Source organism: Halichoerus grypus, chromosome 11, assembly GCF_964656455.1.
Source record: "Halichoerus grypus chromosome 11, mHalGry1.hap1.1, whole genome shotgun sequence".
Taxonomy (NCBI): domain Eukaryota; kingdom Metazoa; phylum Chordata; class Mammalia; order Carnivora; family Phocidae; genus Halichoerus; species Halichoerus grypus.
The window spans coordinates 11,922,708-11,994,796 of NC_135722.1; the positions used below are offsets into that span (position 1 = coordinate 11,922,708).

The window sequence follows — 72,089 nt, forward strand, 5'->3', positions numbered from 1 at the left end:
TCATAGGACTAGTGGCATTTCAGTTGTAAAAACTATGGATTAGTGTGGATGGGAATTTTTTTCAAACCCATTTGGACTTTTGGAACAGACTTTTGGAACAGCACTGACATCCAATGGCTGCTCAAAGTAATGCAGAGTGGGAATCTCCTTTTTATTAAAGAAAAAAAAAGCTTAGCATCACAATGGAATGGGAGAATGAATGATTCCTTTACATCACCCTAAAAAAAGACCACGTATTGCAGAGGAAAGATCACAGGGATTGAAACTAAACCTGGATTATAGTAAATAGTAAAGCTACCTATAATTCTGTTATCTTTAGCAAGTTACTATTCCTTGAATCTATTTCACCACTGGTAAAAATGGAGATAATATTACATTTCACAGAGCCATAATTACAGTTCTTTACATACTGCTTTCTCATAGTAGGCCTTTTGTAAATGTTTTATTTAATTCAAGGTGAATAAAATCACAGTGGTAGAAAAGGTGAAAGTTAATCTCAGAGTCCCTTTTCAGAGAAATTGCTATTAGGCAACATAACTAGGCAGAAATTGTGTTTCCCTGAGGCATCTGCAGCTTAAAACCTTGTGTCTTGTCTTCCAGTTTCATTCTTCATAATCACTATAGTTGTTTGTGTTTTGGACCACAGAAATAACCAATAGCCCTGAAAATCCAAATGTGACTGCTACTCAGCCCTGCTTTTAATGGATTTACAGTCTATTCAGGAAAGGAGGTAAGCATAATTTCTGGATCATTAAGTAAATAGTGACAGCAAAATGAATTGGGTGCTGGTTAACTCTGATGGAAATTTTATGAAGGCAACCACTTCCATGGTCATCAGCTTTACACACACACACACACACACACACACACACATTCACACACATACAGCAGGTTTTCTGATGCACAGTCACAGTGGGATACCCACACTGGGGAAAAACGCAAGTGCAAATCTGCCATCCCATGAATTCAAGATGAATCCTGGCACATAGTAGGTGCCCAATTTTTTAAAGTTAATTTTGAATCTTTCTCACCCTCACCAATGCACTAACAGAACTCAAATCCTACTACCCACCTTTCTATGTCCCATTTTCAAAACTAACTTATCGAAATGAAAGAAAGAAAGAAAGAGAGAAAGAAAGAAAAAAAAAGAAACTCACCAAATCAAAAGAGAGGAAGTGCTAAGCAAATACAGGAACCAAAAAGGGTTATAGAGGCTGCTTCACGCTGTCTCATTCAGTTCCTTTGCGGTCCTCTTCTTCAGCACATGCCAAAGCAGTTCCTCACAACCTGTGGGACCAGAGCATCTTGGGTGTGTGACAATGGAAGAGTTGGGTGAGTGAGGACCTTCTTGGAGGAGAAACTCTGAGGGAATGAAGACTTGGCTGCCATCTCTGTGGTGGGGTGTACTTCTAGCCAGAGGGAGGGTGGTGCTGGAAGATTTTGTTTCCACTTCTCTCATGACCTCAGCCCAACCAAGAGTGAAGCATGAGGAACTGTGATTGTTTTGGGGAACTATAGGTTCACTCTTTTCAGTGGCACAAATAGGCTGAGAGTTTGGTGCTCACCAGAGTGAACTATGCACAAATACTTTTGGACTGAATTGTGATTGAGATTGTCATTTTATTATGAGTATTTGCCTCTTGGGGGCTGTTGCAGGTCATAGGGTGGTCACAGTTGGCACCTGCAGATTTGTGATTTAGGAAGGAAAAAAAAGAAGGGAGAGGAGAAGAAATGGAATAGAAGAACAAGAATGAGGCATCTGTAAACGTTGGACAAAGGCCAGGGTAGTTTCATTTGTTCCATGGTTTAGTATTAAATCAAGGAGAATTAGTGCTAAAACTCCAGTGATTCTGTTGCTAAGCTCTTTATTCAGAGGAATTCTGAAGGAACAGATTACTGTGGCCTGCAAATATGATACTCTTTCCATTTCAAACAATTAAAACCAGCAGTGAAACAATTGGCCACATTGCTCAGACAGATCCCTGATTTCCAATCTTTGGAGTAATGGAAGTTTTGTCATTCTTGGGATTCATTCCTTATCCTTTGCTGACTTTTGTTGCTGGCATCCTTACTAACACTGAGTCACTAACCTTTTACTCAATTTCCAAGCTGTATTAATTCCACAATGTTCTGGGTTTTTGTATGTTTGGGGTATGTCAAAAGTGTGAACAACAACGAAAAACATTTTGCATATTGTCTTTGTGTTGTTGTTAATTGTTTGGAGTGTAATTTGAGGGCTAGAGGAGCAGAGAAAGGAAGATAGGCAAATTACAGGAGGGAAGAGATGTTAATGAAGAGGGAAAGGTGTTATTTAATAAATATTGAACTGTTTTGGAGGCAAAGTCTATTTTAATGCTTGGGGTAGAATGTGTTTTAGACTTGGAGTAGAATCCAGATTCTTACTCTGTGTCAGAGTTGGGGAAGTTCACATTTCTGCCTGAGTTCAAAGTCCAGCGCTCTAGAATCTAGCCCTTCTTTCTTATTTTAGCAATACATAATGGCTTTCAAGCAGGTCATTCAAAAGGGAAGTAATACGTATTTAGTGACTTAAACTAAAACTTGACATTTTTACATATATTAATCATGTTAGTGTCTGAAGCAACTCTCTAAAATAAGTATTGTCCACTTTTTTTTTTTCCAATGAGATAACTAAGAAAAAAAATAAATGTGTTCAATATCACTCTCAGGAGCCCCTGACACCAAAACTGATTAAGCTACAAGGCAATCTCCTATTTTAGCAGTGCGTTGGCTCAGGTATCCCAAACAATAGAACAACCCAGATAATTAAAAAATTAAAAATTAGATTTGCACAGTTTTGCACTACTTGAGCAGGATGAATGGTAGAGAAATCTGGTCCAGAAATGTAGAAAGTACCAAGCCGCCTGGAAGGTAACATTCATATAATCTATCTGGGTGGCTAAACCTCACCTGTTTCTTCAGATTGTCAGCAGCTCAGTAACTACCCAAAAGACTTAGGGTGGGTCTTTCTTCCCTGCTGCAGAGAAATAGGGTGCAAGACAGGTCAGCAAAGGCAGGCGGATATTTCCTTTTTGCAGTACTTCCTCCAACGTTGATGGTTTGTTTCCACCCAGCAGATTTTACCTAAACCTTCATTACTCGGGGGTGCTAGATAAAGGAGAACCAGGAGCAGACTCTGGCTCTGAATGAAATCATTCCAATCCAGTGAGATCCCCCAAGAGACCTCACTTTATTCCTTTCATGTTACTATTGACATTATCGGATTTCTGCAGATGAAGGGCTATAGGGAAGGACTACAGAGTTTTCCGTATAATATTTCCCCCCACCCCTTATAATTCCACATTTGTCATACTGAAATTAGTCATCTGCAAATTACGGAATTTGGCAGAAGGCAAGATAATCTTGGGTGTTGGTGTTATGTGCACTCCTAGGAAACAGGAAGAGAAAGGCCTGTTAACTCATGACCCAGAGGGGAGAGTTTCACTAACTTTGGTTCACTGGTGCTTCTAAGGGTAACCTTCTCCTCTTAGAGATATGGTTTGCTTCTCTTACAGGGGGTCTCCCCTCTCCCGTCATCTTTACTGTAAATGTCTTTTTATTTTGAATACAAGAAGATCCATGATTTGCGATTGGAGCAAAGCTTAGAAAATAGAAAAGGGTTATATCTTAATAGAGGGGTACAGAACAAAAATTGGGAACCCAGAAGTTTGGCATTCAATCTAGCTAGTAAAGTTATGAGAAAACAAGTTTTTCTTTCTACATTAGTTTTCTCTTTTTAAAAACCTTTTATTATGAGGAATTTTAAAATATACAAAAGTAAAGAAAATAATGAAGTCTAGTATACCCATCAACCAGCTTAAATAGTCATCAACTCTTGGCCAATCTTATTTCATTAATACACCCACCCATTCCTTTCACTCCTGGATTATTTTAAAGCAATATCAGATAATGTCATGTTCATTGGTGAATATTTCCCTATAGCCCTTCATCTGCAGAAATCAAATAATGTCAAATAATAGAATCCACTGTTTTGCAAACTTAAAAATCATGACCTGTGGTAAAAAATCCACTTAGAGATCCACTAATGGGTCTCAGCCCACAATTTGAAAAAATTTGTAATAGAATTGCTTCATTATGTAGATGAGGAAATGGCTTCAGAGAAGAGCATATCATGCCAAGATGATCCTGAGAATCCACATGAAGATGGGGACTGGAATTTTTGACATGAAGTTAGTGCAGGGGCTGGGATCAGATAGCCCAGGATCAGACAGGATCTGCATCACTAGCAGTGACACTACTTTTTTCTTTCTTTTGTTCTTTTCTTTTTTTCAGAGGGAGGGGGGAGGTAGGGGCAGAGGAAGAGGGAAAGAGAGAATCTTAAGCAGGTTCCACGGGGCTCAATCTCACAACCCTGAAATCCTGATCTGAGCCGAAATCAAGAGTTGGATGCTTAGCCAGTTGAGCCACCCAGGCGCCCCAGTCTCTTTCTTGATCTACAAGATAAGGACAATAATATCACCTGCCTTAAAGCATTAGGGTGACTAAATTAAATATATAAATTCCTAAGCACAGTGCCTGTAATGTGTAAATGTTTATTAATTATTATTAATTTCATCATAACAGAAAAGTAGTAGTGTGATACTTGTAAAGTGCATTGGTTTTTTCCAAGAAAACTACAGGAGAAACAAATCTCAAGATTTGGATTGCAACATCCTCTTGCTTAGTTTTGCAATATCTATTTTCTCCTTGATCCCCGCCCCCCTTTTTTTTTACCCTATATGCCCTAAAAGACAGAATACTTCTACTTTGTTTTGAAAATTTTGTTATGTGCTTGGGATATAAGAAAAAAATAATCAGGTTAAGAATAAGCATTACTCCCCACCACTCCAGTGGTGGTGGGGGGTGGGAGGGATGGGGTGGCCGGGTGATAGACATCGGGGAGGGTATGTGCTATGGTGAGTGCTATGAATTGTGTAAGACTGTTGACTCACAGACCCATACCTCTGAAACAAATAATACATTATATGTTAAAAAAAAAAAAGAAGAAGAAGAAGATAGCAGGAAGGGAAAAATGAAGGGGGGGAATCGGAGGGGGAGACGAACCATGAGAGACTATGGACTCAGAAACAAACTGAGGGTTCTAGAGGGGAGGTGTGTGGGGGGATGGGTTAGTCCAGTGATGGGTATTAAAGAGGGCATGTACTGCATGGAGCCCTGGGTGTTATATGCAAACAATGAATCATGGAACACTACATCAGAAACTAATGATGTAATGTATGGTGATTAACATAACATAATAAAATAAAAAAATTTTAAAAAAGAAGCATTACTGTCTTGGTACATTTAGAAAAAATGTAATTACTTACACTTTTCTGATAGGAAAAATATATAGGATTTACTTCTTTTCTAATTGGGGATCTTTGTGGGCAACCCACCCTTAATGAATGATAAAAATTAATACCCTGCAATATAAGAAGTCAAATGCTTGAGTGATGCTGTGAAATTGGATGCAACCATAGGAAATAGGTCACAGTATGTGGAGGCATTAAACATCCTCTGGGAGAATAGACCACATTCTTGAAGTAAAATAAAGAGTAAGGGAAGATATTTGAAGATAGCCTTAACCCAAGAGAAGAAGGAGGTGAATGGAGGCACAGGAGTGATATTTAAGGGGGAAATCATCCCAGAAGAGGAATCATCCCATGTTCTGTATTATGATTCTCTTGTATCTTATGATATAGATGCCTTATTGGAGGAACTGGAGCGCTCCACCCTCCAAGACAGTGATGAATCCTCCAGCCCAGCTCCTCTTTCCCTGGATCAGCACTCCAGAAAGGAGAGTAACCTTACTGAGACTTCAGAGACCCTTTCTGTTCAGAATGATGCAAGTCCCTTGCCGGTAACTTTTCATTTATTGCAGTACCTTGAATATACATGTTTGAGTGCCTTTCTGAAAATTAATTGTGTCTTACATAAAATGATGTGAAGGAGGAATCATGTATCCAGGAAAGAGAAAGAAAAATCCCTCTATGATAACTTGAAGGTGGCTGTTTTTGGAAAGGATGAGAATTGAGAAAATCATCATAGAAGAATAAGCCTTTGAGAACTGCATTTTTTCTAATGAGGGCATGGTAACACAGTATTCCCTATTTTACTCAGACTATTCTGGTAGGACTCTCTGGGCATCAGAGCTGCATGTTGCAGTTTGACTGGAGTGGCACTCACCAAGACTGGGGGTCACCTGGGCAAGGCCGAGTGGCAGCTCAGACAAGTCTTTTCAGGGTGACTTTTTAAAGTCACAACTTTCCAGGTCTTATTTTCTGTTGAATGTATTAGGAAACTCAATTAGTAGTGTACCTACAGATGATGACACTCTAGGGAACCAACACAAACAAGCTATACTCATAAGAGATGGTGTATAAGAAAAACCCAGAAATCCAATTTATTAATTTCTGGTTAGAGTCAAAACCATCAAGTAGAATGGAGAACAGTATTTGCTGATTCGTATATCCCCTTCCTGTTGGTAAGTCTACATGAATCTACTTTATAATTAGGAAGTTGCTTGATGAAAATGGAATTAGTTTAAGAGGAATTAAGTACATACTCTTCATATGCAGTGTTTTGAACAGTATTCTGATTCATCCTTGCACACTTGGTATGAAATCACAGGTTGCATGGACCTGAAATTTGAGCCTGTGTTTCTTTCCCCCTTTAACTGTTCTTTCCTTCTGCTACATATATACAGTTTTTTGTTGTTTTTTTTTATATATACAGTTTTAAGGATGCACATTTATTTCCCTCCTAGGAAGCTATTGTCTTTTCTCCTCAATGCAAGATCACAGCCACAGGCTCTTAGCTCGTTTGCTACACTTGCCCCCTGCATTTTATTTTCAGCATAGCAGCCAGAGTGATCCCGTAAAACTTAAATCAGATCTCATCATTCCTCTACTCAGAACCCCACTGTGAATTTCCATCTCCATTTGAAGTAAAAGCCATGGTCTTTACGCTGACCTTAGTGGGGTGACTGTATGTCCTTGTTCACTCGGAAGAGCCCTGGGTTTTTGCTTGTTTTCTCAACATTCTATTATTGGCTTTGCCATTTACCGTAGATTTACCATATTTTATGAAGTTTTCTTGTTAGCATTTTCACTAATGTAAACCAGGTTGGGTTGATAGACCTCCATTTGGTTCTTCTGGCTTCTTCCAACGTCTCATCTAGTAGCATGTAAAATATATTCAGTGAACAGAATTCTAACTTTATTATGGCTAAATCCAAAAGATGGCTAATGATAACTCATCTCTTCTTTCCCTGATCCTGTTCAGACAAATCCTAACCGGTAAGCACCCTTTCAGGGATAATATGCAGAGTGCTGGTTGTTAAAGCTAAGAGCATAAGCACAATCAGTCAGGAACAGCCAACTCCTCTGGTGTTAGGTGGTGGCAGGAAAACTTTTGAGGCTTTTCCCCCAGCTGGCCACTTGGTATACCACCACTCGTGCTCATGAGGTGCATAGAGCCTCCTCAGGATCAGAAAAAAACATGGGAAACTGGCTTAATGTCATACAAATTATGTTTAGGAAATAGAGGCTAAGCATTCTTGCCGTTGAGTGTAGCGTAATCTAGAAGTTCTCGGTAAAGCAGTTTTGGCCTTGATGGTATATGTAAAGCTGTAGCTATTTATTTTATTATTTGGCAATGTTTTTATTTTTGCAGTAGATGCTTTGAGCAGCATTTGGCTCAAACGAAAACCAAATCCAAAATTACATGTTTAGTTTTCTCAAGAAATTGATGGGGAATGTGTAATTTGCCCAAAATATTTGCCAACATTTCCTGGCCACCCTGGAGGCAAATAGATTACTGCCCCCTTGGAAGACAGGAAAACACAGGTATGGGGAAGAAGCATCAGCCTCTACTTCAGAAGTTAATAGTTTAAGAAGAGTGTGCCCGATGATTTAACATGTACAACTGCCGGAGGTGTGTCTACACGTCATGGCGAAGCACACATTTCCATTTGGGTCAAGTAACACCTCTAAATTGGTTTTGCTCATTGTCAGTTTCAAGTTATCTTGTGCTTGTAACTAAAGTGTAAACGTGATGATTGAGTTGATGCCCTTTGTAAACCACCAAATAATGTCAGCTTTATATCAGTGCCACCTCAGTCAGAACATTTGTTAATTCCAAAAGCTTTCGTTTTTTCATCCAATCCAAAGGATCGAAGTAAAGTACTTGGAAATTCATTCTTCTGTCAAAAAGAATTGAAACATCCGATATTGTTAATGCCATTGTAAATTTAGTTGAGAAGTTCAATATTGAAGAAAAAGTGGGTGTTGTTGTTTTTTTTTTGGTGGTAATATGAATATAAATTTTGGTGGAGCACAGATTTATGATAAAAAAAATGTTCTTTACAGACTTAAAAACCTATGAAGCAGAAACGTGCCTGGAATTGGTTGTGATGTACACAAAATTCATGACTGCATCCAAAGAAGCTGCAGGATTCCACCAATCAGACTAGAAACTGCAAATGTTAAAATTTACAAATATATATTTACATAATCACAGTACATGTGTAACTCATCTACAAAGCTCTCGTGACAGAAGCTGATGTTGAATACAGAAACATTTCAGTATGGTTGCATATGCTTTTTCTGTGTTGCCTGTCATCATCAGATTTTAGAAATGCCTGAGCCTTTGAAAAAATGCTTTGTAAAGCAACTTAAATATAGGTTACATTATGTGCAAGATCAGTCAGAAATATTTAATCAAATTATTCAGTGAATGTAGCATGAAAATTCAGCTTTGAAGCTTTTAGCAAGTTGCAATTATGTAAAACAAAGCTTGCAAAAAGGAAAGGGCTCAAATGTCTCTTGACAAAAGCTGGGGAGGAACTGAACAAGTTAAAAGATGAGAGCTCAAATGGTTTAATTACCTAATTTGAAAATCGTGCTTTGGAAAAATCTTGCCTTTGGTGGAGTTTCTAATTTTAATTGGATAAATTTATATTCTCCACCAGAATGGGATGGAATTGTGAAGGCCTATGATTTTGCAGTATCTACATTTGGCAAAATGTTAAAAACAATCATGAATAGAGACAACTTAAGAGCTCATCTTGTAAAAACATTACTGAAGAAAGGTGCTCCGGATGGAGGCAGAAATACAGCGCCTGTGAAAATATTGGGGCAGAAATATTTATACATTTTAATATGAGAAACAATTGAGGATATTCTCCATTTAGCAGAATATGCCCTGAATTTAGAGGATTAGCAGCAGCTGAGTGGGAGTATTTTCTTAATTAAAAAAATTATGGTTTATAGAGAAGCATCAGTTAAAAGTGTCAACAACTTCAAAATATATTAATTATAAAATGCAGCTCTGCAGAAGTTTGCAGTTTTATTAAAAATTGGAAAATAATAAGATCAGATTTAAAAAAGGCATCTTTCAGAAAAATTTCCACATCACAATGTTAGAGACAGCAATGGCTAGGTAACCAATTAAGGGATTTGAATCTATATCAAGAGTAATTATTTACTGTGCTGTTTAAAAATATTCAAATAATATAAAAGGTTTTTTTTTTTAGTTAATGTTTAGGGGCGACTGGGTGGCTCAGTTGGTTAAGCATCTGACTCTTGATTTTGGCTCAGGTCATGATCTCAGGATCGTGAGATCAAGCCTCAAGTCAGACTCTGCACTCAGTGGGGAGTCTGCTTGAGATTCTCTCTCTTTCTCCCTCTGCCCCTCCCCTGCATGCGTGCACTCTCTTTCTCAAATAAATAAATAAATCTTAAAAGAAATTAATGTTTTTAGCCATGTGTCGTTTAAAAATATTCTAGAAAATTTTATTTTGAAAATAAGTTTTCAACAGAATTATTTTGTAGGTCCATCAATACAATAAAACCAAACTTTTGGTCAATAAATATATATTTTAAAAATTATAGAGTATTAATTATTTTTGGTACCTTCCCCTCGTTCACTTTCAAGAACTTCCCAGTTTGAACAATAAATTATATGGTCACCCTACCTGCTTGATCTGGCTCCTTTTACTCCCATCCCTGTCTCACCAGTTCACTGTGCAGGCCACCCCGGCCTCCTTTCTGTTCCACAGATGCTCCAGGGTGCTGGCCCCCTGAACCGTGTTCCCCCTGATACCTGCTTACTTCCCTCACCTTCTGTGAATCCTCACTCAAGTGTCCCCTTCTCAGTGAGTCCTTCCCTGATCAATATATTTTTAATTGCCGTCTCTCCCCCATTTCTCATCTCCCACCTCCTGATGAGTTTTACATATTAATGGATTTATTATTTTTCTTATTAATGTTTTTATTACCTGTTTCTCACCACCATAATGTAAGGTCAGGATAGACAATTTTTGTTCGTTTAGTTTTGTTTTTTGACTGCTGCATCCTTGGCCCTAGCACATGACAGGCATTCGATAAATATTTGTTCAATAAATGAGTGAGTTGCTGGTCAACTACCCTTTAGAGACACACATTATTATTATTTTTTTTGTATGTTAAATTTAGTTGTGTTATAGTCTTCCCCTAGACACCATCCTGTCTAGTTAAAGGGCTTTGTTCTGATTCATTTTGTTTGTTTTGTGGTTCCTATGTGAGTACGATCAACTTCTCGATTTCAGTGCTTTTGGGGCAGGGAGAGGGACATTATTATTTGGTCCCATTGCCAACTACTCTGCTTAGAACGTGGCCTTTTGCTGTGGGATGGCTGTTATTCCTCTGCCTTGTGAAAGATCTCAGAGATACGCTAGTTACCAGTCCCGTTTAGAAGCTAAAAACATCCCCTAATTCTGGGTGTAGATGAGTGCCAACATTCTCCTAACAGACACTCATTCTCTGCTCTTCTCTGTCACTTACATGTCTTAGGTGCAGCTCGTGTATACTACCCATATCCAGGAGCACAATATCTACAGGTATGTTTTTTATTAAATACTTAAAAAAATTAAAGTTATTAGATAATTTTATCGATCTGTGTTTGGATGCTTCTGCGTGTGTACATTATTTGAACTCCTGCTAAGTCCCTCCTTCTCTTCCCCAGTGTTTGAGCAGAGGTGGAATTCTGCCAAGCTCACTTGGCAGTTTCTCAGGGTACGTGGCTTCTAGATGGGTTGTCCGGGCTGGTGGGCTCTGCTATTTCCTTCACCACCTGAGAAAAGTGTAAATAGTTTGAGTCACCACACATGTTTTGGCCGGGCTACTCTAAATAGCATGCTCCAGATCATGGAACAGGAAGTACCTAATGAAATTTCAGCAAGATGCCAACAAAACCAGAGCTAGGATCAGGGTCAAACCGAGACAAGAGGGTCTCTGCAGCATACTACCGAATATGTACTTCTAATGAATCTGTACTTCTTCTTTCTATATTTGCTCAAGATTTATTTAGCCAGGGAAGGGGGTTTCCTTTTAAAAACATTACATACTGAAACAGACCCACTTACTAAATCATTTCTTCTGGCCAAGGCTGCTTTTCTTGTTCTCTCTTCAGGTAGTGCTTGTCATTTAAAAAAAAAAATCAGCTTTCTGGGAAACAAATGGAAGGGCTTAAGAAATTAAAAGGGAAACAAGATAGCAAAGGCTCATGCATGGTAAAGAGTACCACACCACACCTTATTTGGTTCTAGAATTGCAGCCAGTAACGCACACATGACGCCAAATAAGGGAAGGACCTGTGTTATCATGAAGTCTTTTTATAACTTCCCACCTGAGGACTCTTTCTACTTCGATGGGAGTAAGGCCAGTTTATGAATATAATTGCCAGTTTATTCCAGTTCCAGGAGATGGCCTGGAGGGATGTCCCCTAGACCACCCTGTCCATCCTTCTTGTAAAAAAAATAAAATCAAAACAAGCAAAACAACAAGAAAACAGTGCCTGGTGCACATAGACTTGCAGTAAATATTGATTTTTAAAAACTAGGAAACCAAGACTTCAGTAGAAATATTAGTGAACACAGGCACCCAGAACAGAAAAGCCAGCACGACTGACAGCGATTTTTCTGTGTATCGGCATTGTGATCAATTGATGGCATGCCAATGTATAAGTCTTTGATCTTTTTCCCATTTCTTTCTCTTTTCTTGCTCTGCTCTGTATTCCAGGGGAGCTGACCCCTGTCGTTTGGGTTTTCCAGGCTCCAGGATTAGTTGGCTTTCGCTGGCTTTGACCAATGGGAGGCACTGTGCGGAGAGAGCTGGAGGGCAAAAGGCAGGGCAAGTCAGGACATTTCTTCCCCTAGTCTCTCTCCACAGCGTCACCCAGGTCAGCAGGCTACACCTCCTTTATGGCTTCAGCTGGAGCGAGACAGAGCCACTGTGGTTCCAGCACGTGCCTATCTGCCTTGGCCCCTGGCTTTTAGTAACTTTGCCTTTTTTTTTTTTTTTTTTGTCCCTTTGGCCTAATGGCTACCTGCTGTGGCTTATCTCTGAGTTACCTCAATATCTTTTGTTTACTTCTTTAGTTCTGCCATCACCTGTGTAATCAAATTTCTGGATTAAATTCCTCCTGCTTACTCCCAGTATGTTTGCATTTTCCTGGGTGGGCCATGACTGATAACACCTCCCCAAGTACGGAGTGATACTTGCCCTGAAGATCTGTGTGGGAGATTGATAGGAAATCCAGGTGGCCTAGTCAATATGTAATAGACTGATGCAAATCCGTATGGCTGGCGTAACTCAGAGCCGAAAACACTCGCAGGTATAGATAGAGCTTGAGACTCAGAAACTAGATTCCCGCATCCCACTTTCACAATTTCCTCTGTCTTGTTTAAGTGAACTGAATGTTGCTGTCAAGCTTGAAACTATTCAGTACTAGTTGCGAGTATAGTGACGTGATAATATTTCTAATGTAGTTATATATCAATAGCAGTATGAACAATAATTTAGAAATGTACACATGAACAAAAGTAATTTTGGTAAGAATGAGGAGAAAAAATTCATAAAAACATTTGCAGAGGAATGAACAGGAGAAAACTCCAGCACAGTGAAGCCCCTCACGTGAGGAGTCTGTATTCTTTTATTTTTTATTTTATTTTATTTTTTTTTAAAGATTTTATTTATTTATTTGACAGAGAGAGACACAGTGAGAGAGGGAACACAAGCAGGGGGAGTGGGAGAGGGAGAAGCAGGCTTCCCGCTGAGCAGGGAGCCCGATGCGGGGCTCGATCCCAGGACCCTGGGATCATGACCTGAGCCGAAGGCAGACGCCCAACGACTGAGCCACCCAGGCGCCCCGGAGTCTGTATTCTTTTAAACACATCTCTTGTATTTGGATATTATTAAAATCTCTGACTCATGAATTACACTGTTGCTCATGACATAGCAGAGCACTTTTACCATCTTCAAGACATGAGGGGACAATTCATAGGAGCTCTGATTTTGAGGTTCCTCTCTTTTCAGGAACACTCCGTGTAGTGATATAATCACCAACTCTTTAAGGCCTTTCCATTCTTAGTTAGAATATTATATTGTTGACTCAGTTACTATTAGGGTATCACAAATATGATCTACTTCTCTTTCCGTACTGCTCTAGGAATCTTGCTAAAAACCAGTAAGAATTTTTTTGAGTAAGCACAAGGATGCCCCAACTGTGAGACAGACAGGTTTTTAGGGTCATACAGACCCATATAAGAAGGTACATTTATTCTACACGGGGAAGCAGAGCAGAGAATGTGCCGACAGCCCCGCTGCCTTTTGTACTTTCAAGACACAGGCCTGTGGCAGCAATGACTAAGGGATTATGACCTGAAAGTGTTGTGAGGAGCTCCCCTGCACTTTCTTGGAAGCCAACAAGGACCAAATCAAGCACTTGCATACCTGACCGTTTTTGTTTCTAGATTAAACAAAAAAAATTATGCCTGGCAGAAGGCCATGTTGTACCTAAAAGACAAAATCTTTTATCTTCGCAGGGGAAGATATCCACTTCCTCCTTTTTTCTTATAGCTAAATACTCAAACATAAGTCAGTAGTGGGACATGTGGTACCCAAAAGACAGTCTTTTTTTTTTTTAAGATTTTATTTATTTATTTGACAGAGAGAGAGACAGCGAGAGAGGGAACACAAGTAGGGGGAGGGGGAGAGGGAGAAGCAGGCTCCCCCCTGAGCAGGGAGCCCGATGTGGGGCTCGATCCCAGGACCCTGGGATCATGACCTGAGCCGAAGGCAGACGCTTAACGACTGAGCCACCCAGGCGCCCCAAGACAGTCTTTTTTCCCTAAGAGAGGAAGGTATTTTCCTTCTGCCTTTTTGCTGGTTGATAAATACATAAAAATAAGTAAAGTAATATATCTATGTTTTCATTTTTGAAAATATATTTAGTGGAAGACTTACAATATTTGGGTTTATTTATGGCTTTGTGCTCATGTGTGCATGTGTGTGTGTGTGTGTGAGAGAGAGAGAGAGAGAGAGAGAGAGAGAGAGAGTGTCAGAGTCAGTTTGGTGGATTATTAGCTAAGCTTAGTTAATGTTGGTTACAACATTACTCCAGAGTCAGTTACCTATATGATTCAAATTCCACTTCTCAAAATTGACACTGGAAATAATCAAATATGGGTGCAAATACTTATTTACTGTATTATAACAGTGAAAATCAGAAACAATCTAGGTGTCTAGTGATAAATGATTGGTTTAATAAAGTATGGTACATTCTACATTTGAAAGCTGGATAGCCTTTAAAGATCATTTTGGAGGATGGTTGAGCATGGTGCTAGAGGACATAAGCTTTGCAGTCTGTGGGCCCAAACTCTGTTACTTACCAGCTGTATTATATAGAGCAAAGCTTTTTACTTCTCTAAGCCCCAGTGTTTTCTTCTGGGGGTGAGAATACCTAGCTCTTAAGGTTGTTATAAGGATTTAAGGAGAACATGTGTAAAACCCTTTATGGAGGGCCTGACATAGAGTGGACAGAAAGTGCTAGCTGTGGATGCAAAGTTGGATAGGAAAATACATAAAGATACTTTAAAATATGAAAAAAGGTCATTCTTATTTTCCAAAATTAGGCACAGTCATAGAAGGGCATAATGGTTTAAGCCAACATGTCCAGAGTGATTAATTGCCTCTCAAAAGGAGAATTAAGTGTGATTTTAATTTTTTCTTTATATCTCTCTGCAGCTTTAAAATTTTCTATACTTACATTAACTTTATATTTAACCTTTTAATGGTAAAAATAACTAAGAATTCAGAAATATACAGAGTAAAAAGTTAGATCATCTCCCTTTGAATGTATCCTCCTACCACCATTGATTGTTATCCCCATAAATAACTGCTGTCAGATATGTTTCCTTATAGACCTTTGTGTATGCAAAGTCACACTTATGTTTATGTGCTTATAAATTCACATGAATGGAAGGATAGTTTTCATATTGTGGTGGGCTTTGCTTTTTTAAGTTAACAATGTATCTTAGAAGTCTTCCTTAGTTTGGGGTGCTTGGGTGGCTCAGTTGGTTAAGCGTCTGCCTTCGGCTGAGGTCATGATCCCAGGGTCCTGGGATCAAGTCCCACATTGGGCTCCCTGCTCAGTGGGGAGCCTGCTTCTCCCTCTGCTCCTCCCCCCCAGCTTGTGCGCACTCTCTCTGTCTCTCTTTGTTCTCTGTCAAATAAATAAATAAAATCTTAAAAAAAAAAAAGAAGTCTTCCTTAATTCATATAAATCTATGCCTGCATTCCTTTTAGCAGCTGCACGGTATTCTGTAGCATGTATCTATAATTTATTTAGCTATATGTCCATTTATTTTATTTTTAATTTGTTCATAAAGACTGTACTTTTTTATGTCTTAAGGAACATACTTCTACATATACCTTTTTATGTATATCTTCATTTTCTTGTAGGATAGAATCTTGGAAGTGAAATTGCTGAATCCAAGGATATATGCATATGAAATACTGATAGATACTGCCTTGCAAAGGATATAATAAATTTACATTGCTACCTATGATGTGTGTAAATGTATATGTGTAAGATAATCCCGACTTTTGCCACCACTGCATGTTATCAGTCTTTCAGATTTTTGACTAATGGGTAAAAATTGGTATCTCACTATTTAATTTGGATATTAAAGATTGAGATTGAACATATTTTTATATGGTAATAAAAATTCAAATTTCTTTTTCTGAAACTTGCTTTTTTTCTTTTAATCCCCTAGCCCATGTTTCTATTACCTTGCCTTATTGATTTGTAGACTTTTTAATATTTGGATATTATTTATGTTTTAAATACTTACGTATTTTTGAATTTTTTTGAGATTAGCCCTATTGATATTTTTTCTTTTTTTTGCCTTCACTTCAGAGTTTATGCCTTTCTTAGGAAAGTCTTCATCACCCCAAATTATAAAAAATGTCCTCCATTTTCTTTTTTGTTAATGTTTAAACGAATTTATGTCTTTAATTCATTTAAAACTTATGCATGTGTAGAGTTTGTTAAAGATCTAAATTTATTGTGTTTCAGATAGGTTGTCATGCATTTTGTGTCTAATAGTCTATTTCTGATTATTTGAAATGGCACATTTAGCATATGCAAGATTCTCATGGTTCAGGAGTCTCTTTCTGGGCTTTCTCTCTGTTCCATTCCTTTGATCTGTTTGTCCGTTTCTTTACCAACATCACACAAATTTTATTGTCAATTTATAGGAACGCACAGCTATTGGACAGATCTTCCCTCTTCATCTCTTTTTTATTCCCCAAAAATTATTTTGAGTGTTCTAGCCCATGAATTTTAGCATCAACTTATTAATGAACTTGAATAATTCTATTAGGATTTCTGTATGAATTACACTGAATTTATAGTTTAACTGGAGAAACTGACATCCAGCTCATGTCCCCACACACATGTTCTTTCTTTAAAAAACAAAAAAAGAGTCACATGCTCTACCCACTGAGCCAGCCAGGCGCCCCCTCATTTTATTCTCATACCTAGTAACCATACTGGTATTTTCTATACATTCTAATAATTATCCAGTCACTTATCTTACATTTTCCAGGTAAGTGATCATACCATCTATTTAAAAGAGAAAATAGGAATGAGAATGCTTTGCCTTTTTCTTTCCAATATATAAATCTCTTATTTGTATTCTTAAATGCATCCAGTAATGCAGTCTGCAATAATATTGCAGACCAGCAATGATAGTAGGATCCTTGTCCTTCTCTTCCCTCTCTTTTTTAAAGATTTTATTTATTTTATTTTAGAGAGGTAGGGGAGGGGCAGAGGGAGAGGGAGAGAATCTTAAGCAGACTCACCGCTGAGCACGGAGCTCTTCTCTTAATTAGAAATGTGTTTAGTATTTGCACATTAAATATGAGGTTCATTATAGATTTTATATTTTATCAGGTTATGAAACTTCTTTTCCTCGATCCTCAACAACAGGAATGGTGGTGGAATTTGTTTCCTACTGCTTTTCAACACCTATCAATACGTTTATAAAGCTTTTCTCTGTTCTCGGGTATAATGAATTATAGTAATCCTTTTTCTAATGTTGAACCACACTTGAAAGACTGGCATAACACTATCTAGCCAGGATGTTTTTAAAACTCATTTCTGCTGTTTTTATTGAACTTCCCTCCCTCCCCGCCATGCACGCATGCATACACACATACATACATACACTGTGCTCTTTTTGTCTGGTTTTAGTATTGAGTTTCTGTGATATTTCTAGAACTTATTTGGTGATTTTCCATATTTTTCTATGTACTGGAAATTTACACAATTCTCTCCAAAACCTCAGTTTCTGTTTGTTTTCTGTTTCAATAATTTACGCTTTTAGTTCTTCTGTTTAATTATTTTAGGGTTTTTTTTTTTTTTTAGGTTCTTGAGTTGAATGTTTTGTTTATTTGCTTCTAGTCTCTTATTTTTCAATATTGCACTGAAATCCATTTGTATTTTTTCCTGTTAATAGCATATTGGTGGGACGTCTGGGTGGCTCAATTGGTTAAGAGTCTGCCTTTGACTCAGGTCATGATCCCAGGGTCCTGGGATCAAGTCCCACATTGGGCTCCTTGCTTAGCGGGGAGTCTGCTTCTCTGTCTCCCTCTGACCCTCCCCCTGCTCATGCGCCCTCACACATGCACGCACACTCTCTCTGACAAATAAATAAATAAAATCTAAAAAAAAATATATTGGTTCAACTTCGAAGGGTGTGTGTGTGTATGTGCTTTCATTGTTATTTCTAAATAGGTTGAAAATTCAGTTTATTTTTTTGCTTCACAAGAATTATTTGGAAGTGCTTTATTTTTTCTTAAGCCGGTAGATTTCTTATGATTAATTTGTATTAAAGTAATAGAAGAATATGGTCTGTATTTACTTCTTAGAATTTATTGAGCTTTTATTCTGTGCTCTCGTACACAGTTAATTTGCTAACAATTGTCTGGGATGCCTGGGTGGCTCAGTTGGTTAAGTATCTGCCTTTGGCTCAAGTCATGATCCCGGGGTTCTGGGATCGAGCCTCTCGTCGGGGCTCCCTGCTCAGTGGTGAGTCTGTTTCTCCCTCTGCCTGCCGCTCCCCCTGCTTGTGCTTTCTCTCTGTCTCTGACAAATAAAATCTTTAAAAAAAATTTACTAACAATTGGGCAAGTATTTGAATAGACTCTGTATTCTGTTTCTTGGGTCCAAATTTTAATCATCAATTTATTCACAATTATATCGTTGTAAAATGAACATCATGTACATGGTCTAAACTCTCTCAGTGGTCTTTTTCTGTAAAGGGCCGACAGTAAATATTTTGACCTTGGACCACAAGGTCTCTGTTGGAACTATCCAACTCTGTAAGAAAGCAGCAGTATGTAAATGAATGGGCATGGCCAAATTTGGCCCAGGGACCTTAGTTCGCTGATGCTTGCTCTTTATTCTTAGTTTTTATCTTTCATCTGACAATGAGAGAAAGTGTAATACTTTATAATTTCAAAAATAATGCTTTGCAAATAAAAAAATGTATATTGGGCCATTGTCTTTTTGTTGTTGTTGTTAAAGATTTTATTTATTTATTTGACAGAGAGAGAGACCACTAGAGAGGGAACATAAGCAGGGGGGAGTGGGAGAGGGAGAAGCAGGCTCCCTGTAGGGAGCCCCATGCGGGGCTCGATCCCAGGACCCTGAGATAATGACCTGAGCCGAAGGCAGATGCTTAACTGACTGAGTCACCCAGGCATCCCTGGGCCATTGTCTTCTTTTTTTTTTTTTTTTTTTAAAGATTTTATTTATTTATTTGAGAGAGAGAGAACGAGAGAGAGGGGGGAGGGTTAGAGGGAGAAACAGACTCCCTGCCGAGCAGGGAGCCCGATGCGGGACTCGATCCAGGGACTCCAGGATCATGACCTGAGCCGAAGGCAGTCGCTTAACCAACTGAGCGACCCAGGCGCCCTGGGCCATTGTCTTCTTAAAGGTCTTTTCAGAAGCTGCTTTGCACCTGGCCATTGGGGGACAATGGCCTGCTCAGCGCTTTTCTGCACTTGAGAACAATGGTCAGCTTTTGAGATGACCAGAACGGAGATATAGAGACAAAAGGCAAGGAGACCTTGTTCAGATTTTTAGTCACTACCTACTTTTAAATACTCTCTTTCTCTAGTTTTACCCACATCTAAGGGGTTAATAGTTAAAACTGCATTTTCTGGTATTTTATGTGTGGCTTAACATTTATCTGAGTTTTGATGTGTTAGGATTTTTTTTTTTCTCCCTGTAGTAAGGTCCAAGAGCCAAAGAAAGCACCACATCCTCCTAAAACCTCAGCAGCTGCTCAGCTGGATGAGCTCATGGCCCACCTGTGTGAGATGCAGACCCAGGTGAGTGCAGTTCCTGAGTGTGTCTCTGTGTAGCTCAGCTCTGCTGTCCCCTTTCAGAACTCTTGGTTGTCATTCATTTTTCCCAGACTAAATTTAATTCAGCAGATGAACTCAACTTTCTATTATGTATTAACACAAAAGATAATACGATGCAGGCTCTGATCTCAAGGAATGTGGAATGTGCTTGGTAAAATGAAGCAGAAGCCCATGTAACATTTGTAGATTAAAACACAGATGGTGTTTATCAAAATATGTGCAGCCAACATTAGGAATGTGGAGACTTTTATCAGAGGTGGGGATGGGATGTGGGATGGACTCCAAAGAATGGAAAGGGTTTGAACACAAAGAGATGAGAGAAGAGGCCCTTCCAGTTGGCATGAGCCCCAAGGGCATGGGCATCTACAGCTGGATGCAATGTGGTGGGACCGTGAGAGACCTGCCTGAATGAGACAGAGGAGGGCAAACAGAGGCAGAGCCAGGGAGATCAGAGTATGGCTTTGAAAGTAGGGAGGATGAGGAGTCCTGAGCTAGCCTCTAAAGCATGAGTGGTGAGCTCACGTGGCCTGGCAGGGGATGGAAATCAGAGAAGTGGGCTTAATAATTTATTAAGGGAAATCATCTAGAATTCTTAAGGTGGAGAATTCAACCACTCTAAATTGGAGGATTTGATATGCACACATGAGTGGCTATAAAATAATTGCAAGGCGGTATATAAAAAGGTGTGTCACTGGGGATGTCAGGAACCTGATCTTTGTGGCTCACCTTTGGACTCCCAATGCCTGCGCAGTTCTGACATATTAGAGGAACAAATGAATGGACGTCAGAAACAAATTTTCTTCAGTGCCTACAGTAGAGCTGGGTACATTCCTCATTGTATTGTATATCTGAAAATACTGGGGAAAAAATTTACATTAGGAGTTTTAATTGTGCTTCCTAATTGATTTAGTGTGTGTCATGGTTTATTTACATTTTTAAAATACCTGTTTATTTTTTGAATGAGCCATAATTCATGTTGTGCAAAAATCAAAAGTACAAAAGTTTGCAGTGAGCTATTTCCCTATCAGCCCTGTCCCCAGCCATCCAGTTCTGTCCCTGTTTCTTTTTTTTTTTTTTTTAAGATTTTATTTATTTGACAGAGAGAGACACAGCGAGAGAGGGAACACAAGCAGGGGGAGTGGGAGAGGGAGAAGCAGACTTCCCACGGAGCAGGGAGCCCGATGTAGGGCTCGATCTCAGGACCCTGGGATCATGACCTGAGCTGAAGGCAGACACTTAATGACTGAGCCACCCAGGCACTTCTCTGTCCCTGTTCCTTATATATTCACTCAGAAGTATTCTGGAATATGTAAGCAAACAGATGTAGATATGGATAGATATATGTGTGTATATATGTATATGTGTATATACATATAAAATTGTGTTTTTACCTACTTCATATTGATGACCCTTTTGGGCTTTCCAGACGGTAACCTTTGGAACACTAATCTCTTCAACATTAAGTAACATTATATAATAGAGGAGGAAGGAAATCTGTCAGTTGATAAGTTTCTTGAAGGGAAATGAGCATTTTGGATTAGTGAGATAATGCAAGGTTATTCCTGGCAGTGAAAATAGGATACTTAGAGGCCTGAGGGCAGAGAGTAACAAATCACATTCAAGAGACTGCAGGGAGCCTGGCTGGCCTCAAACAATGGAGGCTTTTAGTGAGTAATGAAAGATGAGATTGGAAAGGTAAAGTGAGGGCGGCGGATGTGAGACTTTGAATGTCTGTCTAGTGCATGCAAATCTGATGCCGTGGAGGCCGTAGAGAGCACCTGTTTCCTGATCAGGAAGTATTAGGTCGATGGTAGTAGTAGCCCAGTTGGAAAGGAGTTGAGAGAGAGAGAATCAGGACATGACGTGATGAAGGACAAGCTGGGCATCGCATCTTTTTTGTAATTCGAGGCTTTTCCTTTGAATGAATTATAATGACTATTTTGGGGGGTTTGCTTAAATAAATCCAGTCCATCAGTTAGTCTTATCTGACAGTTTCTCATCACCTTCTCCCCTAACACTGGACCAAGTCATTATTTCTGGTTTGAACTGTTAACAATAATCTCCTTCCAAACTAGTGTCTCTTATTCCACTCTTGCTTGCCTACACTTAACTCCTCACTCAGCTACCACAGGGATCTTGTGGATCAGATTCTTTCGCTCTCATGCTTAAACTCCTCCAGAGGCTCCATCACCCTTGGAATAAAACCTGAGTTTACCATGAGGGCCCCACATGATCTTTGCCTCTCTCTCCATTGTCTTCTCCTGCCACGCTTACTCTCACTCCCTCTGCTCCAACCCCCCCACCCCGACCTTTCTGACTTTCTCCTGACGTACCAAACTGTTCCCTTCCTCTGGGCCTCCCTTCCCTCTGGAATGCTTTTCCCACCGATTCAATATTTCTGAGCCCCTACGTACATCATGGAATAATCTGTCCCACCCTCTGGCACTTCTATCTTGATACATAACTTATGTCTTATCTCTACCTGACATCACATCATACATTTATTTAATCCATTTATTGTCTATCACCCAGAGAAAGTAAACTCCATGAGGGCAGACTCCTCAGTCACCATGTACATTGCTCTAAACCAAGAGCCTGGAGCTGTGACTGGCACAAACTAGGTACTCAATAAACATTGCAGAATAAATGGGTAAAAAGAAGATATGATTAATTGTTGACCTGTGGTCATTGTAGGAGTGAGGAAAGGTATCATCTTCATACACTCAATTTCCCATGGTCAGAAAAGATTTACAAATGGAGGAAGATTACTCATGTTTCACCTGGCCCGAGGAATTTAGGATAAAAGGGAGATGGAAGCATTTTTATTGGTGTTACAATGTTGGAGTCTTCCAGTGCCTTGGCCGGAGGTTAGGTACAGAAGAAAGCATCAGTCAGTAGAGGTGAGCTTGTGGAGTCATGTAGAAGATGCCAATGAGGGCAGATATTCATGAGCTGATTCTTTTTCATGGTTCTTTCCCTGGTGCCAGGTTGCAGTGAAAGCAGATGCCAGCAAGAAACACACAGCAAATAAGCAAGATCCCAAGGCCTCCCTGGACTCAATGCTGGGGGGTTTGGAGCAGGATCTGCAGGACCTTGGAGTTGCCACAGTGCCCAAGGGCCACTGTGCTTCCTGTCAGAAACCGATTGCAGGAAAGGTGCGGTGGGCCGAGATGTTGGTCCTGCCACCATGGATGGCTGCCTGTATGTCTGTCTCTGTCCCACCAAGGATTGCTCTGTCACCTTCTATCCTAAGACATTTTCATAATAGTTAATAATCACTCATCCCTTACAGTGCTCCAGGCACTGAGCTGAGCGCTTTGCAAGTATTCTCTCTTTTAATGGTCCCATCAACCCTTCAAGGGAGACTCTACTATTGTTCTTTTGTAAAGACGAGGGAACCAAGGGCTCTGGGATGTTAACTGACATGTCCAAGTCTAGAAAGAGGTAGAGGGAAGATTTGAACCGGGAAAGCCTGACTCCAGGTGTGACTCTTAACTGCCTTTCTGGTGCTGGGAGGGACTTTCCCACTGCCCACTCCGTCCCAATATTCCCAGTCAAGTTGATTGATGGTAACTTCCAGCTGACTCAGCTCTGAATCATGGCCACAGACTCCTGTTCTGCATCATCCTTCACCAAAACCACAATAAAGGGCTCTGAGATCTGACTCAGCGTGGGGCAGGAGATGAGGTGTTCAGACCAGAGGAATAAAAACTCTCATTTGGCCTTTTCCTCTTCCAGGAATTCCTCCAGGCCAGACTGTAGTTATCCCCGTCTGTCGCTACTGTGCTCGATTCTGATTCCCCCATCCTCCAGGGCAGTGTCATGGTAACGAACATTTATAGACTTTCATCAGCACGATTAGTCAGGAAACTGGGCACCCTTTTACTGTCCGTAAAGCGTGGACACCAGACCGCATAGGTGGGACCTGGGTCTAGGCCTCCATGTTGTGTAACCCCGTGGGGGCGCTGTTTGCGTGGAATACTGTGTGAAAAGTTCTGTCCAGAATTGTGTGACCTGTAGGCCCTCCAGCACCCAGCTGCCATCACCTGCCATGCTTTATTTCCTCCCCAGGTGATCCATGCTCTAGGGCAAGCGTGGCATCCGGAGCACTTTGTCTGCACTCACTGCAAGGAGGAGATTGGCTCCCATCCCTTCTTTGAGCGGAGTGGCTTGGCCTACTGCCCCAAGGACTACCACCATCTCTTTTCCCCACGCTGTGCTTACTGTGCTGCTCCCATCCTGGATGTAAGTCGTCCCCCTTCCCCTGCTTCCGCACCGCGGCCCTGGTTTATAGCTCTGGGGCTTTCTAATATGGCTCCGTGTGTTCTTTTTCCAGAAAGTGCTGACGGCAATGAACCAAACCTGGCACCCAGAGCACTTCTTCTGCTCTCACTGCGGAGAGGTGTTTGGTGCAGAAGGTATGCCTGGGTAGTTACAAGGAGACCAGCAGAGCTTTTCCTCGGTCTGCCGCGTAGTCCCGGTGGTCCCGGTAGTCCCGGTAGTCCCGGTAGTCCAAGTGCCCATTGCAGTACTAGATGCCATCCCTCCTTACCTTTCCCCAGTATTTACAAATTTTGTTTAAATTGGTTTCTTAAATCAAAGAAATGCGAATGCATAGTTTAAAAGCTGAAATATGTTAACGGTAATAGTGAAAAGCATCAGTCCCTTGCTTTTCCTTTCTCTACCCCCAAATCCAGTTATCCTCTCCAAATTTTTTCAGCTTTTTCTTCTTTTACTTATTTGTGTATTTTAAGGAATATGCTTAAATTATTATAGGTTTACTTTTTTTTCCTTCTAATTTTAATCATTTGTATTAACTTTCTACCAGGGAAGATGAGGATTTACTCCCCCACCTTATCCCAACATACTTCCTCTCCTCCCATTCTCTCAGTATATAATCAGGTCATAATTGCAGGTCAGACCAGTATTCAATGTGCACAGATTGACAACTATGAAAATATTGTTCATTGTTGAGCCTTGTAGCAGACCTATGGTTACAACAGAGCACAGATTTTAAGAGTTTAGACTACATGGTTCAAATCTGGGCTGCGGTATTTATTAGCTATATGATATCATCCAAGTCATTTAACCCCTTCGTACCTTGCTTTCCTCAGTGATGAAATGGGCCTAGTCATAATTCCTACCCTGTAATCTTACCTTACAGGGTAATTATGAGGATTTTAAGATACAATGGCCATATAGTGTTTAGAATGGTGCCTGGCACATGGAGACTCAGTAAAAATTAGTATTACTATCATGGTATCCTTCTCATATAAATTTTTTCCTGAAGTTAATATTTAGATTTCTTTTTTCACTGACTTAATTTTCATTGTACCTAGCTGTAATTTATGTGACAGAACTGGGAGATCATTCTCAAAATGGCCAGCCGCATCTAGTAGTAGGTCAGTTCCACTTGTTTTGTCTTGGAGAAGTCTGTCCAGGAGACCTCCATCCTCCCGGCCCAGCCTGAAATGGTTTCTCCTCAGGCCTGCTGTGAAGCATTTATTCTGGGCCATTCTCTTGGGAATTCCTTTTACTGCTTGACTGCTTTTTTCTTTGGATCCTCTGTTTCTTGGATCCCCTTTTAATACATGTTGCTACCTGTATTTTGGTGGAGCAGCTCCTAGGAAAGAATGCATAGGAGGTAAAATTTTTGAGACCTTGAAATATCTGAAAATTTTGTAATTCTGTTGTCTACCTTAAGTTGCCTGGGCGTAGAATTCTAGGCAAAATTATTTTCCCCTATAATTCTGAAGACGTTGCTGCTGTCTTCCAACTTCTGTGGTTGAGAGGTTTTTAAGATTTTGTTCTTATTCCTGATCTTTTTTGTGTGATCTGTTTTTCTCTCTTTGCAAGTTTTTTTTTTCCTTCTTTTTTCTGAATTACCTTGATTTTTTTTTTCTGACTTCTTTTTATGTTTGTTTGGAACAAGTATGACTCATGCGTGGAATCAGAAAGCTTCTTTATTTTGTTTGTTTCCTGTCCTTTTTGAATTAACTCAGTGGGGAAACTGTTCACCTCTTTCCTAAGTAAAAACTTGGGCAGTCCCATCCTCGTCTTTTCTGATGACTCTTAATAAACAGTTATAAATAGAAAATCAATTTCAAACACAAAACACAAAACTAAGTCCTTGGGTAATTCCATCTGTGTAATAGCTAAAGCATCCAACTTATTTAAAGTGACCGCCACTTTAAAAATAAATAAACAAGTAAAAAATAAAGTGACCGTTACTCTCCCCTGGTCGGGCCTTTAAGCTGCTGGAGACCAGCGAAGGGCATTATGGCCCTTCATCCGTCCTTTCCTGCCTTTAGCATCCACCACCCTCACCCCTGTTGCTAATCTTGATGTCTGACCCCTTCAGGGCTGAAATAGGAGGGGAGGGTGATGAGCCTGGAGGGCAGGAAAGTCCTAACTTGCCTAGTGCCATCATAAATTTGCTTCATGCTCTCTGGACCTGGCAGATGTTTAACTAACTTTTTTTTTTTTCCTCAGATGCTTTTGTGGATTCAGTACAGGTCCAACTTCAAACTCTTGATTACCCTTCACTTGTCTTAGCTAGCTGTTTTCGGCTTGGCCCATTTTAGGACCCATTCCACACAGATTAGTTTTGCTGGGTTTTCATTGTTCCCTGCTGGTGATCTCTTAGAAATGATTACAGTGGTCCCAGATATCTCTTTCACACTTTCCTATATGGACCATGGGAAACTGGCACCTTTTTCTTATACTCAGTGAGATTGTAGTCAGTTAACAGCTGTGTCTCTCTACTCAGCCAGACTCATTCATGGACTTTTTCCAGGAGTGAGTCAAATACCATTAACTATATCCCACTGATGGCTTGGGACATATATCCAGCTCTCTGAGTGGCTCTATCGAAGTCCCTCTCTTGACTTGAGGTTAGCTGGAACCATGCCATACCTCATCCCTCTTGGTTGTGCAATGGTGGTAGAGCACCCATAGCTTTCTCCAAAGAAATCCCTCTCTCAGTTTCCCTTCCTATCTCCCTGTTTTATATCCTCACAGTGCATGAGGGGTTCAAGAATCATGTGAACAGTCCATGGCTATCTACTTTGAGGGATGTCTTGAAGTTCAATTTGCAATTTGACATCCATTACATCTCATGCCTTACACCTTGTTATACTGGTCTTGGCCAAATGCTGCTGATCTTTGGTTGCCCATTTCCTATTTTAGAATGAGACACAAAAATGTTAATTGGAAACTCTGTGGGTATAAGCAGAACGTGTCGACTGATGGACTCAACTGTGTGGTACTCAATGCTCTGGCCATTTTGCTGGGAGACCCCTGACTATTAGTATGTTAGGTCTGTTAGTGCCTGAGACTCTCTGGTTTGATATTTTCAGAATTAATCACTGCTCTTCAGACTTTCAGCCAACCCATTTCCAGCCTTGAAGACTATTTTGTACGTTCACTTTCTGAGCCCCTCTGATGCTCTGGAGAACCCCAGCTTGAGTTGTCTTAGCCCCTCTCCTCTGGAGAAATGCAGGCTTCAGTTCTCCTGTTTGCCAAGCTAGTTGCCACTGTTACACCTACTTAAAATTTTGGAAAATTTTATTGATATCTCATCTATGGCATCTCCTCCTTTTCTCTTATTCCTGTGGGTGTTTCTATATTAAATAATTCTTTAACTATCGTGTTGGTGGTATTTCAAGAGGGAGTGAAAATAATCCCATGTATCCTGCCCTTCACCAGCACAGAGACTCACCTAAATATCAGGCGTGTTATTATGTATATTTCTAAAATATTATTCATTTAATCCCCACCACAGTCTTATGAGGGTATTTTTATCCCACATTTTACCTAGTTATAGATGGAAACACTGAGCCTCAGGGAGGTAACATAATTTTCTTAAAGTTATACAGCCAGAAAGTCAAAGAGTAGGAACTGAAGCTCAGGTCCCATTTCTGTAAGTTCTGTGTTGTTTCTATATCACCACAACTGCTCCCTGACAGAGACTCACTTCTTCTGCTGTTGGATCCCTTTACTTTCTTGGCACCACCATGGTCCACTTTATTTGACAATAGACCCAGATACAGTAGCATTGACATAATCCACTAACAAAGTGCTTTGTAGTAATTTGCTTGTTCACTGAAGCTTATTCAATGCTTTTCACAAATCATTAGATATTTCATTTCTAGATTGTCCTTTAGTTAAGCAGGATTTGTTTTATTGAGATTTAATCTAAATCATATTAAAGTGTGTCATGGTAAATTTATATTGTACTGGTAGCCATAGAAGTGTGAGAGTTAGTTGAGTAGAACAGTCAGCAAGTGAATACTGCCCACAGACGATTATGATGTGCAAGTTGCCTGAGAGCAGAGCAATAGAATACAGGCATATTTCAAGAAGAGACATAAGTTAGATACAAAAGAAAAGTATCCCATCCATAGGATGACCAGAAAGCACCACAAAGGTAGCTAATACTCATTGTTCTTGACCTCAGCCCCCTCTAAACAGACAAGTCTTTCATGACTTTACGTCCTCATCAGGCCACACTTAAAACATTTATTGAGACACCTGACAAAAGAAGGCCATTTGTTCATCAGAAGCTCCTCCTAGATTATGTTTTTGTTTTTGTTCTTTGCTTTCTGTAAGTGGGTCTCCTGCCATATGGTTGGTCCGTTAGTTGGGTGGCATCCGGCCTCACCCCAAGTTCCATAGTCTCACATGGAGTTTCTATAATGAGAGCTTAACCACTGAGCCTTCTGGGAAATTAAATTCATCTTCATTTTTGTTTCAGTTCAGAAAATTCCTCTTTAAGGCTCAAGTTTCTAAGCATTTCAGGCCTTAGCATCCTCCCGTAGGGACCAGGTCCTCAGTGCCTGTGTCTTTCTTTTGAAATTGTTCATTATCCAGGCCATGCAGGTGCTCCCTAATTTCCCCTGTGGCTAGGAGCCTCACCAGAGTATAAACACCTCTCTCTCTCTCTGTGGCACTTTTAATTGTTAGTGTTTCTTATCTGTTCTCCAGAGGTAATTGGCCCCAGAGAGAGCCTCCAGGAAAGTAACTGCTGAAACTTTCTCAGTTTATTGGATCACTAAATGCAGGGGCATCACAGCAAGTTTGGCTGATTGCTTTTGATTCCTCTCCTGAGACTCACCCTACTTGAAACAGAGGCTGTTCCTTCCCTGCTGTGTCATTCTGGAGATCAGCTACCCTGCAAATGCCTAGATGAGGGTCATTCCTAGGTCACTTGGCATGTCTTAACAATTTTCTCAAGTAACACCTACTTATAGGCAAGTTCAGTTTTATGTCACTTGCTTATATGTGCAAATTCTTGGGCCCCACCCCAGACCTACTGAATCAGAAACTCTGGGGGTGGGACCAAGCAATCTGCATATTGACAAGCTCTCCAGGTGCTGGATGCACGCTGAAGTGTGAGAAATACCTTGCCACATAAAAGCAAGGAGGATGGTTGTGGATGCTGGTTTGTTTTTCTTAAATGGAAGGCCTTCCTCATTCAGTTGTCACTTGATCAGACTCTAGACATTCTTTGATAAAGTGGAAAAAGTATAGTGAGTTCTTCTGTGTCTAGGGGCTTTAGAAGAACACAGGACAGCTTATAAAATTATTAGTTTAGTTTCTTAGATCTGTAGGCCTCAGAAGTCTATTCAGTTGTCTGCTCTTCAAAGACAGCCTAGTTAAACAAAGCAAGGGATATCAAAAAGTGACCAGAGAGAACAGAAAAACTGTAGTTGCATGATTTGGGTCCCAACCCCTGGCTGCTCCCATTGCCTTTTTGGATCTGGCTGCTACTATCAAAATGGGTCCTAGAAGTAATGTTTCTTGGGTGGGCTGCTTTTCAATCCACTGGGCACACTTTGCTTACATGCTCTTTTAGTGGGGGTACAGGTAGAGCTCTCATATTTACAAAGCTTTTGGGCTGTGATATTTGGGCTCAGCTGATGCTGTCAGTCCCCACAGAGAGGTCACCACCAGGATGCATTTAAATTAGGAGCATGACATTGAAGTTAGGCTTTGAAGTTAGGCCTAGATTTGAACATCAGGTGCCCTACTGACTAGTTTGTTATTTGTAATTTCTCTGAGCCTCCCTTTTTTCATTTGTAAGATGGGAGCATTGCTGTGAAGAATTTAATTTCAATTTAGTACCGCAGCTACAGCCCTCAGTTGGAACAGGTACAAAGCAAGTGCTGCATAAGTGGGATTGCTGATAGTCATCTTCATGTTACACAGGCTCTCCTGATAGATGCTAAGGAGAGTTCCTTACAGAGGAGTTCACCTGTTTACACATATTCTAGTTAGTCCTGGAGAGACTCTAAGCTACAACATACTTCTGGAGCCGATGGTCTCAGTTGTGCAGTTGTAATATTGTTGACATGTCTGCTCGTTCAGTAAATATTTATTGAGAAACTACTATCGATGTATCAGGCACTGTTCTAGGTACTAGGGACACAGTGACAAAAGACAAAGTTCCCGCCCTCATGGTGCATATATTCTAGTGAGAAAGACAGGTAATCATCAAACCTAGCCAACTAATTAACTAGCTTACTCTATGCTTATAATTCACTTATAACTTATTCTACATGTTAGGAGAGGGAGTGATGGATAGGGTGCTGTTTGAGATAGGGTGGTTGGGTCTGTTGTTCTCTTAAGCAGATCCCTCAGTGATGTGAAGGGCCAAACCATCTGGGAATCTTGGAGAAGTGATTTTCAAAGCAGAGGGCACATATTACTTAAAGAGGTGCTTGAAGATGAATTGATTTATTATATTTTTCTTTGTTTTGTTTTGTTTTTTTAGTAGACTTTATTTTTTAGAATAGTTTTAGACTGATAAAAAATTTAAGAAGATAGTACAGAAAATTCTCCCATACCCTCTTACCCAGTTTCCCCTAACAGATTAACATTAGTATGGTACATTTGTCACAATTAATGAACCAATATTAATATATTATTATTAACTAAAGTCCATGCTTCATTTAGATTTCCACAGTTTTTACCTGATTTTTTTTTTTTTTTTCTGTTCTGGGGTCCTATCCAGAATGATGCATTATATTCAGTTGTCATGTCTCCTCAGGCTCCTCTTGGCTGTACCAGCTTCTCAGAACTTCTCTTGTTTTTGATGACTTTGACAGTTTTTTTTTTTAATTCTTTTGTATGGATTTTATTTTTTTTATATTTAATTTTTTATTGTTATGTTAATCACCATACATTACATCATTAGTTTTCGATGTAGTGTTCCATGATTCATTGTTTGTGCATAACACCCAGTGCTCCATGCAGAACGTGCCCTCCTCAATACCCATCACCAGGCTAACCCATCCTCCCACCCCCCTCCCCTCTAGAACCCTCAGTTTGTTTTTCAGAGTCCATTGTCTCTCATGGTTCGTCTCCCCCTCTGATTTCCCCCCTTCATTCTTCCCCTCCTGCTATCTTCTTCTTTTTTTTTTTTTTCTTAACATATATTGCATTATTTGTTTCAGAGGTATTTTTCTTTTTAAAATGTAAAGACGATAAAAAAAAAAAACCTTGCAGAAATCTTCACTTACAACCTATTACCCTTGTTAACCTAATGCAACATAAAAAAATTTCCCTAATAATATTTTTCTACATTTGTTAATATTTATGCGTACCTTAGTTAGGTGTACCTAAAAGTCCTTTTTATCCTTAAGCATTTCCTCATGTGGCTTCATAATTTTATAATAATAATTTTAATAATATCAATTATTCCTTTAGGGCTTTATGTAAACAACTTATAAAAAATATGTGCTTAAAGATGTTCATTGAAGCTTTATTTATAGTTCCAAATATTGTAAACAAATGTGTTCATAATAGTATATTTAGATTACCTCTTGTGTGTTAGTGAATATCTTTAAACGTAACATTTTCTTTCAGTTATTTGTATAGATTAATTCCCAGGAGAAAGATATCTATATACTTATTTAAATTCTTGATACACATTACCAAATGATTTTCCAAAAGAATACTAACATTTAACTTTATCAACGGGAATATATAAATCGTGAATCACTCCATGTATTTTCCAGTATTAGGTAGACTTATTTAACACTGTTTTTACTACTTAGCTGAAATTAGAAATTAAACTTACTAATTAGCAAAAATTAGAACTTTACTTTTTTCTTTTCAGTTTCGTTTACTCACGTTGAACATATTACTACTAAAAGTATTTCGTCTTATGTTATTCATCTCTTTATGAGGATGACTTATTTTATTTATTTTTAAAGATTTTATTTATTTATTTGTGAGAGAGAGTGAGCTAGAGAGAGAGCACAAGCCAGGGGGAGAGGCAGAGGGAGAAGCAGACTCCCTGCTGACAGGGAGCCTGATGTGGGGGCTCGATCCCAGGACCCTGGAATCATGACCTGATCTGAAGGCAGACGCCTAACCAACTGAGCCATCTGGGCACCTTAGGACAACTTATTTTAAAGGGTTTAAAAAAGTAATCACCTTGGGTTTCTTATCCTTCTTTATCCGGGCATAGGAGTAAGACTCAAGCCAGGGGTTTTCTAACATGAGCCCAGCTGTGAAAATACCCAGTATTAAAGTATTTAAGAGAAAGCCCTTACACATTAACAAACTGATTAATTTTTTTTTATTGTGGAAATTGCTTCCTGCCTGGCTTCACCAAGTATCTGTGTTTTACCAAACTAATTTCCTCTAACCTCCACCCACCTTTCTACCCCTTTTTCTTGCTGGAATATTTAAAAACAAATAATAGAAATCTTATGTCACCATTAAAAACTTCAATCTGCATCATCTTTAACTGATTATCAGGACTTTTTTTTTTAACATAACTACCTTCACAACTAATGAATTTATTAATTCCTCATTATCATATAAAACCCACATCTAAACTTCTGAAATTTCTAAAACACATCATTTACTTGGTTTGTTTGAATCTGTTAGGTCCAGGCAAAGCATATGCCTTGCATTTGACTGTTCTGTCTCTCAAAATTTAAAAATCCTGTAAGGATCCTCTCTTCCGCATTTTTTAAATACCATTAATTTGTTAAGAAACTGGAACCTGTGTCCTGTAAAATGTTCCATATTCTTGATTTGACTGGCTGCTTCCTCATGATATTGTTTAACTTATTTGCTTTATCAGCCCACACCCTATTTTTCTGAGATATAATTGGCAAATATTTTCTTCAGTTTGTCCCTTGTCTGGGCTTTGCTTATGGTGCTTTTGGTCATGCACAAGTCATTCATATATATTTTTTTCCATTTTATTTATTTATTTATTTATTTATTTATTAAATTTTATTTTATTATGTTATATTAATCACCATACATTCCATCATTAGTTTTTGATGTAGTGTTCCATGATTCATTGTTTGCGTATAACACCCAGTGCTCCATGCAGTAAGTGCCCTCCTTAATACCCATCACCAGGCTAACCCATCCCCCACCCCCCTCCCCTCTAGAACCCTCAGTTGGTTTCTGAGTCCATAGTCTCTCATGGTTCGTCTCCCCCTCTGATTCCCCCCCCCTTCATTTTTACCTTCCTACTGTCTTTTTTTTTTTAAACATATAATGTATTGTTTCAGAAGTACAGGTCTGTGATTCAACAGTCCTACACAATTCACAGCGCCCACCGCAGCACACACCCTCCCCATGTCCATCACCCAGGCACCCCATCCCTCCCACCCCCCACCACTCCAGCAACCCTCAGTTTGTTCCCTGAGATTAAGAATTCCTCATATCAGTGAAATCATATGATACATGTCTTTCTCTGATTGACTTATTTCGCTAAGCATAATACCCTCTAGGTCCATCCACATCGTTGCAAATGGCAAGATTTCGTTCTTTTTTGATGGCTGCATAATATTCCATTGTATATATATACCACTTCTTCTTTATCCATTCATCTGTCGATGGACATCTTGGCTCTTTCCACAGTTTGGCTGTTGTGGACATTGCTGCTATAAACATTGGGGTGCATGTACCCCTTTGGATCACTACATTTGTATCTTTGGGGTAAATACCCAGTAGTGCAATTGCTGGGTCATATGGTAGCTCTGTTTTCAACTTTTTGAGGAACCTCCATACTGTTTTCCAGAGTGGCTACACCAGCTTGCCTTCCCACCAACAGTGTAGGAGGGTTCCCCTTTCTCCGCATCCTCGCCAACATCTGTCATTTCCTGACTTGTTAATTTTAGCCATTCTGATTGGTGTGAGGTGGTATCTCATTGAGGTTTTGATTTGGATTTCCCTGATGCTGAGCGATGTTGAGCACTTTATCATGTGTCTGTTGGCCATTTGGATGTCTTCTTTGGAAAAATGTCTGTTCATGTCTTCTGCCCATTTCTTGATTGGATCATTTGTTCTTGGGGTGTTGAGTTTGATAAGTTCTTTATAGATTTTGGATACTAGCCCTTCATCTGATATGTCATTTGCAAATATCTTCTCCCATTCTGTTGGTTGTCTTTTGGTTTTGTTGACTGTTTCTTTTGCTGTACAAAAGCTTTTTATCTTGATGAAGTCCCAATAGTTCATTTTTTGCCCTTGCTTCCCTTGCCTTTGGCAATGTTTCTAGGAAGAAGTTGCTGCGGCTGAGGTCGAAAAGGTTGCTGCCTGTGTTCTCCTCTAGGATTTTGATGGACTCTTGTCTCACATTGAGGTCTTTCAACCATTTTGAGTCTATTTTTGTGTGTGGTGTAAGGAAATGGTCCAGTTTCATTCTTCTGCATGTGGCCGTCCAATTTTCCCAACACCATTTGTTGAAGAGACTGTCTTTTTTCCATTGGACATTCTTTCCTGCTTTGTCGAAGATTAGTTGACCATAGAGTTGAGGGTCCATTTCTGGGCTCTCTATTCTGTTCCATTGATCTGTGTGTCTGTTTTTGTGCCAGTACCATACTGTCTTGATGATGACAGCTTTGTAATAGAGCTGGAAGTCCGGAATTGTGATGCCACCAGCTTTGCTTTTCTTTTTCAACATTTCCCTGGCTATTTGGGGTCTTTTCTGGTTCCATACAAATTTTAGGATTATTTGTTCCATTTCTTCGAAAAAAATGGATGGTATTTTGATAGGGATTTCATTAAATGTGTAGATTGCTCTAGGTAGCATTGACATCTTCACAATATTTGTTCTTCCAATCCATGAGCATGGAACGTTTTTCCATTTCTTTGTGTCTTCCTCAACTTCTTTCATGAGTATTTTATAGTTTTCTGAGTACAGATTCTTTGCCTCTTTGGTTAGATTTATTCCTAGGTATCTTATGGTTTTGGGTGCAATTGTAAATGGGATCGACTCCTTAATTTCTCTTCTGTCTTGTTGTTGGTGTATAGGAATGCCACTGATTTCTGTGCATTAATTTTATATCCTACCACTTTACTGAATTCCTGTATGAGTTCTAGCAGTTTTGGGGTGGAGTCTTTTGGGTTTTCCACATAAAGTATCATATCATCTGCAAAGAGTGAGAGTTTGACTTCTTCTTTGCCCATTTGGATGCCTTTTATTTCTTTTTGTTGTCTGATTGCTGTGGCTAGGACTTCTAATACAATGCTGAATAGCAGTGGTGATAGTGGACATCCCTGCCGTGTTCCTGACCTTAGGGGGAAAGCTCTCAGTTTTTCCCCATTGAGAATGATATTCGCTGTGGCTTTTTCATAGATGGCTTTTATGATATTGAGGTATGTACCCTCTACCCCTATACTCTGAAGAGTTTTGATCAAGAAAGGATGCTGTACTTTCTCAAATGCTTTTTCTGCATTTATTGAGAGGATCATATGATTCTTGTTCTTTCTTTTATTAATGTATTGTATCACATCGATTGATTTGCGGATGTTGAACCAACCTTGCAGCCCAGGAATAAATCCCACTTGGTCATGGTGAATAATCCTTTTAATGTACTCTTGTATCCTATTGGCTAGTATTTTGGTGAGAATTTTTGCATCCATGTTCATCAGGGATATTGGTCTGTAATTCTCCTTTTTGATGGGGTCTTTGTCTGATTTTGGGATCAAGGTAATGGTGGCCTCATAAAATGAGTTCGGAAGTTTCCCATCCATTTCTATTTTTTGGAACAGTTTCAGAAGAATAGATATTAATTCTTCTTGAAATGTTTGATAGAATTCCCCTTGGAAACCATCTGGCCCTGGACTCTTGTTTGTTGGGAGATTTTTGATGACTGCTTCAATTTCCTTAATGGTTATAGGTCTGTTCAGGTTTTCTATTTCTTCCTGGTTCAGTTTTGGTAGTTTATACATCTCTAGGAATGCATCCATTTCTTCCAGATTGTCTAATTTGCTGGCATATTGTTGCTCATAATATGTTCTTATAATTGTTTGTATTTCTTTGGTGTTGGTTGTGATCTCTCCTCTTTCATTCATGAGTTTATTTATTTGGGTCATTTCTCTTTTATTTTTGATAACTCTAGCGAGGGGTTTATCAATCTTATTAATCCTTTCCAAGAACCAGCTCCTAGTTTCGTTGATCTGTTCTACTGTTCTTTTGGTTTCTATTTCATTGATTTCTGCTCTGATCTTTATTATTTCTCTTCTCCTGCTGGGTTTGGGCTTTATTTGCTGTTCTTCCTTCAGCTCCTTTAGGTGTAGGGTTAGGTTGTGTATTTGAGATCTTTCTTGTTTCTTGAGAAAGGCTTGTATTGCTATGTACTTTCCTCTTAGGACTGCCTTTGCTGCATCCCAAAGATTTTAACAGTTGTGTTTTCATTTTCATTGGTTTCCATGAATTTTTTAAATTCTTCTTTAATTTCCTGGTTGACCCATTCATTCTTTAGTAGGATGCTCTTTATTCTCCATGTATTTGAGTTCTTTCCAACTTTCCTCTTGTGACTGAGTTCTAGTTTCAAAGCATTGTGGTCCAAAAATATGCAGGGAATGATCCCAATCTTTTGGTACCAGTTGAGACCTGATTTGTGACCTAGGATGTGATCTATTCTGGAGAATGCTCCATGGGCACTAGAGAAGAATGTGTATTCTGTTGCTTTGGGATGGAATGTTCTGAATATATCTGTGAAGTCCATTTGGTCCAGTGTGTCATTTAAAGTCTTTATTTCTTTGTTGATCTTTTGCTTGGATGATCTGTTCATTTAAATGAGGGGGATGTTAAAGTCCCCTACTATTATTGTATTGTCGATGTGTTTCTTTGCTTTTGTTATTAATTGGCTTATATAAGTGGCTGCTCCCATGTTAGGGGCATAGATGTTTGCAATTGTTAGATCTTCTTGTTGGATAGACCCTTTAAGTAGGATATAGTGTCCTTCCTCATCTCTTATTATAGTCTTTGGTTTAAAATCTAATTTCTCTGATATAAGGATTGCCACCCCAGCTTTCTTTTGATGTCCATTAGCATGGTAAATTGTTTTCCACCCCCTCACTTTCAATCTGGGGGTGTCTTTGGGTCTAAAATGAGTCTCTTGCAGACAGCATATCGATAGGTCTTGTTTTTTTACCCAGTCTGATAGCCTGTGTCTTTTGATTGGGGCATTTAGCCCATTTACATTCAGGGTAACTATGGAAAGATATGAATTTAGTGCCATTGTATTGCCTATAAGGTGACTGTTACTGTATATTGTCTGTGTTCCTTTCTGGTGTATGTTACTTTTAGGCTTTCTCTTTGCTTAGAGGACCCCTTTCAATATTTCTTGTAGGGCTGGTTTCGTGTTTGCAATTTCCTTTAGTTTTTGTTTGCCCTGGAAGCTTTTTATCTCTCCTTCTATTTTCAACGACAGCCTAGCTGGATATAGTATTCTTGGCTGCAGATTTTTCTCATTTAGTGCTCTGAAGCTATCATGCCAGTCCTTTCTGGCCTGCCAGGTCTCTGTGGATAAGTCTGTTGCCAGTCTAATGTTTCTACCATTGTAGGTTATCAGACGTCTTGTCCCGAGCTGCTTTCAGGATTTTCTCTTTGTCTCTGAGACTCATAAGTTTTACTATTAGATGTCAGGGTGTTGACCTATTTTTATTGATTTTGAGGGGGGATTCTCTGTGCCTCCTGGATTTTGATGCCTGTTTCCTTCCCCTAATTAGGGAAGTTCTCTGCTATAATTTGCTCCAATATGCCTTTTGCCCCTCTCTCTCTTTCTTCTTCTTCTGGGATCCCAATAATTCTAATATTGTTTTGTCTTATGGTATCACTTATTTCTCGAATTCTGCCTTCGTGATCTAGTAGTTGTTTATCTCTCTTTTTCTCAGCTTCTTTATTCTCCATCATTTGGTCTTCTGTATCACTAATTACTTCTTCTGCCTCATTTATCCTAGCAGTTAGAGCCTCCATTTTTGATTGCACCTCATTAATAGCCTTTTTGATTTCGACTTGGTTAGATTTTAGTTCTTTCATTTCTCCAGAAAGGGTTTATCTAGTATCTTCCATGCTTTTTTTCAAGCCCAGCTAGTATCTTTATAATAGTCATTCTGAACTCTAGTTCCGACATCTTCCTAATGTCCATATTGATTAGGTCCCTGGCGGTCGGTACTCCCTCTTGTTCTTTTTTTTGAGGTGATTTTTTCCATCTTGTCATTTTGTCCAGAGGAGAATAGATGAATGAGAGAACAAAATGCTAACAGGGTAACAACGACCCCAGAAAAATATACACTAAACAAATCAGAAGAGACCTGAAACCAGGGGAAAAGAAAGGGAAAGAAGGAAAAAAGAAAAAAAGAAAAGAAAGAAAAAGAAAGTGATAAAAAAAGAAAAGAATATGGTCAAATATGATCAGGCTGGTGAATAGGTCAGTGCCACACACTAGATTTTGGGTGTATTTTGGTCTGTTAGAAGAAACTGCCACCCAAAATTTTAAAAAAATAAAAACTTATATATATATAACTTAAAATAAGGGTAGATACAATGAAGGGATGGAATATGACTGTAAAGATAAAAATTATAAAAGATTTTATAAAAGGAATTGGTAAGATAAGAAGTTGGTTGAAAAAAGAAGGAAGAGAAATTAAAAAAAAAAAAGGGGAGAGAATGTGATCAGGCAGACTAGAACAGAGCCATACACCAGAGATTTAGGGTATATTTTGGTCTGTTAGAAGAAACTATCCCAAAATTTTAAAGAGAGAACAACATATATATACACCAAAAATAAGGTTGGCTACTATGAAGGGATAGTATATGACTCTAAAAATGAAAAATAAAAAAGATTTTTAAAAAAGGGATTGATAAGATGTTGGTTGAAAAAGGGAAAAAGAAAATTCAAAAAAATATATAGAAAAAGGGAAAAAAATTAACTTTGAAAGACTAAAGAATCATAGAGGAAAAGCCATGAATTCTATGTGCAGTATTCCCCTAGTGCTGGAGTTCTGCTGTTCTCATTGATGGGTAAACTTGGTCTTGTCTAGCTGTTCTTGCTGAACTTCTGGGGGAGGGGCCTGTTGCCGTGGTTCCCAAATGTCTTTGCCGGAGGCGGAATTGCCCCGCCCTTGCCCGGTCAGGGCTAAGTAATCTGTTTGGGTTTGCTCTTGGGAGCTTTTGTTCCCTGCAAGCTTTCCGTTTGGCTTTGGAGGCAGAGAGTGAAAATGGCGGCCTCCCAATCTCTGCCTCGGAGGTGCCGAGAACTTGGGGCCCTGCTCCTCAGTGAGCCCCCAGAGAAAAGCAGTCAGTCACTCCCGTCTCCCCGGTCTCCGGCCGCACTCCATGCTCACCCGGCCTGTGACCAAGCGTTTCTATCTCTGGCACCCGACCCCGTGTGGAGTCTCCAAACCCAGCAGATCCCTGTGGTGCGCTCCCGCGCCGCTCCTCCCGGGGGAGGAAGGAGTCTCCCCGGATCTGCCGCTTGTTGGGTCCCTGCTGGAGGAGCAGTGGCCCGACTGTGCCGCAGATCATGGTTTATGGCAACCCCGAGCTGAGAGCCCGCGCCTGGGCTCCGTCTCTGCAGCCGGCTTCCCCGCTCCGATCCCTGGGAGCTCTGCCGCACTCAGGCACCCCCGGTCTTTCTGTGTCCCCGAGGGTCCTGAGACCACACTGTCCCACGAGGGTTCCACCCCCAGCTTAGCCACTGGAGCGATGTCCCTCAGCGGAGCAGACTTCTAAAAGTTCTGATTTTGTGCTCCGTGGCTCTATCACTTGCCAGAAGCGGTGGCCAGAGGCCCCCTCCCCCTCTGTCTATCCTCCGGAATATCGCCTCGGATTCACTTCTCCGCACATCCTACCTTCCAGAAAGTAGTTGCTTTTCTGTTCAGAGTTGCTGCTATTCTTTTCTTCGATCTCCTGTTGAGTTCGTAGGTGTTCAGAATGGTTTGATCCCTATCTAGCTGAATTCCTGGGACCAGACGAAATTTAGGTCTCCTACTCCTCCACCATCTTGCTCCTTCCCCCCATTCATATGTATATTTTAATGGACCTAAATTTATTGATTTTTTAAAATATTTTTTTAATTTATTGATTTTTAACCTGCTTTTGAAATTTGAGCCATGTTTACTACAGTTTTCTCATTCCCAGGTTAAAGAGGGACCCACTCAGTTTTGATTCACGTCTTTGTATGGCTTGAACTGTTACATTTAGAATCTTGCATCCATTTGGAAATTATTATTTCATAGCACTTTCTTTTTAAAGATTAAGCCCTTTTGTGCAGGTGCTATTTTAGGTACTAGAGTTATAACATGACAAGAACAACAGTACCTATTTTCAGAGCTACGCTCCAGTGCGGGATGACAGACCACCAAGGTGGTTTCAGATAATGGTAAATGCTGGAAAGATGATTTTAGAAAAGATGAAGTGATAGATACGGGATAGATAAGAGGCGCCTCTGATAGGGTGATATTTGAACCGATTTCTGAATCATCAGGTGAGATCAGCCACACCAAAGCCTGGGGCAAAACTGTGCAGACCAGCACAATACTTAGTACAGAGATGTCGAGCAGGAATAGACCTTAATACTAAATGCTGGGTATGAGCCAGGCCTAGCACTAACGCACCTGTTCTGCATTCCCTCCTGTATTTATGTATTTATGTATTTCTCTCTCACGTATTTCTTATAATGAGCTATTGAGGTTGGTATTGAATATGAAGACACTGAGTTTGGGAGAGTTGAAATCACTGGCCTCTTCTCAACCTCCAGCTTGGTGGAAGGTGTCACCCTGCACCATGAACTGTTGATTTTACCTCTCCAGGCTTTCATGAGAAGGACAAGAAGCCATACTGCCGGAAGGATTTCCTAGCCATGTTCTCACCCAAGTGTGGCGGCTGCAACCGCCCCGTGTTGGAAAACTACCTTTCAGCCATGGACACCGTCTGGCACCCGGAATGCTTTGTGTGTGGGGTCTGTACACTCACTTCTCTTTTGGACCTCTTTTGGACTGAGGGAAAGTCAAGAGTCTTCCTTTTTGAGGGGCAGAACAGCAACTGGGAAAAGGGTTCACAGCTTGGGGTGAGGGATTGATGTAGGCCTGGTAAAGGAGGCTGGGGGCACTTGCTCATGTCTTTTGCAAGTGGGTAATATTCTTGCCTCCACTGGTCAGGTAACTGGCAGGAATTTCAAGGCTGCAAGTTTTACTTTGCTGACGTTCTCCTTCTTGACATCTGCATTCCTTTTTCTTTCCCTTTGCTCTATCCCACAGGACTGCTTCAGCAGTTTTTCTTCCGGCTCCTTCTTTGAACTGGACGGACGTCCGTACTGTGAGCTCCATTACCATCAGCGGCGGGGAACACTCTGCCACGGGTGCGGGCAGCCCATCACTGGCCGCTGCATCAGTGCCATGGGCCACAAGTTCCATCCCGAGCACTTCGTCTGTGCTTTCTGCCTGACACAGCTGTCAAAGGGCATCTTCAAGGAGCAGGACGACAAGACCTATTGTCAACCCTGCTTCATGAAACTCTTCCCACTGTAATCTCAGCTGAACCCACAGTCTCCACAGATCCCCTACAGAATTTAAACCAGGAGGGGAAGGAGTATACTTTGTTGTTACTGCTCTTCAGCTCAGTGGGCGTATAGAGAAAGTAAAGGTAATGAACTTGTAGTTGTTACATGGCTAGGCTTGTAGTCTTAGGTTTTAGATGTCTGGTCTTATTTTTTTTTCTCAATCAGGTACTTGGGTTTAGATCTGGGTCCTGTTACTCGTGCCTCTACAGATGCATCTTCCACACGCACACATGCATTCCACCACCGGTTTCCTCAGATTTCTCCCATTTTCACTCCTGCGATGGCCCTCTTCCCTGGGCCTTTTCATACCTCCCTCATTTCCCCGTGACTCACTTTCCCATGACCAGTGCATTATCCTCGCTGTCAGGAATCCTGATGCCCCTCCAAAGCTCTCTGCATCTCTCTTCAGTGTACTTCTCTTTTTCAAGAGGAAGTAGATTTTAACTGGGCTACTTTGAGTCCTGACATCACTGATAAATAAAACGACTTTCAGTTTTAATGTCTTACAGTCATGTTTGGAGATAAACTGCTTCCTGTGTTATATACTCAGCACTGTGTGCAGTTAAATCCATATCATCTCTTGTTTACTTCCATACAATAGGCACTTTTTCTTAATCGAAAGGAATTGAAAGGAGGGACTCCTGTTCACTAACTTTTCTCTTAGTTTGGGCCCATAATATTCGTTTTATTTTGTATTTTGAACTGAGATGATTGAATCATCTTAAAAGGTGGCAAAGCCTCTTAAAATCGTTTACCCAAAGTGAAAAACCAAATCTCCACTAGACACTTGAAAATTCATATTTGTATGCATTTCTACAAACTCATGAAATTGTGTATATTGAATAAGTTCAGTTTTTCTGTATATCAATTATATCTCAATAAAGCTGTTTTTAAAAAATGAAACATACATCTTCCTCAACTTCACAATTATCTCAAAAGACAAACAAGATGGCTGTTTTATCTCTAAAGAAAGTTGCTATAAAGGATCATTTGATAATTTCCAGTTTGGATTAGGAAATCTAAGCCCCAAAGGAAATCTTCATTTAATTATTTGTTCCTCTGCAGAACATCAAAGTATAATTGTAGAAAAGCTTGTCAGTTATTAACAAATCTGACTTTCTCATGTCCTGTCTCAAGTAAGCTTCAGGAGTCCCGCTTCCTTGAAGGATATTGATAAGATCTGTACTATGTCTTTCTTACCATGGCCTTAAAATAATTATGTGATTATTTTATTTTTTTAAAGATTTTATTTATTTGACAGAGAGAGACACAGTGAGAGAGGGAACACCAGCAGGGGGAGTGGGAGAGGGAGAAGCAGGCTTCCTGCTGAGCAGGGAGCCTGATGCGGGACTCGATCCCAGGACCCCGGGATCATGACCTGAGCCGAAGGCAGATGCTTGACGACTGAGCCACCCAGGCGCCCCATGTGACTATTTAAAAAAAAAACAAAACCCAGAGTTTAAGGTACTGAGGAAAATTCCTTTACCAGGGGTATTTTTAAAAATAGGACCAATTTATATATATATAACGGAGTATTATGCAGCCATCAAAAATGAAATCTTGCCATTTGCAACGACATGGATGGAACTGGAGGGTATTACGCTGAGTGAAATAAGTCAGTCAGAGAAAGACAAGTATCATATGATCTCACTGATATGAGGAATTCTTAATCTCAGGAAACAAACTGAGGGTTGCTGGAGTGGTGGGGGGTGGGAGGGATGGGGTGGCTGGGTGATAGACACTGGGGAGGGTATGTGCTATGGTGAGCACTGTGAATTGTGTAAGACTGTTGAATCATAGACCGGTACCCCTGAAACAAATAATACATTATATATTAATAAAAAAAAATAGGACCGATTTAATGTCTTTAGACTGGTATAGGAACAGGTTTCTTGGAGAATGATTCTTGTTAAACTTGATCACATCTGTCTCCTTCATGGGAATGGATCTTAAGGGGGGTTTGAGAATTACAAGGAAGCAGTAACAGTTAACAAGAACTTCAACATAGCCAAGCTGTGTGGGAGTTTCGTGCAGGGAGCCGTCAGGCCTCCTGCCCTGTTTGGTTGAGACCAGACTAAGCAGAGTATTCCTTCTTCTTCCAAACACCGTCCTTGCAGTAGCTGCACTCAATGATGTCATGTGCAGGTGCCAACATGACAGCGTCCATGGCTGTCTTGGCACTTGGACAAAGTTCGCTTGAGGTTGTAGCCCTTAAGAAAGAATGTTCAAAAAAATTAAAAAAAAAAAAATGTTCAGGTGCTAATCCTTTTCTTTTTTAAGGATTGGCTATTTTGAGATATAGGTAGAATCTATAGATTTAAAAAGCCAGAGAAAAAAGGCAGTGTTGACCAGGTGCAACTAAGAAGTGAAGACCTTTTCTCCTTACAATAGTGAATGTAAGTGGTAATATTTGCTCAAGAAGAGTTGCCACATTCAGGACGTTTCAGCAGCAAGGAAACCATTCACAAGAAGTTTTCCTTAAAAAAAAAAAAAACGAGAAATACTGTTACTCAAGCTGATCATCTACCTGTTTACTCTTGGTTCCAAGTAACTTCTAGCTTTGAAAAGATAAAATCTACCTTGAAGGAACGGGGCTTTTCCACCAGTGAGCACTATATATCTATATCTATATCTATATATCTATATCCACATATATATATTTCTCAAAGATAAATTTCTCAATTCATTTGGCCAGTTATTCTTTGGGATAAATATAGAGTACTCCAAGGTGGAGGCCAACAATTATTTTTCCATACAAGTTCTTCTATGGTGGTAGGACGGCTACCAGCCACATGCTGTCTCTTTCATCATCAGTAGAGGGAGGAAGAGCCCTTTCTCCAGCTTTGCAAGTGAAAGTCCTAAGATTCATCCTCACTTGGAGTAGCTTAGGTCATTACTCACCAGTAATTTTTACTGGGAAAATGGATTATGCAGCTTGGCTTAAGACAAACCAGACCATTCCTAGAGTTAGGGGCAGGGCTAAGTTCCTGAAAGCACAAGGGCTGTGTGCAGGAGATGTGAATACTTTAAAAATCTGGGTACTGGTAAGAAGGGGGTAATGAATCTCAAAATTGAATGACTATATATATTTAAAAGCAAAAATATTAAAATATTTCGAGTTTCAAGGTAATACAGAAGGTAAACAAGCAGATATTTCTAGTGCCCCAAGGGAACATGTCTGAGAACTTAACAGAAATCCAAAGCAGAGGACAACCAGGAATGATGGTGTCATGAGGAACAGGGGGCAGAAGTCCTGGTCTTCGTTGGGACCCTAGAGATACAGCATTAAGAAGCATCAAAAGCGGCTTCAGTCTGCAAATCTGAAGAGGGAGCTCTTCCAGCTGAAATGAAGATGAGAAGGAGTGACATCTTTCTTTAGGGGCAAGTGTCTTGGGCACAAGCAGGTCCCTACTAAGAGCAGTGGTGACAGCCACTCACAGGGCTGAAAAAGTGACCACCTGCCCCCTAAATCCTGTGGAGGCTAGGTTATCAGGTAGAACTCACTATTAGGGCAGCACCTAAGTGCTGAGAACCCAGAGCTCAAAGGAGAAATGGAAATCTACTGGGATCCACTGGATGAGAAAGAAAGAAATCTCAGATAAGAGCTGGGGCTTGAGTTGTGCTTGTTACAAATTTATAACTTTGCCAGGAGGCAGCAACATCTCAAATGTATTCTGTAAGAAATGAGACAGTTTATGTAAGCGCTTTCTCCTTCCTAGATATAGTAAACACACGGTACCTAAATTAATTTTCTGTGGGAAGATATATCCTAATTGCATTTAGGTTCACAGATCGTGGATTCTGGACAATTGAACAGACCTGCTGGCATCCTGCTGAGCGATTCTTCTTCCTTCCTATTTTGAATATCACCACATCTCAACAAAAACTGTATTCTAGCAGGAACACTTTGGCCTGGGATAACTATTTCAATTCCACTGAGACGATATCTCAGGTCACAAGTGCGGATGGAAAATCTTCTATAGCTCAGCATGGGCAGACCAAGAAATCAAAGAGGACTTGACTTCCTTTGAACTTGACTTAAAGTATGTCAACTTAACTTAATTAAACCTAACTTATGTCCTATGACTGGACATAATTGGGGATGTGAAATTGAATGGGAGTACCACATTGCTCCCATCTCTGGCACGGGTGGTTAAGTGGGGCTGTCCATCCCTTAGCTCTTGGGATGGACACACATCTCAGACCTGACCAGTAAGTGTACTTTGTTCTGGACCAAGGTGATTGGATCAAGAATAGTTATGTGACCCAAACAAAGCCAACTAGATTTTCCCAGAACCTTTGCTGGGTTTACTGGGAAAGAAGTATTCTCATTTTGTTGAGATTGTAGCTCTGACCATAATAAAAACCCATCGCTGCTGAGAAATAGCTTTATGGTCACTTATGGGGAGCCTGCCTGAGAGAAAGAAGCCAACACAGAGGAAAGAATTGCTGAGTCATGAAGAGGCCATGCTTCAGGGTGCCTGGGTGGCTCAGCTGGTTGAGCGTTGGACTCTGGATTTGGGCTCAGGTCATGATCTCAGGGTTGTAAAATCGAGCCCCGAGTAGGCTCCATGCTCAGTGGGGAGTCTGCTTGGGATTCTCTCTCTCTCCCTCTGCCCCTCCCCCCATTCTCTCTCTTAAATAAATAAATCTTAAAAAAAAAAAAAAAAGGCCATGCCTTCTTTTCTTGAGCCACTCAGTCCTACCATATCAACACCTTAACCCCAGACTGGGAAGTTATGTGTGCAAATAAATCTTTTTTGCTTATACTGATTTGAGTTGGAATACTATCACCAAAGAATTGTGTAAGCAGAACAGGCATATTCTCTCCTTTATAGACTTAAAGTCTTGTGAAAGAATGGATAAATGAATGAACAAACCCAGCAGTGACACTCTATGTACATTGCATGTCACCTTGCAAAACTATTAGACAAACATCTGATCTTCCCGATGCTTTTTACATGAGAGCACAAAGAAACACTTTGTATTTTAAGTCTGAGGCATCCTGTGGATAGCTGTATACCTAAAATACAAACTTCTTGTTCCTGTCCAAGTTGTTAGTAAAGCTGAGTAATGTGTATCAGTATCTCTAAGGGGAAGGAGGGAGGAGAGGGTGCTGTCATTCTCTATGCAAAAATGTGTTCGAAATCATGTTAAATGTGCTGCTTTATCTAGTGCTCATCCATAGAAAACTATTATAGCTTTAATGTGACTGTAATGCTATGTATTTATAAGGAAAATAATTTTAGAAAAATCTTGATGTTTTACTTGCAAACAACAAAAAAAGAAAATTTAGAAAATTTTAAGAGATTGGATTTACCTTTAACCTAAAAGTTGGTACTTGACAGAAACTGGGTTTACAAGAGGTTGAGTTTGAGGAAGAGAAAGAAGGAAGACATTTATAGTGATTCTGAGAGGCAATCTTAGGATACTTTTCAGTGCTTTGGAGGTTGAGGGTGATGATTTTCATTATGTTCAATGACACTTGGAAAATATGACTTTCCCTCTCCAGGTGCTCTTGCATTTTCAGACATGAGTTAAGAAATATTAGAGGCTCAAAAATAAAGTGAGGAGCTTAGGAGAGACATTTTCCTAAAATAATCTGAAAAATCTGAAAAGCAGGGCAAGTGGGAGGGGAGAAAATTGTAGGATATATAAGGGAACTTGTGAGTTAGACAAGGTGAAATTTCCAGAGCTTCCAGCAAAGGAAGAAACATGGGTAAGAAGAAGGTGACATACAACACACTCTCTGTGAGGTAAAGAAAGGCAGTGAGGATGGGGGGGGGGGAGTGGGTTTTCTGTCACTCACTTCATCCCCTTATACAAACTGCCAGGGGAAGCTATCACTTATTCTGGAGTGTCTCTGAGTTTGGATTTTCCTAGAAGTGGATCCTGAGGCTAGGATTTGTGTGCAATAGTCTATTGAGGAGGGGATCTCTGGATATATAGGTAGGAGAGAGGGGAAAATGAGAGAGCAAAGGGAAGCAGACCAATTCACTGTGCACTGATGAACAGGTTACTGCTGCGTGCGGGAAGATGGAGTTCAGTGTTCTTGAGGATCTCTGGAATTTATTGTAGGACCCATGGGATGTCAACCAGTGCCCGTACCCCACCTCTGCGTCTTCTAGCCTGCACCACTTTGCAAGCTGGACATGTTTCTGTGGGCAAAGAAAGCCCTTCATCTAAGTCACGGGTGCTTGAGCACTTTCAAAGAGCATCAGTGTGCACCTTGCAGCAACACCAACAGATACGTGGGGAACTCACAGCGTCTGTTGGGGAAGTTACGAAGGGGTCAGCGTATGAGCAAATACTCATTAGAAAGTTCTTCTGATCACTGATAATCATAATACTTTGAAACAATACGTTTGTTTGCAAAGCTTCAAAATATTCCCAGCTCTGGGAAGATTAATGAATTTCATCTAGTGTAGTAAGTGGTAGAGGGGATTGAGAAGGAGAGGGGGCAAGGATTATGATTTCCAGTTCACCTATGGAAAAAATGATCAATTACACGAATAGGCCAAGATCACTCAATTTTAGCGATAACACTAGAACTGGACCAAAGTTTGCCTCGTCTTTGCCTGGGACGCTGGCTCTTAGGCTGAGGCTCTACATCAATGATTTAAAGCCCATCTCAGAAATATGGCCTGGGCCGTACATTTTCAGGAGACAAGTGAGGGCACCAGGGCAGGAAAGTGATCCACTGCTGCAGCCTGGGCTGTTTTTGGTTATGGTATCAAGAACAGTAGCTTTGGCACCAGACAAATCAAAGTTCAAATGTTGATTCTTCCATTTAGCAAACTGTGTAAACCTTGGTTAAGCCACTTATCTTCTCCAAACCTGTTTCATAATAGGCTAAATGTGGGGAATAATACCTCCCACGTGGGTTTGCCATGAGGATTAACCAAGATAATAAGTGAAAAAAGGGCTTTGTAAACCACCCTAAGCCATACATAAAAGGCATTGACAAAAGGGTCCAAGCTACACGAAGTCAACATTGCTTCCATCTCTGGCATTGCCGTGGAGACTGTGAAACCATGGCAGGCTTTTCGTTGTTTCTGTATGATTTTAGAAATCTTTTTTAAGGCTCAGGATGAAAGCTGATGGAATTGAAAATGCTGGGAGATTAGAAGAGCTTGAATTTGAGCCCATAATCTTCCTGTGCAGCAACATATTGACAAAGCAATGCTCTCGAGTGAGTGATTTCCACTGCGCAGGAAATCCATCCCGTTAGCTGCTCGCCACAGATAGAAAATACAGAACCTGGGTTGAGGAAGCAGAGCCACGGGGAGGAAGTTCGGGAACCTTCCAATGTTATGATTTTCACTGCCTGTCATTGGCCTAATCATAATTCAAGGGAAATACCCAGGAAAATCCTTATCATCATCATTACTTCTATCAGTCTGCTGGGATTACCATGACAAAACACCAGACGAGGTGACTTAAACAATAGAAATGTGTTTTCTCACTGTTCTGGATGTGGGAAGTCCAAGATCAAGGGGTCAGTAGGTTTGGTTCCTCCTGAGGCCTCTCTCTCTGGCCACTTTCTCACCGTGTCCTCACATGGCCCTTTTGCTGCGTGCCTCTCTAGTATCTCTTCCTCTTCTTGTAAGGACACCAGTCCTATTGGATTGGGTCCCCACCCTCTGACTTCATTTAACCTTAATTACCTCTTTAAAGACCTTCTCCAAACATTGGGGACTAGGGCTTTAACATAGGAATTTTATGGGGACATGACTCAGTCCAAAACATTCCTTCAAAGAAATGATTCTACATGCTTTCTGATGGCCAGATCAGTGGTGTCACTCTGTTAGCTAATCCCAAACTCACCAACGGGCAAATTTTGGTCTTTTTTTTTTTTTTTAAGACACACCTTATTATCTCCACAGGTGATAAAATCCCAGAGCCACCGATAGGCAGGTAAATACAAACCTGCTAAATGTTTAATATTATCAAGCGTGTGTGACTGGAGCGTGGTTTTGAGGCTGTCGACCACGGGTCTATCTTCCTGTCTGTCTGGATAAGGGTGTGATCTTGCTTGGCATGAAATGCCACCCTTTCTGTCTTCACTTCCAGAGGCTTCCTTTCATTCATTGAACACAATTCTTTCACTCTGCTTCTTTCTAGGTTGAAATCAAACTTGCTCTCTGTTCAGATTTTCATTGCTTCATCCACTAATTTTTTTAACAGATGCAGTTCCCGTTTTAGTTTCTCACTTTCTGCTCTGAGGGATGAAAATTCGTTCTTCTCCAAAACAGCTACTCCCTTTTCCACATTAGCACCCTGAGATGTTATTTGCCGAAGAGTGATCTCGGCTGCATCTTGGTGACCAATCTTTGACATGATATTCCTGTTGGCCTCCATGGTCTTGACCGATGTATATATAGTACATAATGATTTCTGCTTGTTGTGTGGTGATCCCATTTTCTTTGAGTTAACACAAGAAGTCATGGTTCACTTGCGACGACCTTGGGAGTGGGTCTTGCCTTTCGGTGTGGGTTTCCATCCAGCTCTGCTGCTTGCTCGTTCTGTTACCTCGTGCAGCATCCCTTGAGTTTTGATCATTTGTTCATTCATTTCATGAGCATGAACATCTCTTTTGAGATGTTTTGTGGAAAAGAAAGGTGCATCAGAGAGGTAGCTCTAAGGGTAAGAAAAAGGTGGGAGATATATTTCAAGGCACCAATTTAAACTGTTCCTTTTTATTTTTCACTAACAAAGAAGCCTTCAAGGTTTACAAACTTACAAAGAGATAATTTTCCATTTTTATCCCCCCCTTTTTAAGTAGGCTCCATGCCTAACGTGGGGGTTGAACTTGTGACCCTGAGATCAAGAGTCGCATGCTCTACCTACTGAGCCAGCCAAGTGCCCCTTTCCATTTTTATTCCTAGTGAGAATCACATAGTGCTGTTTTTAAACTACCGTGTCTGGTGAGTTAAGGACAAATTTTTCATAAATGACCCCTCAAGTAACATTTCTGTGCCTAGGTCTCTGTGTCTCATCCAATTTATTAAATAGAGAATCCGGTGGGATTTACACTGTCTGCAGGCACTGTTCTAGGTTCCAGGAGGTAGCCTAGGAGGAGCGAGACACAGTCTCTCTCCTCAAGGAGCTTGAGGAAGGGTGGGTCGCACATTCAGTCCTAATATGAGCTTGTCCACACAGGATAATTTCTTCCCTGACAATAAGGTCATGAAAGACATAGGGACATGGGGTGGGAGAAGCGAAAGTAGAGATCTTCCTTGACTTACAATGGGGTCACGTCTGGATAAACCCATCTTAAGTGGAAAATACTGTAAATGTACGTAATACACCTAACCTACCGAAGATCATTGCTTAGCTTAGCCTACCTTACCTGTGCTCAGACACAGACATTAGCCCCCCATTGGGCAAAATATTCTCAGACAAAGCCTACCTTAAAATAAAGTGTTGTCGGTCTTATGTAATTTGTTGAATTCTGAACTGAGAGTGAAAGACAGGATGGTTGTGTGGGTAGAGAATGGTTGTGGGTATATTGGTGGTTGGCACTTGTGATGGTGGGGCTGACTGGGAGCTGTGACTTGCAGCCCCAGCCCCGCATCCTGAGAGAGGATTGTATAGCATATCACTGGCCACAGGAAAAGATCAACATTTAAAATTCGAAGTACACTTTCAACTAAATGTGTATCACTTTCACACCATCATAAAGCCAAAAAATCATAAATCGAGCCATCATAAGTTGGGGACTGTCTGCATTAACTTCTGAGAAAGGAAACAAAAGGAGAGAGAAAATGTACAGAACTAAATATTATAAGGCACTTTGGGAAAGTGTTATAAATAGAAGGCCACATGAGTTTTCCATAACCCCAGAGAAAAACTTCATGGTGGAGATGGCTATAATTTGAACCTACAAGTGAAAGAGATAAAATTGAGCATTCCAACTGGAGAGAAAAGCATGAAGTAAGGCAAAGGGGGAAATGTGCATGGTGTGGGAGTTGGAGAAAGGAACTCATCTGTTGAGGATCTTCTTTGGACCGCCCGCCGTGGTAGCCGTTTTGGGGTTTGTGAGGATAAGAGGTAGAATACACAGTGGTTATGAAGAGAAATCAAGCTGGAAATGTTGGTTGGGTCTAGTTTGCTTTGAACGTCAGGAGGCAGAAGCTGCACATTATCCCGTGGGCAGCAAGCGAGCCATCATGGTTTTGAACATGGTGGATTGAAGAGAGTGGGAGGCAGTGGGGGAGGGGGACTGGCCACACACGAGCTGAGGTTCCAAGCTTCCCATGCACACTCCATTGTCCCACTGGGTTTTAGTTACAAAGCACAGATTCGAAGATAAAATTATTAATAATTTGAAGATGTGAACTGCAGAGCATTAAACCCCAAGAATGGGGCCCTTCTTGGCACAGGGCCCTGCGTGACTCCACTGGATGTGCCTGTGAAGCTGGCTCTGGAGTGACCTTTAAGAATATTGTTTCAGGGGCGCCTGGATGGCTCAGTCGTTAAGCATCTGCCTTCAGCTCAGGTCATGATCCCAGGGTCCTGGGATCGAGCCCCGCATTGGGCTCCCCGCTCCGCCGGAAGCCTGCTTCTCCCTCTCCCACTCCCCCTGCTTGTTTTCCCTCTCTCGCTGTGTCTCTCTGTCAAATAAATGAATAAAATCTTTAAAAAAATATATTGTTTCAGTGGAAGGGGTAGGGTAGTTGAGAAGCTCAGGAAATTCTGGGGAATCAATGGATAGACACAGGCTGGGAATCTTAAAGCCCTGGGTTTCCATTATGCTGCTAATCAGTGGCATGGCTTTAGGCGGATCACTTCACCTCTATGAGTCTGTTTATTCCTGGAGAAAATTAGATATTTACAAAATAACACACATTTATACGGTGCTTAGTATTTCGAGTACTTTGCATCCATTAACTTAATTAATTCTCACAAGAACCCTGTAATGAGAAAGCAAGGAATGGAGAGGCTAACTGACTTTATGAGCCTTCCAGGCATTAGTGGGGAGAGCTGGGATTTGAACACACGCAGCTGCTCCGGGGGCTGTGCTTATCTCCTCTGGGCTTTGGTGTTTTGTGTATCATAACACCCAGTGATCTCTAAGTTCGTAAAATGTGCTGAAATAGGCTGTGTCCATGAAATTAACTTTTTAGACAGACTAGTAGCTTCTTGATTCTAACTTAATGAAGACCAGCTCTCCTTCTTCGCAGCCAGCACCACTGGGAATGGCTCATCACACGGAAGGCATGAAATGGCCGCAAGGTGGCAGCATTAACTCAAATATGGAAGGAGAGACACCGCTGTCTGGGCTTGAACTAGCCCCCCAAGTCAGAATTGGCCCCTTTCTTGCCCTTCATTTTTCTGAAAACCCAAGGTATAACTATTTGGTTGTGAAGTCACTATTTAATCTTGTGAGGAGACCAACTGTTGAAGGAGCCAGAGAAGTCAAAGCAGACGTATTCCCTGGGACTCAAGGGTCTTCCAGAGGGAAAATGAAGAGGACATGTTCAGTGCTGTGAGAAACTGATGCTCAGAGAGATCATGTATCTGGAGTATCCATTCAGTAAGCAGCACATTCTAGGTCTCTCACTCACCACTGCCCAGGACCATTCCACTTCACCATGATAATAGTCTTCATTTTTCGCTGTTAATATTTTTTAAAATATTAAACACTGATAAAGGAGAGTATTAAATTATTTTATAGAGCCAGGTGTTTGGGCTAAATTGTCTCAATTGTTAGTATTGGTCCTAGAAGTGAAGTTTTCTCTGCTTTCCTCCTCCCCCCTTCTGTCTTCTCTCCCCTTCTCTTCCATTTCTTCTTCTCCTTTCTTTTTTCCTCCTCCTCTCCCTCCTCTTCCTCCTCCTCTTCTTCTCCTCCTTCTCCCCATCCTCCCCCTCCTTCGTCTTCTCTTTCTCCTCCTTCCTCTTCTTCCTCTCCTTCCCCCTCTTCTCCTTCTTCTTCTCCTTCTCCTCCTCCCTCTCCCCCTTCTTCCCCCCTTCTCCTTCTCCTCCTTCTCTGCCTTCTCCCCCCTTCTTCTTCTCCTTGTCCTCCTTCCTCTTCTTTCTTTCCTTCACCCTCTTCCTCCTCTTCCTCCCTTTCTGACCTCCTTCTCCTCCTCCTCCTTCTTGCTCTTCTTCTTTCTTCTCTTTCTTTTTTCATCTCTCCCTCTTCCTCTCTCTATTTTCCCCTTGGTTGCTGTATTGATCAAATAAAATAATAAGGAGGACATCTAGTCTTCAGAGTTGGATGTGTGGATCAGGAGATTAGATGCTACAAAATTCCAAGAATGGTGCAAAAACTCCTTGGTCTCATTTGACCTAACTTGCCACTTACTTGGCCACTTCGTATTTCTTTCTTTTTTTTTATAAGAATTTTTTTAAATTTGTTCTAACAGGAAATTTTTCCATGAAAATATTTTCATGAAAAAAGTAAGTAAATAAACTTAATTTATGTGGCCGACTTTACTGGAACAGGCATTTGTGAGACCTTATGAGAAATAGGACCCTTTTCTAGATTCTGAGAGCTTCCCTGCTCTTCCACACTGACTCCCACAGGAGCTATACCGCATGGTGTAAAAGTACATAGACTCTGAGTCAGACCGACTTGAGCATGTCCTCACTGGAACTACAAGATGCTCCAGGTTTGTCTGGTATATTCTGGTTCTAAAACCAGTCATTTCTCCAAGGAACCCTGGTTCCTTCTCTTGGAAAACATTATTAGAAAACAAGACCTGGGCACCAGGTATATACTGAAGTTTTCGTATCTGTAAAATTGGAAAGGAAATGCATTTCTTACAGAGTTGTGTGAATTTTAAGTGAAATAACATATGTATGTAATAAGGGCCTGAACCATAGGAAGCACCTATTATCTGACAACTCAGGATAGAATCCTTTGCTTCCTCTAGGCTCCATGTTAAAGCACATTGAAAACCAGATTGATTGGAGGAAAAAATTTCCTGAAAGTGTTTTGATCCACAAAGCTTCTCGAAACTTGGAGCTCTTCAATCCGAGCTGAGTTTAGGTAGTGGAGATTCTGACGTTTACTATCTGTATTTGGCATTTAAAAAGTTCTCCCCATTTAGTCTTGGAGAAAGAACCCACAAGAAATCTGTGGGCTGAGGAGGGACAGTTGGACCGCCCAGATCCTTTGAAGACATTTTTGATGGAACTTGAGATCAATAATTTTCTCCTGTGCTTGAAGAACTGGGGCCCCCCGGGCCTGAAGCCTCTTCCGTATCATGCCAATGTTTCATTCCCTCAGGAAAGTGGTGTTTTGATTGCTTGTTTGCATGAGATGTTCCCTCAGGAAAGTGGTGTTTTGATTGCTTGTTTGCATGAGATGAGCCCTGGGTTGGGGTTGAGACGTTGGGGAACATCCCTCCAGAGGATCCCAGATCTGCCTGGCTGCCCGCTCCTGGTTGGCCCCAGCCCCCTCACAGTTTGGGATGACTCACTTGGGCTCTGAAACAAACTAAAAGCCGCCCAGCTGCCTTTACACTTTTACTATGTAGCCTGAGGAAATCTTTCACTATTTGAAATCTGAGGTTCTCGGAGCCTAAACAACTTTGCTTTTCTTTTTCAGATTCAAAAAGTCTGGTACTTGAAGGCCGTTAGATCTGAATTGAGATCTCATAATTCCCCAGGAACCAGATATGTTTTCCCTGACCTTTTCTGAAGCAGCATTCCTCACGCTGTGGGTGAAAATAATGGGTTTGTCTAGGGGGAGAAAGGGGCTCAGAAGTAGGTATAAAAAATGACTCAATTCTATTTTCTTCATTCACCTCTGCCACAGCTCATAAAAAATGGAGACGGAGTGAGCCTCCCATAGGTAATTTTGGCTCACCTTGTCTTAAACAGGAACTGACATAGTCATTGCCAGATAGAATACTGATACCAATTGGTGTTAATAAAACCCAGAAGCCATGTGCGCATGATTGACCAACAGTTTAACAGAAAAAGAAGTAAATTAGTTTGTATTGAGCACCCACCACAGACCACATAGTGGCTGGATTTTTCCATAGTTTATCTTACTGACTCCTCTATTGATAGAGGGAAATTGACTTGCTTACAGTTGCCCAGCTAGTAAACATTAAAACTATTATTCTAACTCAATTGTTCAGCTTCTAGTCCATTCATTCATTCAACAAATATATAAGAGAGTTCCATGTGCCTGGCACCAGTCTAGATGGTGAATAATGATGCACAAAACAGTGACAGACCTTGTCTCTTTCTTCGTGAAATTCAGCCTAGTCCTTTTCCATTGAGAACCTTCTTTGGAACTCCCCAAATGGGATGTGATGGCCAGGGGTGAGTCTTCAAACCCCTTTAGAAACAACTGTGATGAAACTTTTATTTCCAGACTCTCTATGTTGGTGATTTAAGCTTCTAAAATTCCTTAAGTTTTAATGTTTTTCAGTTTTCAACACAAAACTGCCAGGCACATGGAACTCTCTTATATATTATATACTTTCTTATTTCTTAAAGAAAGTGGTCTATCCCATATTATCTTTAAATATTTAAAAATGCCTTTATTCTTTCAAGGCTCCTTCTGATATTTATTTTAGGCCTTTTCAGGACTTGGGTAAGAGAAATACAGTGGCAGGAGCACCATGGGGTTTGGATTCTGTCCTTGAAACCCTTGAGGGATGGCACTGAGCTAAAGAAGCCTCCAGATTTCTCTTTGCTGCTCTGGATCCAGACACATTTATCAACAGTGACTGCAATGCATAATGGAAAGGGTTGTCCATCATGAGATCAAAGAAAATGCCTTGAATATTAATTGCTAACATATGAAGATGGCAGTCTGGGGCAGTTCAGTAAAGGGACTGTGGGATAACTATAGCTTAGGTGAATATAATCGAGTGGTCAGTTCTAACCAAGGAAATTGATCAAGCAAACATTTTGAGAAGATGCTTTGGAATAAAATTCAGAATCCACGCTGTCAGCTGCCTTTCATTCTTGGAGTTTTTCCAGGTTGTTTATCCTCTCTTGGGTTGAGGAAGAGGTTGGTTTCTGAGCTAGGAGGGTGAAGTTCTTGTTAGTCAAAGGATCACAGTACTTAATAAGTGGTTTTCCCTACCTGGTCTCCTTCCCCGCCCATGAGCAGCAATATTTGGCTGGAGCTCCAAACCTTGAACTAGCCACTTTATCTCACTAAGTCTTAGTTTCTTCATGTATATATTTACATGAATATAGGTATTTATATATATATGTGCATGTGATGTAAAATGTATAGTATACGTGACTCATGGAATTGTGATTAAATGTAGAACTGAACACAAGTAGAGTTTTATAAGCTCTAGAAGAGTAGTTCTCAAAACTGGGGACAATGTTGCCACCCCCACCCCGCCCGGGGGGAACATTTGAAACATTTGGGAGTGTCTGGAGACATTGTTGGTGGTCACAACTGGTAGGTAAAGGCCAGAGATATTGCTCAACATCCTACACTTCATAGGACAGCACCCCCCACACACACACACCTGCAACCAAAGAACTGTTCAGCCCATAAGGTCAATGGCACGGAGGTTGAGAAATCCTGCTCTGGGGCACTGCATAGATATTGCAATTAAGTAATTGTGTGATCTCAAGGGGGCACCACATACCTCAGTTTTTAATATGTAAGATCAAGAAATTGCCTATCATAGATGATAGGATATAGTAACCGTGAAATTATAGAGAACAAGCACATGCCAAAAGTCAAAAGGAAACAAAAAATCAAAGGACAGGATCAACGTAATGGAAAGTGCTACAGTTTGGAAAGTTAGTTGGTACATTAAGGGATGGGAATCTATCAGTAAGCAAAAGCAGATGAAAATATTTACAATTGTAGGATTTATCCTAAGGAAAAAGAAAAGAACGAGGAGTCATGTGCAGGGGTATTCACTGGAACATTGTTTGTAAAGGGGAAACACTGGAAAGCAAGGAGTGGAATGGTGATGCTGGTTCCTGTCCTGTAGCATTTCACGGGCTGGCTGAGCTCGTTCCTGTGACACCAGCACAGCACTGGTGTGTGTAACCCTCGCCCAGACAGGACAGGCTTGCTGTCTCCTTGTTTGATGCTATAAGAAAGGCTCCTAGTGGTGAACATAGCATATTGTATAGAATGCTTGAATCACTATTGTGTACATCTGAAACTAACGTAATGTGGTGTATTAACTACACCCCCCCCCAAAAAAAGGCTCCTCAATCTGATGACCACAGCTGCTTTCCAAGGTAAGCCAAGGTCAAGCAGAGCTGAGGCATTTTCCCCTTCTCATCCCTGTTTCTCCCTTCCTCTCCTTCCTCCACACTTTCTCTGTCTCCCTGTTTGAGCCCTTCCCCTGCTTTGCTTCCAGGGACAGGAAAAGCCTGTAATCGCCTCAGGCTGAGGAGAACAACAGTGAGAGAGACCGTGCACTCGAATCAGGACACAAGCCCTTCTCCAGGTCTGCTGGCTCCATTCACGCTGTTGTTTCTGAATATTTTTCATACCACAAGTCTAAGCTAATATTTTGGCAGGAAACATGGGTCCAGCTAGACAAGAGAACAATAAGCTGTTTGCTGTGCAGTTAGGTAGCATGAAAAAGGTTTAAACACTTTGCTGTTGAAGTTCTGCTCTATTCATCAAGTGTTTATTTATGTGTGCCAAGGGGCCACAGTAGGCTGAGTGGGCCAGAGCCAGTGAAGACAAAGGTCCCAAGAGGCTTAGAGCTAGTTATGGAGCTGGGTGGTTGCCCAACTAATTGTGTGATAATCAAGCCAGACTCTAGAGCTTTGAGGGAGCAGAGAAGGGAGGACTTAATAATAACCAACATCAATCACAAAGATTTCTTTTTTTTATTTATCTAAATTCAATTTAGTTAACATATAGTGTAGTATTAGTTTCGGGAGTAGAATCTAGTGATTCAACACTTACATACAACACTCAGTGCTCATAACAAGTGGCCTCCTTAATGTCTATCACCCAGTTAGCCCATCCCCCACCCACCTCCCCTCCAGCAACCCTCAGTTTGTTCCCTAGAGTTAAGAGTCTCTAATGGTTTGCCTCCCTCTCTGTTTTTAATCTTATTTTATTTTTCCTTCCCTTCCCCTATGTTCATCTGTTTTGTTTCTTAAATTCCACATATGGGTGAAATCATATGGTATTTGATTTTCTCTGACTGATTTATTTCACTTAGCATAATACCCTCTAGTTCTATCCATGTCATTGCAAATAGCAAGATTTCATTCTTTTTGATGGCTGAGTAATATTCCATTGCATATATATACACCACATCTTCTTTATTGATTCATCTGTCAATGGACATCTGGGCTCTTTCCATAGTTGGCTATTGTGGACATTGCTGCTATAAACATTGGGGTGTGTGTGTCCCTCTGAATCACCATTTTTGTATTCTTTGGATAAATACCTAGTAGTGCAATTGCTGGATCATGGGGTAGTTCTATTTTTTAACTTTTTGAGGAACCTCCATACTGTTTTCCAGAGTGGCTGCACCAGCTTGCATTCCCACCAACAGTGTAAAAGCGTTCCCCTTTCTCTGCATCCTCACTAACATCCATTGTTTCCTGAGTTAATAATAAAGATTTCTGATTTCTGATAGGAGGTGAGGACATCTATATCCCCATATAAATACGTAAATGTCAATTGAATTGCTATTGAAGAATAAACTCAAAAGACATTAAGGGTTGTGATTAACACATCTGGACTTAACATCAGGAAGACCAAGGTTTTCATTCTGCTTCCAACACTTACTAGTTATGTGACTTTGGACAATGTTACTATCATTATTATTATTATTATAGCTTTCTGGTCCCATCTAAAAGCTACTAGATATTAAGAGCAGATAGTAGCCAGAAAAGGGAGAGCAAGCATAAAATATACTGCCAACTGGAAATAATCTAAGAAAGAGAGCCAAATGCTCTATCATGGAGCACTGTTTATCAAGGTGAAAAAATGGAATTGAGGGAGTGGGGTATTATCATTATGCAGTTTCTCCTTGTGTAAAAGGAGGAAAATAACAGGATCAAACCTGAAGAGTTAAATGAGTTAACTATGAGTAAGCCTAGCATATAGTGAGCCATTGTTAGGATTTCTGTGATTACTACTATTTAGTTATATGTGCATGGAAAATGTTAGGAAATCTCCTTGGAGGCTATATTTTTGGGAGTAGAATAAGAAGACAAGAAATGAGGGATTTATACTTTTTACTTCTTACTATTCTCTTTTTGATTTTTTAAAAAAGATTTTTATTTATTTATTTATTTAGTTAGTTAGTTAGTTATATCTTTTATATATAAGACAGAAAGTGTGCGAGCAGGGGTAGGAGCAGACGGAGAGGGAGAGAGGAGGCAGACTCTCCTCTGAGTGGGGAGCCCGACAACACGGGGCTCGGCTCAATCCCAGGACTCTGAGATCATGACCTGAGCCAAAACCAAGAGTCAGATGCTTAACCAAATGAGCCACCCAAGCGCCCCCCTCTTTTTGATTTTTAAAAATGGAATAAATAAAATCTTAAAAACCATGGTACTGGACTTCTCATAATTTATTTTATATGATGTAAGCAGTCAGGATAATTCAAGCTGTGAATGTATGGGACTTTGGATTCAGGAATATAAAGGTGTGACGTTTGATTCTGACCCCTGCTGATTAGGTTATTTTGGTCAATATTAAGCTCTTCAAGCCTTAACTTTCTCATCTGTAAAATGGGTATAGTAGCACCTACCTCGTAAGATTCAACGCTATAATATAATGTAAAGGTCTTGCATGTGCCTTATACATTGTCAACACATACTGGCTTACTATTTTCATACCATCCCATTATCCCTCCTACACTTTCTTCTCATTTTCATTGACTCTTCTTTAATCACCAGACGAAATTCAAGTTGACCTCAATGGACAATAGCACAGAAGCCACAGAGTTCATCCTTTTGGGATTAACAGATGACCCTAATCTTCAGGTCCCCCTCCTCCTGGTATTTTTGTTCATCTACCTCATTACTCTGGTTGGGAATGCGGGGATGATGGTGATCATGCACTCAGACCCCCACCTCCACACTCAATGTATTTCTTCCTCGGTAACCTCTCCTTCGTAGACCTGGGTTACTATTCAGCAGTAGCGCCTAAGACGGTGGCCACCCTGCAGTCAGGGAGCAAAGTCATCTCCTGCAATGACTGTGCTGCCCAGTTCTTCTTCTTTGTGGGTTTTGCCACTGTTGAGTGCTACCTTCTGGCCTGCATGGCCTATGACCACCATGCAGCCGTAAGCCGGCCTCTTCATTACACCACCACCATGACAGCAGATGCGTGCGCCCTCCTGACTGTTGGCTCCTACGTCTGTGGCTTCCTCAATGCTTCCATTCACACAGCAAACACGTTTAGACTCTCATTCTGTGCTTCTCATGAGATTAATCATTTTTTCTGCGACATTCCTCCACTCTTGGCTCTCTCGTGTTCCAACACACACATCAGCAACTTGGCTGTCTTCTGTGTTATGGGCTTCAATGTCCTTTTCACCCTCCTGGTCATCCTCATCTCTTACCTCTTCATATACATCGCCATTCAAAGGATGCATTCTGCTGAAGGACGGAAGAAAGCCTTCTCCACCTGTGCCTCCCACCTCACTGTCGTAACCATCTTCTATGGAACTATCATCTTCATGTGCCTACAGCTCAGCTCCAGCCAGTCCATGGACACGGACAAAATCGCTTCTGTGTTTTACTCGGTGGTGATTCCCATGCTGAATCCCTTGATCTACAGCCTTAGGAACAAAGAAGTAAAAAATGCTCTCTGGCAAGTACTCAACAAACTTTATCCCAAGTCTGTGTGAATAGGAAGTAGGCAGGTAATGGAGGGATAAACTTTCCCCCAGACCTCGATGCCATCGCGACTTCTGAGATTTGGCAGATTTCAGACCTTTCTTCTCCAAGAACAGTGCTTACTTCTGCTACTTAGAGAAATCATGAAAGCAGCACTTGGAAATGTCTCACTCAGGGAGATAATCTTATATTTAGTGAATAACGACATTGGACATTTAAACCCTGCTTGCACTAGTTTCTTGATATGATTCAAAGCAGAAGATCAAAGCATAAACTGAATCCACTGAATTTCCTTTCCCTAATTTTAATCGGAAGAAATTTCCACTCACCATTAAAATTTGTGTAAGGATCACATCTTCATTGTATAATACTTATCAGTTGAAATGCACAGCATTATGCTTTCCATCTTTGGTCCATGTGTTTGAAAGTTAAAGTTTCTTATGCAGACAAAAGATGTTTTAATATTTTTAATAATTTCTCTAGAAGGTTTTAACTCAAAGGACAGGGCACTGGACCCAGAGTCAGATGACCCAGCCTTCAGTCCTTCAAAACCCCCAACCCACATCCCTGCTCACCCATTGGTTGAGCACCTTTGTATTTTCCGGCTCCTTCTGTTAATGTGTTGGGACAACTTTGGTAGAAAACAATAAGCCACCTTTGTATGTAACAGTTTCAGTAGATGAATTGTTTAAACTTTAACCCAAATCAACATATCTTTCTTTATAGAGCTTGCACTCTGTTCCATGCTTTTGGCCTTTGTCTAACATAATTACCAAAGCTTGCAGAAGGTTTGGAGGAAAAAACATTTCTTTTCCAGGGGCTATGTAAGAGGAGATTTGTCTTCTGAATTAAATACTTGCATTTCTCAGCACCCTTAAGTTTGGTGAATCTATTATGGGCACACATAATAGCTTTCTGTGCCCTCTTGGCTTCTGTTTTTTCAATAATTCAGTTCCCCTCTGGATCCCTGTTGCATTGTGATGTTCTGTAATTAGATGCTGCAAGAATAAAAAAGCTTGTAGAAATGCACTTCCTAAATAGGAACAGCACAATGATGCACAGCCCAAGTCCAAGTCTACCTTCAGGTCTTGTTTTGTGTGCTGGATGGTATCTGCGAGTGTGTGTGTGTGTGTGTGTGTGTGTGTGTGTGTGTGTGGCGGGGGCCCAGGGGTGGGGTGGTGGTGATTAACTTTACTTCTCACGTATCAGTGTCTTGATGGTGTTTGTAGCCGCAATTAGTCTAAGTCACTACATATTCCATGATATCAAGATCTCAAAGACCACAAAACAAGAATTTTTATTTTAAATGAGAAAACCAGAAATCTTGGTGGGCTAAATCAGGGGGCTCAGAAAGTCAAATTAGTTTTGAGATTATCAAACTCATTAGGCACAGGGCAGGCTCTGTTTGAGGAGAGTGGATCATGGGGCTTGTGGAGAGAAGAGTGAAGAGGGAGTTTTGGAACAGAGGCTGACCTATAGGAGAAGCTTCCTCTAGCACATGGCCACTGCCACCCAGCGCGACCAGGAGCTTCTCCTGGATCCAAGGCCTTGACTACCTGGACCTGCCTCATCTGTCCTCCTGCCACCCCCCCCTTAGCAGGGTGGCCTCTGGAGCAACACACATAGAAGAATAGTCATTAAAGGCCAGCATCCACTTCACATGGGAGCCTTCTCAGTGACTTCCAGAAGTCACAGAGCTCACGGGCACCCAGACTTGGAAGCAGGGAGGACATTTTGGTCTGAGCTCAGTTCCTTTTCCTACTTGATCCATACAATCCACTTCTTTCTTTTCCTCTTCTTTCTGTTCCTCCTTTTCTACTTCCCCTTTTCCCTTCTCCTCTTCTTCTTCCCCTTTCTTTTCTTCTCAACCCCTTTCCCTCCTAAGCTGTTCAGTCCCTATGAAAAATCAGATTTTATAGTTTGCATATCATAGCTATTACTGTACCTAGTAAGGCATATTTCTGGGTGTGTTCCTTTGTGCCTCAACACCCCAGTGTGGCAGAAACATGTATGGCTCTTCTAAGAGTTAAAGGCCTGATGCTTATATATTTCCCTTTCCTACTGAAGTCCTCCCCAATTAGTGTGACAGGTGACTGCCAATGGGTATAAGAGAGTACTAGTTCTGGTGTCAAGAGATGATGAAAATCCTTACTCTTCTTATCAGGTGTCAAGAAAGCCATTTAATCTATCTGACCTCAACATCAAGGTTGAACTGTGAAGATGACAAAATAAAGTATTTGAATGTGCCCGGCATAATGAATGCATATTCGAGACAGTGGAGACTCCTATGCTAGTTCTCACTTGGCTGTCCTCTTGCTCCCCACTTTTGGCTTCTGAGCTCCCTCCCTCTCTCCACCCCATCCAAGTCCAAGTTTTTATTTCTAGCCATTGTTTAACTTCCTTTCTTCCAAGCTCCCGCTTCTACATCAGACACATTTCAAGCTGATATTACATGAGTATTCATTTACAGAAGCTACTCAGAAGGAGACAGCTTGTTGCCAGCAAGACATTAATTTTCAGAATCCACATTCCTGTGGGGAGCTTTTCACTTCCACATGGGAAATCTGTCAAATGGAGACTAAACGCCCATTTGGTTATTAACAACTCCCACCCTCTCTCTGCAGGGATGGCCTGATGAATGGGAGGCAGTGAGTAAGGCTCATGGCTCAGGAGAGTAAAGGCACAGGAAGATTTCCTTCCTGAAATGGCCAAAAAGAGAGTGAAAACACATCAATAAGGACAATTATTTATATCGGGATAGATTACCCCTTTGAAAAAAGGATTCATGATTGAATTATTCTAAATACGAGACTCCCTTTGTGCATTAGATGATTTGCTTAACTTTATGTATGGGGAAAGGAAAATGAAAATATTGAGAGTCTTTGACAATTGAAGCTAACATTACAGAGTCATAACTCTTCAAAGAGCCTTTAAAAATAATCTTGACCAACCCTCTCATTTTACAGTTGACAACCCTGATTCCCACAGTTTAACTTGCTTCAACTCACAGAGAACCAAGTCTTATTAGACTCTTATTCATCCTTTACATTGTATAAAGTTCTTGAAGTGTCAAAAGACATTTTTACATTTTTACTTTCATTTTTCACCACGAGAAAGATTTTTGTGCTTCAGTTTTGCAATTGAGGAAACTGCAGTTTTGAGAAGTTGGCTTACCTGCCTACTATTAACAAGAGGATCCAAGATTTGAACAGTAGTCTTGCCTTCCCAGCCCAATTCTCTGAGAAAGAATAAGTAGCCTTATATTCCAGTAAGTTTCAACAGAGGACTTATTTCATGTATAAATCATTTACAGACAGTCTTTCCTGATAGGTCCCTGCACTGTGGAAAGGCGCTGTGGAGAATACAAACAAATATAAGACTATAAGATATAATTCCTGCATATATGGTGACCAATGCAATGCAACTTGGAGATTAATGACTCAGTATTCAATAACTTTGTCAGCAGGAATTCTTCCTGGCCGCTACGGAACTTAATGGATCAGAGCACATTTGTTTTCAGCCTTGAGAGTGGGAGTTGAGTCTGCAGCCCACAGAGAGAGCAAGCCTCAGCCAATGTTTACAGGGCACTGAGTGCAAGCTGCAAGAAAGGCATGGCGTGAGATCTGTGAAGGAACCAGGCCATAGTCAACGCCGTTCTTGCTTCAGAAGCAGCTTGCAAACAGTGCAGTAAAACAAGGCACATGCTTCCAGACATCTGGCAATTTGAGGCATTTGTGGTCATGGTCAAGTGAGCAGTATGGAAAATAATAATTAGAACTCTTCAGAGATGAGACAGAATCCTGTGGGCAGGGAAAGCTCCTTGGAGGAAGTGGAACTTGAGCCAAGCTCTGAAGGGATAATGTAGAAAGAGCCCAGACTTCAACAGGGGAGGCTTAGCTTCTAGTCAAAACCCTACCACTTACTAACTGGGAGACTAGCAGAAGTCACTTGCCTCTGAGCCAACTTCCTCCTCATCAAAGCGGAGATAGTAGCAGACCAAACGTTCCTCAAGGATGTTGTAGGGTCAAAGGAGATAATGGACAGGAAAGCATTTTTGAAGTTGCTACCTCTCTAATGATACTATTGCTACTGACAATGAAATTATTAGCAGAGCTGACTGGGGAGTTTCTGACCAACAGGGACCGGCCTGAACCCAGGAATGAAGATGGGACTGCACACGGCAGGAGCTTCTGTTGGCAGAGGCTTGTAGGAAAATAAACCACTCAGATATCAAGTTGACGGACCACCAACTCCTCAGTCCTTTACTTCTGCAGGGAGTTAGGACTTGTTGCCATCCAGCTGGATGAAGGGCCTGGGTCTATGAGAGCAATTGTATCCCTAAAGACAAATCCCTTTCATTGCAAGACTTCTGTAGGATCCTACCACTCAACTACTCAGATCCAAGTCCAAGAACCTCACCTCCTATTCATGACATGAGATTTCTCTGTTGTTGGTCTGTGATTATTTCATAATGTGTGTGTGTGTGTGTGTGTGTGTGTGGGTGTGGGTGTGTGGTGGGAGGTGGGGTGGGGAGAAGGGGGCTAATTTTATAGTATATTTAAACAGCAAAAATTTAGTGTCTACACATGTGTGTGTATGTGTGTGTATATATATATAAAATATTAAACATATTTTAATATTATATATATATTAAAGCTTCTTACAAATCAGTGGGATAAATACAGACAGCCCAATAGAAAAACACAAAACTGAATCATTCAGTATTTGTTCACGCTGATTTTACTTATCTCCAGTTTGGGGAAATGATGAACGCTGCTGATGTGAACTTTTTATCATGAGTCTCGGTGCACATATGCATTCAATTCTCTCTAGGGTACATGCATCTGAATGTGGAACTGCTGAACCACAGGTAAATAATATGGCACTAGTTTTGAAAGTAGTTGTACCAATTTATATTCCCATCAACGGTTGTGAGGTCCCACTGCCAACACTTGGTATCACTGGGGTTTTAAATTATGCCGATCTGAAAAGAGGTTAGTGTTTTTTTATTGTTGTTTTAATTGTATTTCTTGATTACTGATGAAGTCAAACACACTTTGGTGGGTTTTCTTTTTTCCAATTCTTTCAGCCATTTTTCTATTGCTATGTAAAAATAAAGCAAATCATAAACAGATCCAAACAGAGTTATGGAATGAAACTTCTGCTTTATTCCTGACTTGGATAGTGTCTATATTGACATTTGCTTCCTAACTATTATTAAACTCAACCTAGATGTTTTATGCACTTTTTTGAGTATATGTATATATACTTATATATGTAAGACACATATATATGTATGTAATCACAGTAAAAATGTTAAAAAAGGAAAATGAAACATAGTTCCTATATTCATCCCTATATTTCATCACAGAACTTTATGTACTTTTCCATTATGTATCCTGTTATGTACTATTCTGTATAAGATGTATTTCATAATACAAATGTTAAAAAAGATACATCCAAAAGAGTTCCTATATTTAAGAATTTTATAGCGTAAACTAAAGTGGAGACAGCACCTACGTATAAATAAGTTTAATTCAATGTAGCAAATTATAAAAACCAATAAGAGATACAGATAAACTGTTATGGTAGATTGCAGAAAGAATAGATCCCGGTGGGGGGGGGGGGCGGTGCAGGTGGGCACTAAAGATGAAAACACTTGTTCTGGATAAGACACATGCAGTGAAATGAGAATGAAGCTATGCAGATGTATTCAGCAAAGTGTTCTATTTGTCTAGAATGTAATATTCATGAAGAGAAGTAATGGAAAATAAGTTTGGAATGCTGTAGGCTGGTGCCCAACTGTGGAGAACATTCTCTTTCAAGTTAAGATTTTCCAATTTAAACTAGATTCAAACTCAGCTGTGGAAATCTAGATATCATGTAAATATCAGAAGTAGAGGAGGGATCCCAAATAGTGTAGATCATTTAGAACAGTTTTGTTGACGCACCTGTGTTAAAGCAAAGCATTTGTTTGCTTCAGGCATATTGTTCAACGTTTTATGTGTGAGCACATATCCACCTAAAAAGTTAATTTAGCCCTTGTTGTAGCAGACATTGGTCATTTTTGAAATATCCAGAATCCATTTTCCTTCAGTTTTTAAAAAGATTTATTTATTTATTTTTAGAGAGAGTAAGAGACTGAGAAAGAGAAAGAGAGAGCATGAGCAGGGGGAGAAGCAGAGGGAGAGAGGGAGAGAAAATCTGTTAGCAGACTCCCTGCCCTGAGATCATGACCTGAGCTGGTCCGATGCTTAACTGACTGAGCCACCCAGAAGCCCCCATTTTCCTTCTTAAAAATATTCTGGGGGCGCCTGGGTGGCTTAGTCGTTAAGCGGCTGCCTTCGGCTCAGGTCATGATCCCAGGGTCCTGGGATCGAGCCCCACGTTGGGCTCCCTGCTACGTGGGAAGCCTGCTTCTCCCTCTCCCACTCCCCCTGCTTGTGTTCGCTCTCTCGCTGTGTCTCTCTCTGTCAAATGAATAAATCTTAAAAAAAAAAAAATATTCTGACTGTCCTTTTGGAGAATGATCTCATAATCACTGGGTTGATGGGAGAATTCCCTATGGCCGCCCAAGCCTATGGGAAGCAAAGTAAGGGGAAACCTTTCCTTCTCTGCCCCTATGGAGAGATTTCCTACAGAGAGATGCATAGAGGTGCACAGAGGGCAGGTATGAGTTCTAAGCTCAGCCAATAAAAAGTTCTCACTCTCCCAACTTTGAACCTGAAGCAAGTGATACATACATGCACAGCCCAAAGGTGTGGGTTTCATTTGCCCCCATGGTAGGATTCTGGTTGGGCCATTTCAGACAGGATATAGTTTCTTTACTGCTGACTTCTGTTCCTTAGGCCTCCAAAATGCCCCCAGTTCCTGCCTGTTACCCAGTTGCCCCCTGATTCTGTGAACCTCATGATATCCTTTTAATTACCTCCTTTTCCCCCTTTATGTTAGCCTGAGTTAGTCTGTCTGTATTAAAACATAACTGATATATCTAGCACGTGAGAAACACTCCACTGGGGATTGTAGAGTGAACAAGAGAAAAGATCCCAGTCTCAAAAAATTGAGACATAGAGTAGAAATGTAAAATGTTAAAAGAACAAGAAATAAAACCCTCAGTAATAGGAGGGAAATCTAAGCATTTTAACTAGCAAGTCAGTAGGAAAATGAATACTGCAGAGAAAGCATGGCCATAAGATTTATCTTACCAGCAGAAAGCAAAGCAATTACCAAGTCATCCATTTTGTAATCATGTTTCCTTGCTAACAAAGCTGATTAAGATCTAGAATTATTGGTATAGAGATGAAAGGGACCTCGGGGCTATTTTTGTTTCACCATCGCATGTTTCAGACGAGGAAGCTGAGGCTTGGGGAGGGGAAGTGGTCTCGTGTCCAAGAAGGGGCTGAGCCAGATCTTGAGCCGTGATCCACCACAGCAGACCCTCACGCACACCGCAGCTGCCCTGGCCTCTGGCCAGTTCCCATACCGTGCTTGCGAATTCCCACTTTTGCTTCTTCCTGGATGCTGATAGGATCACTCTCTGTCCTTATGAACACATTATTGGTTCTCTCTTCTGATAATGGTTGCTTTATACCTGAGTGACACATGGACCCTGCTATTTATCTTCAGGGAGCCCCCCTCTCCCAAGGTAACCTGCAGCCAAGACTGACCAGTGAAGGATACCAAGGCCTGGCCCCTTGTCTTGTCTCTTGGAGATGGTTCCTGAGATCTACCCCAGCTCGAGTTCCCCAAAGGATAGGCTGAAGGCCTCGTGTCTGGTCCCAGCATCTCTCCCTCACAGATGCCTTTCCTGAGAGCAACCCCTGGTGAGCCACCTGCATGCGACTCTCAGTCTCAGAGCCTGCATCCCAGAAAATATGATCTAAGAGGTCTCCTCACCCGCTCTTAATTCTGTGAACTTCTGATGGCCAAATAATATTGTTTTACCTTCTTTGGGATCGTGATTTGTGTTGCTCACAATTTCAGAGATAAAATCCTAAATCTTCAGACTTGTTTTCTTTTTTTTTCAGTGAAACTTTATTTATTTATTTATTTAAATTCAATTAATTAACATATAATATATTATTGATTTCAGAGGTAGAGGTCAGTGATTCATCAGTCTTATACAATACCCAGTATTCATTACATCACGTGCCCTCCTTAATGTCCATCACCCAGTTACCCCATACCCCGACCCCCCTTCCCCTCTAGCAACCCTTAGTTTGTTTCCTATGATTAAGAGTCTCTTGTGGTTTGTCTCCCTCTCTGATTTTGTCTTGTTTTATTTTTTCCTCTCTTCCCCTATGATCCTCTATTTTGTTTTTTAAATTCCACCTATGATTGAAATCATATGATAATTGTCTTTGCCTGATTGACCTATTTCGCTTAGCATAATACCCTCCAGTTCCATCCACATCGTTGCAAATGGCAAGATTTTATTTTTTTGATGGTTGAGTAGTATTCCATTGTATATATATAACACATCTTCTTTATCCATTCATCTGTTGATGGACATCTGGGCTCTTTCCATAGTTTGGCTATTATGGACATTGGTGCTATAAACACTGGGGTGCAGGTGCCCCTACAGATCACTACTTTGTATCTTTGGGGTAAATACCCAGTAGTGCAATTGCTGGGTCGTATGGTAGCTCTATTTTTGACTTTTTGAGGAACCTCCATACTGTTTTCCAGAGTGGCTGCACCAGCTTGCATTCCCACCAATAGTGTAAAAGGGTTCGCTTTTCTCCACATCTTCGCCAACATCTGCCATTTCCCCAGTGGTTAATTTCAGCCCTTCTGACTGGTGTGAGGGAGACTTGCTTTCTGAATAAGCAGAAAATAATAGCCCTGAGTTGAGTGCACACAACTTCCACATTTCCTGGAGATGTAAGCCTTAGGATTCATCACCTGCCTTCACCAAGTCTTCCCTGAGGGTTCTCTGTGTGCTTGGAGCTCTGCTGGACATTGTAACTTTTGTTTCTCACACTTACTCTGTTAGCATTGAATTCATTATCCTAATTTTATGGTTGATAAAACCTAGCCTCGGAGATGTGAGGTGACTTACTAAAGGTCATCCAGCTGGAGGAGCGTATTCTACTAAATGATAAGCCACTGGAGGACAGGCACTCTGTTATCTTCACCTTTGTGTCCCTAGTACCTAGCTTAGTACCTGGCATGTAGCAGGTGTTCGATGATTCTTACTGAATGGATGGATGATTAGACCTTCAAGGAAAGAGAATTATAATTTTATCGAGCACCTTTATCACGCCAGATTTGTTTCTATAATTCAATGTACATTATCTCCTTAAGATTCACAACAGATGTGTGAGCAGTGAATCAAATTTCCCATTTGACAGATGGCAAAACCGAGGCTCAGATACGCAGGTGCTAAGTGGCAGAACCAGTATTTAATCCACTCTATTTTGGGGGCTCTACATGTCTTCTACTGTACCTGGACCTTTGCACTGTCTCCTATTTCTCAGATAAGGAAACAGGTACAAAAGCCTTAAGTAGCTCTACCTAAGTCATGTTGCGAGAGTGGTCGTGTCAAGGCTCAACCCAGATTTCCTGGCTCCCCCTCCACAACACCAACTAGTTCTGCTCAGCAGGCTCAGAGTCTGTAGGATTGCGGTCGCCTTTTCCAAACATGGTCGGTAGGATGCCATTGTCACTTAGATCACAAAACTCCTCACCAAATATAAAACCAAAAATGTAGGCCACCTGCCCATGTGATTGTATCTCATAACTCAGAGCTAAAAATAGCTCTCTGCTTGCTTGGCCTGTTTATAAGATATTAAAAGCTCATATTCAAATTCACTCGCCTCCTGGATTAATGTCAAGATTATGGCTTTCCAGGTTTCTTTCTCTCCCTGCCTCTATCTCATCCAGCAATAAGTGGATTATGCTTGACCATGTTATTTTCCACATGAATTACTAAGCGCTTATTTTCATAGATGAATTTCATGGCCTTATTCTCTTTGCTGTACCGGCAGAATTCACTTCTGAAGGTGGAAGAGAGAAGTGGTTAAGGGTGCAGACTCTAGAGCCAGATGGGGGTTAAGGCTGTATATTCTTGGGCTAGGCGTGCAAACTTTGTCTTAGTTTCCTCATCAGTGAAATGAAGACAAAATAATACCTATTTCCTAGGATCGTTTTGAGGATTAAACAAATTAATTCATGGCCAGTGTTTTACTCCATTTCCAACACATGAAGAGAGTGCATGAACAAGTTAACTAAAAACAAAAATCAACAAAACAAAAAATCACCACCGCCTGGCATGACTAGTTTGTCCCGGTTAGCCTGGGACTTTCTGGATTTCACACTAAGAGTCCCAAGTGCCAGGGACTTGGCGGTCCTGGGCAGATTGGGATGGTTTGTTACTCTATTCCCCATCAGTGAAACAAACAAAAGTTTCTGAATTATTCCTTTACTTGCCAAGTATGTATTTTTTTTTTGAAGATTTTATTTATTTATTTGACAGAGACACAGTGAGAGAGGGAACACAAGCAGGGGGAGGGGGAGAGGGAGAAGCAGGCCTCCCACTGAGCAGGGAGCCTGATGCAGGGCTCGATCCCAGGACCCTGGGACCATGACCTGAGCTGAAGGCAGATGCTTAATGACTGAGCCACCCAGGCGCCCTGCCAAATATGTATTGATCACGAAGACATTCCAGAGGTTTTAATGGTATCTGAAAGGTAAACAGAACAAAATGAGTCCTCACAGG

At 40.8% G+C, this 72,089-nt stretch overlaps 2 protein-coding genes and 1 pseudogene across 2 annotated transcripts in view; 2 read left to right on the forward strand and 1 right to left on the reverse strand.

Annotated features, from left to right (window-relative positions):
- Positions 1-1,207: 1,207 nt before the first annotated feature.
- On the forward strand, positions 1,208-42,502 carry LPXN (leupaxin). The gene is made up of 9 exons (XM_036076518.2): positions 1,208-1,332; positions 5,721-5,878; positions 10,851-10,897; positions 19,640-19,739; positions 22,763-22,930; positions 23,847-24,020; positions 24,112-24,193; positions 40,851-40,999; positions 41,298-42,502. Exons 1-9 carry the CDS (start codon positions 1,320-1,322, stop codon positions 41,565-41,567), a joined length of 1,161 nt encoding a protein of 386 aa, XP_035932411.1. The 5' UTR covers positions 1,208-1,319; the 3' UTR covers positions 41,568-42,502.
- Positions 42,503-49,473: 6,971 nt separating this feature from the next.
- Positions 49,474-50,102, reverse strand: LOC118525732 (mitochondrial calcium uniporter regulator 1 pseudogene; annotated as a pseudogene).
- A 10,340-nt stretch (positions 50,103-60,442) lies between these two features.
- The window catches only part of OR5B21 (olfactory receptor family 5 subfamily B member 21), a 19,802-nt gene continuing 8,155 nt past the window's right edge, over positions 60,443-72,089 (forward strand). The window contains 3 exon segments of the mRNA XM_036076602.2: positions 60,443-60,608; positions 60,611-61,395; positions 66,240-66,363. Of these exon segments, the coding sequence (XP_035932495.2) occupies positions 60,446-60,608; positions 60,611-61,395; positions 66,240-66,363 (1,072 nt within the window). The 5' untranslated portion in view covers positions 60,443-60,445.

Excerpts from the sequence above, each read along its gene's own strand:
- LPXN (XM_036076518.2), top strand. Across the intron at positions 22,931-23,846 it reads AGAAACCGATTGCAGGAAAG|GTGATCCATGCTCTAGGGCA; the intron begins GTGCGGTGGGCC and ends TTTCCTCCCCAG. Across the intron at positions 24,194-40,850 it reads AGAGGTGTTTGGTGCAGAAG|GCTTTCATGAGAAGGACAAG; the intron begins GTATGCCTGGGT and ends TTACCTCTCCAG.